The 66,466-nt window shown below is 43.8% G+C and overlaps 1 protein-coding gene across 2 annotated transcripts; it reads right to left on the bottom strand.

Moving 5' to 3' along the window:
* Nucleotides 1–7,722: 7,722 nt before the first annotated feature.
* Nucleotides 7,723–51,344, bottom strand: GALNT5 (polypeptide N-acetylgalactosaminyltransferase 5). Of its 2 annotated transcripts, XM_054971229.1 has the most exons (10): nt 49,771–51,344; nt 39,545–39,711; nt 38,729–38,848; nt 36,903–37,038; nt 36,144–36,263; nt 33,341–33,458; nt 32,382–32,705; nt 19,612–19,692; nt 14,933–15,094; nt 7,723–10,678 (listed from the first exon to the last, which is right to left on the bottom strand). In XM_054971229.1, exons 1-10 carry the CDS (start codon nt 51,243–51,245, stop codon nt 10,538–10,540), a joined length of 2,844 nt encoding a protein of 947 aa, XP_054827204.1. In that variant the 5' UTR covers nt 51,246–51,344; the 3' UTR covers nt 7,723–10,537. The 2 variants fall into 2 exon arrangements, with proteins under 2 accessions (XP_054827204.1, XP_054827205.1); XM_054971230.1 differs by lacking the exon at nt 19,612–19,692.
* Nucleotides 51,345–66,466: the final 15,122 nt, after the last annotated feature.

The raw sequence follows: 66,466 nt of genomic DNA, 5'->3' as shown, positions 1-66,466 counted from the left end.
ATCAGTAGTTATTTCAAGTCTTTGTTGTTTTCTGCCAGTAATGTGGCATCATCCACATATCTCAGATTGTTACTGCTTTTACAAATTTTCACTCCACTTTTATCCAGTTTCATTATGATATATTCTGCATATAGATCAAACAGATAGGTAATAGTTAGGGATCCCAGACCCCTGCTCCCCCACCCCACCCCCATTTACCTAACCGGCGGGGGGGGGGGGGTTGCGCACCTTCCCTGTGGGCTCCACTGCAGCGCTGCACGCTCCCATGTGCAGCAGCCACCAGTATCGGGCCTGTTTTGGCCTGGATAGGGGCTGCTGCGGAGCGCAGGAATGCTCCTGCGCTCCGCAGCACCTGAAAACGGGCCAGATATGTGGCAAAACGGGCTTGTTTTCAGGCACTGCAGTGCGCAGGAGAGCTGCTGCGCTCTGCAGAGCCCCAAAACGGACCTGTTTCAGCGTGAAATGGCTGAAATCGGCGCAAATCGACCAGAACGGGCGTGAAAATGGACCCGTTCTGCCACGGATCGGGCCCGTTTTCAGGTGCTGCAGAGCACAGGAGTGCTCCTGTTCTCCACAGCACCTCAAAAACAGGCCCAATCCGTGCTGAAAGAGGCCCATTTTGAGGCGCTGCGCTCCTGCGCTCCACAGCGCCTCAAAATGGGCCTAAACTGTGGCAGAATGGGCCTGTTTGAGGTGCTACGGAGTGCAGGAGCGCTCCTGCACTCTGCAGCACCTCAAAAATAGGCCCTTTTCAGCATGGATCGGGCCTGTTTTGAGCCCCTGCGGAGCCTGCATGTGCTCCCAGGGGCTGCGCGATGACGTCACTTCGGAAGTGATGTCATCGCGCCTGTGTGGGCAGGCATGTTCGCATGCTTTGTGCACGCGCACCCCCTCTCCCCCAAGGTAAGTGCCAGGCCCCTATCCTCCACCCGGAGGTTGAGGGGGCCTGGCAACCCTAGTATATACATTCTTATCTGACATCTTTGCCATTTGGAAACTATTCTATTTCCCTATGTTCTGTCATAACACTATCCTCTTGTCTAGAGTACAGGTTATGCAGCAACACAGTCAGAAGTAGTGGCACTTCCATTTCTTTTGACACCTTCCATAGCTTTTCAAGATCCACACAGTTGAAAACTTAGCTGTAATCTACAAAACACAAGCTATATACAAGATGATCTCCAGCGTCTTTTCTTTCCTGAATCCAGCTTGAGCATCTGGCATCTCTCATTCCACATATGATGAGAGTCTTTTTTGTAGATTAATTTCCACTTTGCTTGCATGGGAAATTAATGCAATAATCAGATAGCTGCTGTGATCTTTTGCATCTTTTTTAGGAATTTGAATATAGATTGAGTGTTCCTGGTCTGTGGGTCATTGTTTTGTTTTCGTATTTGTTGACATATTTGTTACATTTTCGATGGACTGAGTTTCTGTAGCTTGAAATAGGTCTATTGATATCCCATCTACTCCTGGTGATTTGTTCTTCCGATTGCTTTGAGTGCAGCTTTTACTTCACTTTCTAAAATTGTAGGCTCTTCATCAAAAGATTCTTCTTTGAAGGAATCTGTCACTCTTCCAGCTCTTCTGTAATAATTCTTCAGTGTATTGTTTCTATGTTTTCTTTTGTCCTGATTGGATACTGTATTTCCATGTTGATCTTTCAGCATCCCTAACCGTGGTCGGAATTTTCTTTTGATTTCCTGGATCTTGTGGAACAGGTCTCTTGTTCTTCCTTTTTTGTTGTTATCTTTTGTTGCTTTGCACTGGTTATTATAATAGTTCTCTTTATATGCAAGTCACTGAAAAGCTGTGTTTCGATTCTGACCCTATTTCTGCCACCTTTTGCTTTTGCTTCTCATTTATCTTCCGCAATTTTAAGAGTTTCATTAGTTATCTATCTAGGTTCCTCCTTTCTTCTGGATGCAGGAATAGTCTTTGCACGTTCTTCCTTAATAGGGTCTCTGGTATTAGCTCACAGCTCTTCTGGTTCCCGATCAATTAAACTTAGTAATGCAAATCTGTTCTTTACAGTCTTTAAATTCTAGAAATGTTATTTAGATTATATTTTGTCACTGTGATTCTTTTAGTACTTCTCTTCAGCTGTATTCTAATATTTGATATTAATAATTGGTGATCTGTATTACAATCAGCTTCTGGTTTTAGCAGAGAGAATAGAGCTTATCCACCTTCTGCTTCTGATTATGTAATCTATTTGGTTTCTGTATTGGCTGTTCAGTGATTACACAATCATCTATTCAGTTGTCTGAAGCATGTGTTTGTAATGAACGTCACAAAATTCTAAGCGTCTCTCTCCTGCTTAATTTTGTAATTCTAGTCCAAATTTTCCAGCAATGTTTGATTCTGTTTTGTCTCCTATTTTTGCATTTCAGTTACCGGTGGTTAAGAGAGCATCTTGTTTAGGTGTATGATCAATTTCTTCCTGGAACTTGCATTTCTTCTAGGACACTTTCAATTTCTTCCTCTTCAGCATTTGTATTTGGGGTATAAATGTGAATGATGGTTATGTTGATAGGTCTTCCGCTGATATTAATCAGTCAGATTTTTCATTATAGCTCCTTATTGCTTGTGCTACGTCTTTTCTATAAAAACAACTGAGTTTCTTCCAAGTTTGTCATTTCCACAGTAAACCACTGTGATTTTCTGGTGTAAAATGTCCTAATCCAGTCTACTTTAGTTCACTCACACCCAGGATTACAATGCTTAAACACTCTATTTCTTATATTGTCGAAGGCTTTCACGACTGGAGAATGATGGTTGTTGTGGATTTTCCGGGCTGTATAGCCGTGGCCTTGGCATTGTAGTTCCTGACGTTTCGCCAGCAGCTGTGACTGGCATCTTCAGAGGTGTAGCACCAAAAGACAGAGATCTCTCAGTGTCACAGTGTGGAGAAGATGTTGGCAGGTAATTTATATCTACTCAGGAAGGTGGGTTGGGCTGAGTCATCCTGTAAGAGTTTCCCAGGGTGTGGAATGCTAATGGAGGGAGGCTTCACTGTATCCTGAGGAGGTTCTTTTGCATATGGATTGGTGCTTGATATGCTAATCTTCTCTGCAGGGTAACTAAGGAAAAACAGTCTCCCACAGGAAAAGTGTTTTTGCCATATAGCAAAGGAATCACTGATCAGATGGGAAAGCTTGTGAAAAAGCACAACTTACAAACAGTATTCAGACCCACCAGAAAAATACAACCGATGCTACGATCAGCAAAAGACAGTAGAGACCCCCTCACCTCTGCAGGAGTATACTGCATACCCTGCAGCTGTGGACAAGTTTACATCGGGACCACACAGCGTAGCATCCAGACAAAAATAAAAGAATATGAAAGACACTGTAGACTTGGCCATCCGGAAAAATGAACAGTGGCTGAACATAGCCTAACTCAAACAGGAGACAGTATCCTATTCCAGGACACTAAAATACTGGACAACACTTACAACTACTTCGTCAGATCGCACAGGGAAGCCATTGAAATTCATAAGCATAAGCACAATTTCCACAGGAAAGAAGAGACTTTAAGAATGAATAGAGCATGGTTTCCAGTCCTGAAAAACACCAAGCTAACAAAACACTCTATACCCTACAATAGCCCTGCAGAGAAGATTAACATATCAAGCACCAATCCATATGCAAAAGAACCTCCTCAGGATACAGTGAAGCCTCTCTCCATTAGCATTCCACACCCTAGGAAACTCTTACAGGATGACTCAGCCCAAACCCACCTTCCTGAGTATAAATTACCTGCCAACATCTTCTCCACTCTGTGACACTGAGAGATCTCTGTCTTTTGGTGCTACACCTCTGAAGATGCCAGTCACAGCTGCTGGCAAAACGTCAAGAACTACAATGCCAAGACCACAACAACCATTCTATTTCTTGTTGTTATGATTTCAAGCTTACTCAGATTCATACCTCTCACACTTCACATTTCTATTATATGTGTTGCACAGCTTTGGAATTTCCTTTTGCTTCTGTTCACATCAGTAACTGGACATCGTTTTGACTTTAATCCAATCCCATCATTAGGAATATTTCTCTGTATTTGTCCTCTGCTCTTCCCCAGTAGCCAACTGAGTGCCTTCTGACCTGGGGATGCTGTCTTCCAGCACTATATCTTCTTTTGTTTGGGGTTGTCTCATTATAAAGTTTTCAAGATATGAGATTATCATAAGTGTTTTACCATTGCCTTCTTCTGCACAATACCAACCAAGGTTAGCTGAAATGTCACTGCTGTTGTCTATGAAAAATCCTCCACCAGTGTCACCTTCGACTACTGCTGCTGCCCAGTAGCTACTTTCAAGGATTCTTCCACCCCATCAACATTGAAATTGTCAGTTCTCTTCTGCTGATGTGATTGTTGGTTCCTGAAGAGGGTGGATGTATCTTAGTCTGGTGTCTCGGCTTTGACCATTCTCTCTTGAGTGACTCTGCAAGGAGTTTAGACTTTTGATTGAGTTTAAACACTTATTGCTCTTAGCTTCACTGACACACACACACACTCAACCCCCCTCACAACATTAAGGTTTGTATCCAAGAAGGGGCAAGTCTGTTTAACAAGGGGCAAACAGATGCTGCTAAAAGATCTACTGGGGGTTAAATATTTCAGAGGAAATAAAAGCACTGTTCATGAAATATTCCTTCTAACGGAAGATTAGATACATCATAAAATAGATGTATGAAAAACCCTAATTCCCACGGACAAGATGTTTCAGGATGAATGCGGAGGAAAAGTGATGGCTTTGCAGTAGAAGTGCTACAACAGAGCAAGAATTGATCATTTATTGTGATGTAAAATGAAGACGGTAAAAGGAACAATTAAATAAGAAAAGGCAAAAATTACATAAAAGCTCATAACAGGAGTCAATGAGAGTTGAGACATAGTAAAAATAATTTTGTTCTGATTTGAATAACAATTTTATTTCCATGTTTTGTGAATAACCTTTTTGTTCTAAATATTAATTTTGCCTTTATGATTACTGCAACCTACACTGCAATCTGAACACTGCTATAACCCACCTCCCCATCACAATATGTAAAAGACATCTTCTCACATCTGAAAATATATATTTCTTCTTTTTATAAAATACAGAAAGGCACACCTTTCAGTTCATTTAGAGCCATGGATGAAACTGTGCTATTTACATTGCATAGTAACATATTTAAAGTGCACAGAGGGAGAAATGTACTCATAAAGTCATCAATGGGATGCTCATTCAGATTTTTTTTAATATACAGGTATTTAAGGAAATATATACATTTTTAACTTTGGACACAATGTATACAGGGCACTTGTTTTATTACACCAGGACCAATTTATTTGAGGACACATATATAAAACTGAATGATGCAGAGAGTCACTAACACCTTGCTTGGTGTGTTTCCAGTGATTAAAAAAAATCACTTAAATTTCTTTAAATAGAGAAGCGGTGATAGCCTTGCAGACGCTGCGGTCAGACAGTAACAGGAAAGTCCATCAACACTACCGCTATGTCCTGTTATGGTTACAATGAATTGAAATTTGCTGTTTGAAATCAATGGAAAAGGTTTCAAAAAATGACTCAAAACTGAAATGACTGTCCGAACCAGGCACGGAAAGAAGCAAATGGTTGAAATGAGTCAACAAAGTGAATCAAGCCACCAAATCAAGCAATGAAATTTTAAAAAATGTGCGTCCAGGGCTTTTTTTCAGGGGGAACGTGGGGGAACGGAGTTCCGGAACCTCTTGAAAATGGTCACATGGCTGGTGGCCCCACCCCCTGATCTCCAGAGGGGAGTTTAGATTGCCCTCCGCGCTGCTGAGCGGCGCGGAGGGCAATCTCAACTCCCCTCTGTCTGGAGATCAGGGGGCGGGGCCACCAGCCATGTGACTATTTTCTCTGAGGGCAACCCACTGAGTTCCACCACCTCTTTTCCCAGAAAAAAAGCCCTGTGTGCGTCCCTATAGAACACTTGTTATCTGTGAAGAACAAATTGTTTCATCTCAAGACTGCTTCAGACATTCAGGTGGTGCGATGTACCTTTTTTGATGGAACAGGATCTAGGTACATAAGCCAGTTAACTGCAATTAACTTATATCCCATCAGTTTCAATGGTACTTAAGATTAGATCAGGTCTCTATGTGGAGGATCGTCGAAGAGTCAGTCAGTGCTATGACTTTGGGCAACAATGGTCACCTATTGGGAGGGGCGTAAACTGCGGTCAAAATTAAAGTCCCAGCCATCTGATGGGTGGGTACAAACATACAAAGGACAGAAACACTGTTGTCTGTGTGGATTCCTATCTTGAAGCCATTTTATTTTTTCAAGTTACACACCATTTCTGTGTCAAAGATCATGGAAGGAACCTTGGGGTTGCATTTTGTTTCACTTTTGAGGACTGATCACACGCAGCTGCCTTGTACTGAGTCAGACCCCTGGTCTGTCAAGGGTGGCATTGTCTACTCTCACTGGCAGCAGTTCTCCAGGGTCTCAGGCCAAGAACGTTCACGTCGTCTATTACCTGATGCTTCAAGCTGGAGATATCAGGGACTGAATCGGGGACCTTCCGCATGCAAAGCAGTGTCTAGCTCACTGTAAGCAAACTTCTGTCTTGACTTTAAAAAAACAACAAAGCAGTGCCTTTGTGAACTGCCAGAAGCTTGGGTACGTTCAATAGACCTGTGTAAACAGACATCAGGAACCTAATATGATCTAGGCTGAAGTAAACAACGTGGTATCAGTGGTTTCGCGATGTTTCTAATCAGGGGTGCAAAAACATTCACAAAGCTTAGAAAGGAAGAAAACCTGAAGGTGCCAGCACAAAGGAGGCACTCAGGTTCTCAGTGACCTTCCCCCACCTTCCTTCTATCGGCAGGCATCACCTCCTTGCCCTTTTCGGCGCTCTGGTTGCCAGGACAGGAGCCTGTGGCTACTGGATGCCTCAGTTCTTGCACCCATTTCTGGCATGTGCAGGTATCATCTCCAAACAGAATGACCACTTTGCTATACTTTCTATTTTTTAAAGTCACGATAACCTTTATACATTTTCCTCCACAGCCAAGCAAGTTAAAAAACACACACAACTGCAAGGTGGTTGACTGCATACATTTGTTTAGAAGAGTTGCCAAATCAGGTTCAGGAAATCAGGTCCATTGTGGCCTAGTAAATGGGGTGACTTATTATTCAAAGTCATTCTGAACTTGTATATGAAGCGGAAGAGGCAAGGCCTGGAAATGGCAAACAGATGTTTATTTAATTCATTTATTCTTTGCCTTTTTCCCCAGTGGGGACCCAAAGCAATTTACATCATTCTTCTCTCCTCCATTTTATCCTCACAACAACCCTGTGAGGTGGGTTAAGCTGAGGGTGTATGATTGGCCCAAGGGCACCCAACAAGCTTCTGTGGCAGAGTGTGGATTTGAACCTGAGTCACATGTTCAAACTATTACATCATGCTGGCTTTCAATATCGTGCATGAGAATATCAATATGGAGAAATGGCATAAGTTGCTATTTTTAAAAAGTCTTGGGCTCCAGAAGAGCTCATCTCAACAAAATGCTATTGTGATCACACCCCCCCCCCCATCTATTAAACTAAAAAAGTTCCAGTTTCTGCAAAAGAGGAGATTGGTACAGTCTGATTGGTGCGGTCTCTCTGTGCTTTTTAACACTGCAATGCTTCTTATCCTAGAGGGGACTCAAGAAGATGTGCTTTGAAAGCAAATGTGATGCCAACATCGAAGACGAATTTATTTAGACAAATGAAGAATGAGTCTAAGTGGCATGACGGGCAACGCGATGTGACTGTGACATATGGCTGCTCTGTGGCTGCTAAATGACAAATGACGGGCACGTTAACACACAATGTAATGACATACATGCTGTTGATAAAACAGGAGTGCGCAGATAACATCTGTGTAATTTTTCTGATAGTGACTGCAGGGCAGCTATGCTAAAGGATGGGGCAGGAGGAGGGGAATTGAGGGGGGGCAGTTGGGAATGAAGCTGACTATGTATTCTGCTAGGCAAGTCAATATTTTGGCAGGCAATCTCGTCGAACGCTGTCAGCGTTAGTATGTGGTGTGTTATACAGAGGCCCTCCTGGACCCCAAATAGGCTTGCAACAGGCTGTCAACATTATGGATGACAGAAAACTTGGCTGAGAAAGAGGATACTAATTCTCCAGCCTCTTGCCCTGGAGTGGCTCCTCTGACTTTCAGTGGTGGCTACGGCCAAAGGCAGTCATGTGGTCCATCACCTCCTCATCCCGGAAGTGGCTCAGTGGGGACTGCTTTGAGTTTAAAAGGCCGTGGAAGCCAGCAAATGGGCTGTATCCTGCAAAACAGACAAACTCATTTCATGCAACTTGCCATTCTCAACTAACCATTAGATGCCGTGTCAACACAGCTCCACAGAATGAATCGCTGGCAAGGTGGTGGCACTTCAAAATGTGGGTGGAAAAAACAATGCCGCCTCAAAATTTTTCAAAAAAAACACTTTTCACATACAAGATAACTCTCTCAGGGAGAATGTACCAATCCAGCCTCCACACAGCAATGTTTGGTTTAAATGTGCCAAGAATGATGATATATTTTTTAAGACTTACTAGAAAAGGAAATGTTAAAAGGAACAAAGGAAGCAAGATTCAACACAAATTTCAAAGCTCTGCTGTTTGGTATTAAATTACCAAGCTGTGTCATGTTTTAAGAACATTTTAAACAACTTTTCATACCTCATAATACCCAGAGACAGACAGGGTCCTAAGGAACGAACCATTTCCCATTCTGAAATTGCACATTCCCAAAATCTGACCCTCCAAGCAGCAGTTCAAGCAAATAAAATCCAGCAGTAGGTATCCCAGATGGGCAGTTGCCAGTTTTTCCTTATACTCTGGAATAGCTGTAAGCCTTTAATATTCATTGCAGGGTAAAGTGTGTGACCACACAGTTGTGTCACAAGCAGAAGTTGTTTTAATACGTATGTGGTGTGTGACTAACCACATGGGGAGGCAGCTGTCCGAGCACTCTCGTGCGCTTTCCTGTATTGCCAAGCAGCTACTGAAACATGGCCATGCTTGGTTCCCAGTGGACCTAAAAGCTATTATTGGCTTGGCATAGGAAGTTCTAAAGTGGTCACTGGGAAGTATGTGCGTGATTCATTGATGCCAAAAGTGGTTTAGCACAGTGAAACGGTTGTTGCTTCTGAACGCGTGGGTTCCTGCCGATTTGTCCGGCCTAAGCAAGATCCTCTTATGCCCATTTGCATTCTCATTACAGAAGTTCTGCCATTCACATATTGCTAGTTTCTAAAGGTGGAGGCTTGTGCTTATTCAGAGATGGGAAAGGACAGGTGAGAGGGCCTGCATCCGGCAATGAATACATTCGTTCCAGGGCTGGCATCAGCCTACCCTAAGGTGGGGTTGGTGCAGGGCTTCTGGTGGGGCCCACTCTTGTTGATTTCCCCACCCATACACCTCCTTTCCACCTGCATACATACATGCCCTTCCTTGCTGATTTGTTTGCAAGCACTCTGCCACCTGTGCTCCAGCTGATCAGCATTGTTGGGGAAGGGCATGTGGGTGGTACACAATGGTAGCACTCCTGGTGGCTACAGCAGCAGCACTTCCAGCTACATACACTGGCCAGTGCTATCCAGGTGCAGGTGGTAGGAGGGACTGTGCATGGAGAAAGGACATAAACACAGGTGGGTGGCAGGAAGGGAGGCACAAGGGGAGCTGGTAGTAGGCAGAAGGGTGGGCGCTGGGCACTGTCTGCTTGCCTCACTCCCCAAATCCTGGAAGTGGTCCTGACTCACTCATTCTAATACACACTTTCCCAGCCTACATACAGAAAAGCAGAAGGATATCCAGGTGGTTAATTTCAGGGTTGTGGTGAACAGAGACAGTATTTCTGATTCTTGCAGTCTATATGCTTTGACTTCTTTGCAGTTTCTTGGAGGAGTTGGTGCTTGTCTGGTCAGATGTTTTCAGAGGTTTCTTTTTTTCTTATGGGCAAATCAGACTTTTGCCATGGCTTTGAAGTAAGTGTTCACCTGGCTGCCTCAATCAATCCAGTCTGACAGACATCAGTACCTATATTCAGGTACTTACACAGTTGATTTTAGATATGTATATTACCTAGGGTCCTAATGGAGTTCTGGAAAAAAAAAGAGATGGGGAACTTAAGAGACTGAAAGCTCCAAAAATGTTCCTTGAAAAAAAAATGCAGAGCTGTTAAGCTCTGTTTGCTTTACACTCTAAGAGGCAAATTGCTGTAGATCTAGGAAGAAAGAACTTTGGGAAAACTTCCTTGGTCTGACAATTTGTTCCTGCCAAAGACCCGTTAAGGTAAAATGCCTCGCTTACACTGAGCCATGATGCGCCAGCTCTCTCCCCTGATCTCTCCGTCTCCTCCTTTGAAAGGGATGGGTTTCAGTGGTGGCTGGGAACTGAGCCGCCTGTTTTGTATTTTCCATCAGAAGGTTCACAGCTGTTGTTCTTGAATTTACTGGTTTCCCATGTTTGGTTTGCTCACGTTTCCCTTCAGTCAGCATAATAATTTCCAAACTGCCACTTCTGATAAGGGTTGGAGGGGGAACAATTGTTTACTCTTAGGGCTTTCTTTGACTGATCCACTTCTAAGCATGTGGCCTGGGGAAGGCGTTCTAAAACAATATGATCCATCTAGAGAGAGAGAGAGAGAGAGAAAGACACTGGGAATGTTTTGTTGCCAAAAGAGCTGGTAAATTATATTCACTTGGTACCAAAAAAAATATTGGTAGATTATGGCCTCGATTAGGCATTAGGTTCAATATATATAATTCATTTATAGGCTGAAAAGGAAATGTTGGCCAGCATCCCAAATTTCTACCTGTTCTCTGTCCAGAACTTTATTATACCTTCTGTGCTGTGCAGCTTTGTAATTCTTTGAAAATGCAAACAGCAAAATCCTTGCTGTCTTGGTGGTCATTATCATGCAAAGGAAATCATCTCCGATGGCATTTGAAATAGTAACTTATGGTCGGAAAGCCTGGCTTTCATGTTACATTATTTTCAGCTGATGAAGTTTAAGAACACTTCCTGTGATGAAAAGTGGATTGGGTAATTTGTTAATTAAGTCCAAGTACTAGGATGAGAAAGTGGGTTATGAAATCCATGAAAAGTTTGAACAAGCAATGGGTTGCATTTTGATTTATTTCACTTTGGGTGCGATATCTTTGTCTCATTTTCTCAACTGACCAAACCAAAATGTTAACCATCAATAGATTTAGAAGTGACGCAGATTAGTTTATCCTTTAGAAACAACTCTGTAAGGTTGCTAACAAATTCACACCAGTGCTTGTCCTCTGATTTTTCTGATCACCTATTTGGAAGGCTGAGGGTCTGGATTCAATGGTGCTGAACTGCAAAGCCCCTACAGCACAAGGGGCCCCTCTGCTGTCTGAAACTGTGCTATTGCTCAAATCCGTCTCTTCTTCCTCTCCTGCCCAACTGAAAAAGCTTACAGTATAAAGTTACCTTCCTGATTACACCAATGCCTTGTGGTTGATTTGTCTTCATTTTAAGCAGTGCGGATACAAGAAGAGCCTGCAGAGGACAGCCATTAGCTTTGTAGAAAATAAATCCGTCTTTTGGTTTCATATGACAGCGATAACTTTAGGCTGCATTTTCTCCCACTAGGCTGGTACTATGTTCCTTCAGTATCTGATGCTTTCATAAAAACTAATCTGATCTCTTACCTCAATGGATAAAATTGTGTAGGCCAAGCTTGCTGCTAGCTCAATCTTGTACAGGTGCAATCATCCATGTCCTATTCTGCTGAATTGGGTATTATGGTATTGTAAAAAAAAAAAGGAGGGGGGGGCAAAACTTTCTTTCTTGCGGCAAGGACCAATCTGTCTTAAGACCCAAAGTTCAGCAGAAGATCAAAGACCATCAGCAGTATCTGACAAGCTATCTGGTAACCCTAATGGTTAATCATTTTTCATATGCTTCCTCCTGGCCTCAAAAAGAAGCACGTTCATGTTGGGGAGATTTTGCAGTAAAGTTGTAAAGAAGAAACAATTGGAATGAGTGTCGCTATCAGGATTTTTTACAAGACTATCGATCAGCTACTGTAATGGCTATTGTTCCCCAGAATGGAACAGCGGCATTCCTTTTACTTGGCTGTGTGTGTACAGGGGGGCATTCTGGTTTACTTTGGCACTTTTTAGCATCTTATTCCTAAAATTTACAGCTTAAAGATGAGGAAAGTTTTAAAAAGAAATCTGTCATTAGATGGGTTTTTGGAGCATGATACAGAATCTATTTTTTTTTATTATCGCTGAGCTAAAAAGTGAAAATGTTGTGTGCGTACAGGTGGCCATATTGATAAATAAACTGACTTGGGAGACTTATGCTGCAACCCTTGACAAGAATTAGATTTTGAATGAAGAAGGGAAGTCTGTTATTGCCAAGTTATACTAAACATTAGGTGTGTAGAACCTTTTTAACATTGTCACTGACTAGCACAGAGTTAGGTATGTATTACTCAGTTATAACTTAACAAGTTGCCTTATAGTAACTCAGACCAAGGAGGCATCTGTCCCAGTACTGTCAACTCGGACAGAGTGGTTCTCCCTAAGGGCCTAGCTATACAACAAATGTGACATGGGCTAGGTTAGGAGCCCCCTGACCCAACCTGGAGTCACACATACCATCAGGGGACTGACCTGACAAAACCGTTTTGTTACCTGATGAGGCCTGGAGTGCAGCGGGGGTGGGGAGGGGTGGAGCTTCCGCCTTCCCTCCAGCATCATTTTCTCTAGCAGAAGTGGCCATGGCGGGAGCTGTTTGCCTCTTTCTTGGGCTCTACATGTCCTGGGATGATATGACTGAGGACAAGTGGAGCCTGAGAAAGGGGCAAACAGAGGAAATGGAAATGGGAAATGGGAAAAGAGAATGGCTATTTTCACTTGCTGGGTGAGGCAAAAGCCCCTCTTTCCCTCTTACAGTGTTCTGAGCCACACTGAACGAAAGAGCAATTTGTTAGGTGAGTCCCCTGATGGTACGTGTGATTGCGAGTCAGGTCAGGGGACCCACGATCCAGTTTGCATCACATCTATTGCACAGCTTTCTCACCTTGCTATTTAACATTTTTAACTGGGCACTGATGGAGGCTCGTGGCATTTCCCCTCATAAGGCTGTCACCCCCACCCACCCCTGTCATCCAGACCCCATAGTCTCACAGCTACTGCCTCCATCTAAAATGCAGTACGCCATGATGGCGCTAAAGGAACCCCAAATTCTGACAAGGTTCTTTCCCCCCACAAGAATCACTCTGTTGTTTTATTTGTTGCCCTGGCAATGATAGCTTCTGAGAGACTGGGGGGAAAGTGATGAGGAGTGTTAGCTCTTTTGGCTCCCAGGCAAAGGCAGCGGCAAGGAGGAATGCCCCCCTCAAACCTACCATATGCGGCACCCCTTCACTTTGCCTGATGGATGAGCTGGCCTGCTGGTGACACCAGAGATTAAACCATGAATCTTTTTACACGTGCTCTGTCATTCAACAAAAAGCCCCCCTCAGAGCTCAGATTGTGGGCTTCAGTTCCATAGGGCTGTTTCATGACTATTTCTGGGACATTCAGAGAGTAAGGAAGTGAGCATTTTGAATTCCTCATCAGCCTGGTAACCTGCAGAGACTGCTGCACATTAACAAACATATTACAGAAAAACGGTCCTCACACGGATATGAGAACTTCTGTGGTTTGCCGTGGTCTGGGGAAGAATGCTTCAAGTCTAACTACCATGATACAATCTATTTATCTTATTTTATAAATAAAATAGAAACTTTGCTTTCAAGAGTAATATTACTGTATATATGGAACAGGATCGTGTGTGTGTGTGTGTGTGTGTGTGTGTGAGAGAGAGAGAGAGAGAGAGAGAGAGAGAGAGAGAGAGAGAGAGAGAGAGAGGGTTATACAAAAGGCATCACAAGTTTGTATCCCTGAAGTCCCTGAGAAATGAAATTCCATGTTCCTGAAGTCCACTTCTGGCATTGTTTTGATAAGCCTGCATTTGCAGACCTTTGTCTCAAGATGCCAACATCATTAGAAGATAATCTGTGTAGCCTAGTTCATAGCCCAATTGTGCATTTTGCAAAATTCCAAACAAGAGTGTGTCTTGGCCCTGAAACGTATGCTGGAATTAGAATCCTGAACCAAGTTAGCCTTTTCTGCAATAAGGAGACTATGCCTGCTTTAATTTCGGCTTGAAGGTACTGGGAAGTTCAAATCAAGGACAGCAGAGGCCGTTGCCTCAGGTGGCAGATCTGGGGAGCAACAACCTCCCACCCCACCTGCCTGTTGCCAGCATCCCCTCGCCAGCCAGCTTCTGCCTCGCTCCAGCCACTGTTGCCTCTGCCCTGCTGCAGTCCCCACCCCTGCCCCTGCCTCACCGATGTCACTCCACCCAGGAGCTCTGGCTGCTAATCCACTTTGTCTCCAGGCCTTCTCAAAAACCAGCACAGCAAGCCACAGGGCCCTGGAGAGCTTCCCAAGCTGCGAGATCCCTTCCTCTGGCTAGAGTTCAGCCATCATTTGGGTTGCATAAGCAGCAGGGTTGCCACGTGGCTGAACTATCTCAAAAGGTTCTTGAGAGAGTTTGTGAATGCTTCCCAGGGTGTGTGTGTGGCTTGCTGCACTGCTTTTAAACAGGCCTGAGGGAGCCAGTAGGCTCAGTGGATTAGTAAGGAGGATCATGCAGGTAAGGTAGTCAATCAGCAGCCTCAAACAGCAAAATGCCTTGAGCTGCCGCTGATGGAGAATAATCTTTGCACAAACCCTTTCACCGCTTAAAAGACAAATGCCTGTCATCGCCATAGAAATGCAAATGAGGTGCACCATTTCCAGTCCAGCCACAGAGAGGAGGGGAAGAGTCATTTGCCAACGTTGTACTTACGAGTTCTGGATGAAAAGCAACCAGTGATTTATGCAGCCATTTCAGACTATTGTTTCTTTTATCACAAGGGTGCAGGCCCAGGGTCCCTTTGGCATCAGTCAGTGCCACGCAGAGGTCTCCGTGCTGGATCAGTCTCAGCCAAGTGTAGTTGAACTGTTGGTTCTGCATATTGGGAAAGAATCCGTAACACGTATGAATGATTTGTCTTGGCCTTAAATTTTAAAAGGCAGAATCAAAGAAGGGTGCGTTCCATTGGTGTCCTTTAAGCACAGTAATGTTCAGAACTGTCACATGCTAGATAAAGATTACTCATCGAGTAGCCCATGAGCCTCACTAAACCTTGCTTTAGGGGAGTCCCTTTCAAATCCGAGGAAGTTATCATTGTTTTGCAGCATGAATAACCCTGAAAATATTAACAGCGTGACTAGTTGTCCCTTGTTGCAGTAATTATGCCAACTACGATGCTAAGAGAATATGGGCAACATATTGCTAAAAACATTAAGATTAAAAAAAAAACACAGCAGCAGCAGGAAATGAGTCAGGGAGACAGGGGGCCTTGGACAAGTAAGGGGCAAAAGGCTTGCTAAAATAAGATAGGCAGGGGGAGAAACATTGCACGAATTCTTTGCGTCATTTTTCATAGTGGAAAGCACAAGACATCCATGCCAATTTACATCTATGAGGAGGCCTCTGTTACATTGCTAAAACTGTGCCTCTCAGTGATCTTAAGGTCCTCTGACAATTACTATAGGAGCATAGGAGCTACTGCTCCTCTTTCGTACCACTATGGTACTGTCGGAAGATCTAGGCTGTGTGTGGCGTACTGGAATCATTGCTCTTCTCCTTAGCAGTCAAGCATTCTGTTGGAGACTGGTGATGTGGTAAGGAACCATAGAGCCCAGGCCTTCCAGTGTTGCTGGAATGATGCTTCCATCATGCACACATGGTTTAGGTCACATCAGGAAACGCTCTTAGTGCAAAGCTGCTGCTAACTTCATCTGAATTCAGTTTAAAGGACCCCCTACAGCTCAATGATATGGCTATGCATATCTCCCCTTTGTTTTCCTTTATTCATTAAAGAAAGAAAGAGAGCAGAAAGGGAGGAAAGGATTAAGAGGAGGAACATTTTTGCTGAGGATTGCTTTTCTCCTTCCTGTCTCAGGTACCTTATAAAGTTTGAACGTGGACAGAGAAAGGGCAATAGCAAATGTGCCCTTGGTTCTCAGCCTGTGATCTGCAGCCCATGTCTTCCATTAAGCCAGCCAATGAGTCTAGAACCAGCCTGAAATTCACTTGCTTGTTTTGCTTTATTTGTTTGCTGTTGTAAGCTGCTTTGAGCCTCTTGGGTTAAAAGCAGGATCTAAATACTTAAATAAATGTGTTTTCACTTCATTTATTCATGATGATTTTTCCATTTCTTTCACTATGAAGCTATTATTTAATTAATAAGTTGGCATAGCAGCACATTCATTCATTTGGCACCCCAAAAGCCGACAGTGTGCTATGCATTTGGCACCCTAAGAAAGGCAGGCAGAGTAATATGGCAGGGCCAAAGACTTGCATTTGGCAATCTTAGGGGTAGGACAGTTATTGGGGGGGGGGGGGCAAACAGAAGTAGTGTGTACTCCAAGAAAGGCAGATGGCATGGTCACAAGGAGGGTTTTTTTATCCAAAGAAAGGCATATATCATGGCATGGTGGTCCCAGAGTCTTGGTTCTCTAAATAGCTCCCATTTGTGATCAAGGTGTGCAGCTGTATATAAGAAAGCACAGCTCCCTGTGCGTACAGTGCATCAAATTTCCAGACAGAGGGGTGCACCTGGCCCAACAGGAGTCTTGCCTGTCACCTTGGCAGTAGCCAGCTCCCCCAAGATAAAGTGCATGGCTTTTTAAAAAAAAAATCAGGAGGAGTGAAAATAGCTGGGCAAGACTTCTGCTCTAGCAGGCATGGAAGGGATTCAGCTGTAATAGCAGAAGCCTCAATATGAAACCTGCTCCTGGCATGAGAGGGAGAAAAAATGAGCCTCGTTGATAGTTGCTCACCTGGCTTCTCCCAGCACTAGGGCATCATCAGAAGAAATAGGCATTCATCTCACAACCCCACCCGTGACTCTGGGAAGGAGGGAGAGGGGACTGTAAATCTGGATTTGGGGAACTTCATCAAAAGGAAGCTCCGGCTGGCTTGCTGGCAGTGAGCAAGCAGCAGATGAATTCCAAACAGGACAACCTTTTTCTCCTCTTCCTCTGGGTATTGAACCTGGGGTGGGCCAGAAGTGTGAGCTAAAGAGGTCTTGGGCTTTGGTTCATAGCCTGGTGGCTTGCAGCCTGGGACCTGAGGCAGTCCTGCTTGGCAGACTTGGAACAACCAAATTTGTTCATATTATCTTGATTAGTCTATTTTGTTTTGTAATTTGGAACTTTTAATCATTTTTTTATATGGGTTCCTCTGGAGAAAAAAATGTGGCCTAAAAATGCTTAAATAAATAAAATACTAAATGAATGGCCCATTTGGTGGTACAGCTTGTTCTGTGCACACCAAAAGTCCCAGGTGGAATCCCAGGCATCTCCCATTAAAATGATCTCAGGTACCGGTGCCAGGAAAGAACTTTCTGTGTCTTTGGCCCTGATATACTGCTGCTAGACAGAGAAGACAATGGTGAACCAAAACCTGGCTTGGTACAAAGCAGGTTCATGTATCTTCAAGAAGGATGCAACATCTGCAGACCTTGGTTAAGTAATTCAGATTGCAGCCTTGCATAACAGAAGTAAAATACTTTTGCAAATCATGCCTGCATTTCTCTGAAAGCTATTTCTCAAGTCTTTCCCATCGAAATGGCACCAGTGGCAGTCTTTTTCATGCTAATTGCTGTGCAGAAATAAAACCCAAAAGGCCATAGACAAGATTCATAGAAATGCTGAAAAGAGTGATGTGGAAACAAAACCAAGAACTCTTATGAGGAGCACGTGCCCTTAAGCTAAAAAAGCTTCCAAGTAGGTCTCAAAGAAAAAAACGAGAGTGAGATGCAGAGATCATCCGCACAGAGAGAATGTAAAGAAACTCACAGAATGATTAGCGTATAGCATCTTTGTTCGATAGTAATGAGTATTTCACTGACGGTGTGTGAGCAGTCTTAGAAAAGAATGCCAACTCCTGGCTTCTTGATGCACTACACCATGCTCTATCCAATGATGTACTGCTGTGAACTTTAACATTTCATTGCTGTGTGCACATAACAAGATTCATGGTGGCTCTGCTTGTGAAAAGTTAGACCAGACCTCACTAGGGGTGCCATTCCCCTGCTCCCACCCTTCCCTCCCATGCCCACTTACTTGGCTGGCAGGGGGGGGCACGCTCCCCAGGGCCAACAGCAGCCCAATTTGGGCTGAAACGCACCCTGCAGTGGACCCATTTGGGGCCGAATCATGCCTTGCAGCAGGCCAATCCAGCCCCTTGGTAAGCGTGGGAGTGCTCCCAGGCCGCCCTTTGACCCGTGCGATGATGTCACTTCCCAGAAGTGACATCATCATGCAAGGCAGGAGTGTGCGCTTGAACATGGACCCAGGGGCACAGCGAGGTAGGTGCCAGGCTCTCAATCTCCTGCCCGGGGAGTCAAGGGACCTGACAACCCTAGGCCTCACCCATATTAAAGCAAAAAGTGTCATGTAATGAATGAGACAGCTTTCTCCTGGTACTGCAATTAACTGCCTGATACAAAAGGAAGCTATCTGGAACAGCAGGCTGGCTTCAGTTAACTGATAACGGCCAAGGCCACAATGACAAAGGAGACTAGTTCCAGAGGCCCAGAAATGTCAAACTTTTTACCAACAAGGTAAAAGGTTGGCAATCTCTTGTTTCCAATATGATTGCTTAATAGCTATTGTTGAAAAAAGAAAGGTGCCTTGCAGGCCGTACTCACCCTAAGGGTATAATCAATGGGCTTAGTATTTGTCCGCCATCTTTAAAGGCACTTCAAGTCATAAATACCTCCAATAGCCTTTCTTGTGCTATGCCAGTGGAAGAGGCTTTGGAAGATCCCCTTGGCTTGGATGTTTGTAAATAATATCCTTAGTTAGGGTTGCTAGTCCCCTCACCTCGAAACTGGGGGATGGCAAGTGGGCTTGATCTTGGGCTTGTCTTTTTTGTGCTTTGCCCTCCAGTGATGTCACTTCCAATGTAAACGTCCAACATTTTCGATACTTTCGGGGCTGATCTGGCCCTGTAGCTTCCTGTTTTCAACTGGAGGTGTTGTTATCGGGGTCTCTGGAGTGCGCATGTGCCATTTCGCTGCATGCTGCAACCTGCCTCATCCTCCCTCCACTCTGTTGGCCATTCTTCTTCTCCTCTGATAATAGTCTGTAGAACTGCAGCCCAGGAAAGTCCCCAGAAGAGGGGACTTTGCACTTCTCTCTTCAACTGATGAGCAAGCCTTTTTACACTTTCTTCGGGAGATGGAAGAGATGGACTGTCCAGCCTGCAGGGCCCAAAGAGCAGTGTCCACTCCTCTCTACCACCTAAACTCCCTGATAAGAATTAAAGGTCTCCCTGCATCCTCTTAGTAGGAAGTGGTGCCTTGCAATGCATCCTGCCTTTCAAGTGTAATGCTGGATCAGGGACCAGTTTTACTGTCTCTGACGTGGGCATTAAAGCAACCGTACGCAAAAGAACCCGGTAAGTCTTACCTCATTATTAACATCACACATTTCCAAGGCCAGATTGGATTTATGCACAGTGATGCACTTTGCCAATGCTATGTTAACAATCTGCAACAGAAAACCAGTTGAAACAAATTTTTAGAAAAGCAGTTTTGAAGAAGGCATAAATGTGACCTAAAAGTGGATTGAAACCATATATGTGTAATGTAGAGGACTGGCTACAGCTGGCTTCCATGGTTACAATTTTGGCATCCCATCCTTATGTAATGGAAAAATGTATTTACTTGCAATCCTCCCAATATGTGTGGTCCCACTTTGTGTGAATAAAGCAATGCATATGTTTTCCAGCTGTAGTATATATATACTGTACCCTCAAAAACTCTGGGTTTCTGATCACATGTTCCAAAGCTAAAAAAACAAACACCTGTTGTCTGAGTCACATGCAATGGCAACCACACATAACGAGAGGATCACACACAGCACAATCTCCTCTTATACATGGTTGAGCTGCCAAAATTACAATTTATTGAACAGGATTAATGCGATATATTTAATCTCTTAAATAAAATCTAAATGGGTGCATGGTAGTCACTCTTTTGTTTGCAAAGGAATGTTCAAATTAAGCAAGACTGCAAGCTTTCATGGGTAGATTTATTAATTAACAAAAGATTTAGTAAACTCCCGTTTATTCTTTGAGGCTCTTTTGACTGCTAGTGAAAAGAAACGTAAGAAAGGTGGCCTGTCCCTCTAACAATGTGCTGGAATTTGCTTATTTAAATTGTTTCATGCTTTTTTCATCCTCTCAAAAAGGATCGTAATGAATTGGTTAAAAAGTTTGATTTTAATTGGCTACCAATCTTTAGTCTAAAACCAACCTCTTTTGTTTTGGTACCACAGACTTTCTGTTTACTGCTTCAAATGCTAGGAATCTATTGTGTGTGTATGTGGAGGGGCTACAGCAATTAGTTTTTGCATCAACTTCATATCACTAACTTAAGGCAGGGCCTGAAAAAAACCCACAATTCTCCACAGATGACCTTACGCAGTCCATTTGACTGTCCAACCCATCAGAACAGCCATCTGCTAACTTAAAATGATATTGCCTAACCAGGACTAATTCAGAGTTTGTTTGTTTTTTAAAACAACTCCTCTGAGTTAATCGTGTGAGCTGTAATTTGTTAACGTAAAGGTCAGAAAAATAAATATAAATAAGTGGCTAAGCCCTCCTGCTGTCACCAGAGCTCAGCTTATTAATGGATTCAGAAGCTGAATGAGTGATTGCATATTGCTTTTTTCCAGTCGGGTCTTAAGTGGCTTATAAAGTATCTCTCAATGGTTGCATTTATTTTCTTTCTTCTCTTCTCCTGTGATGGATCATCCCAGTGCCAACAGTCCACTCTCTCCTCCTCAACTATTCAATACACTTTGAACTTGCAGAAACAGAGTTGGGGGTTCATGTGATTGTCAGGGGCCGGATAACGGCTCTGCAGCATTCTCACACCATTGCATCCCATGTTCACGGAGAAGAATGTTGTGTGAATTACACACATGAAGATTAAGAATCCTCTCTCAGGAACCATAGTAGTATTTCCCTCACTTCCAGATTTTGTTGGTGGGAAGTTACTAAGTTGTTAAGAGTGGTACAGTTGATGGCCTAGTTTATTCGTTTATGTTGCGGTAGATCCTGTCAATTGCTCCATTGAATTCAGCTCCAAAATTAATGTTGTTAGTTTTAGTCCAGTTTTCCAGCCTGTCAAGATCAGCCTGTACCCTGATTCTATCTTTTACTGTATTACTATCGCTCCCAATTTAGTATCGTCTGCAAATTTAATGAGCATCCCCTCTATGTCTGCATCCAAGTTATTTACAAAGGTGTTAAACAACACAGGGCCTGGGACAGATTCCTGAGGAATTCCATTTAACACTTATTGTTGTTTAACTCCACTTATTACTCCTCTTCAAGAGGAAGGGAATCATTTACAAGCACTCTTGGGTATAATCTGCCAACCAATTACAAATCCACCTAACAGTAATTACAAATCCAAACCACATTTTATCAACATGTCAACAAGAATATCATGTGGAACCTTATCAAAAGCCTTACTGAAATCAGATAAACTAAGTCCACAGGATTCCCCTGATCCAACAAAATAGTAACTCTCTCAAAAAAGGAGATAAGGTTTGTCTGGCATGACTTGTTTTTGAAGAAGCTCTTAGTAACCACAGTCTTGTTTTCTAAATGCTCAAGGACTGACTGCTTGACTATTTGTTCTAAAACCTTTCCAGGTATGGACATCAAGCTGACAGACTGGCAGTTACCTGGACCCTCCTTTTCCCCCTTCTTGAAGACAGAGGCAACATTTGTCTGACTCCAGTCTTCTGGCACTTTACCTGTTCTCCCAGAATTCTCAACCATTATAGACAGAGGCTCCAAAATTACATCAGCAAGTTACATCAGAGATTAGTTCCCCTGGAGAAAATGGTTGCCTTGGAGGATGGACTCTATGGCATTATACCTCGCTGAGGTCCCTCCCCTCCCAAGGTCGCACCCCAAATCTCCGGGAATTTCCGAACCCAGAGTTAGAAGCCTTGACTCCTTTGGGAACAGGCCCTCTCAGTGTAGAAGGGGATGACCAGTCCATATTTGAAAACTCAGGGTACCTCAATACCAGATCAATGTCAGGTCCAGTGTATATCTAAACTGTACTGACTCCATTTTCTAATGCTTCTAGTGTCTAAGTGTTTTCTTCCCAGGTGCACCAGTTCCCAGGCAGCATTCCCACCGGAGGCGACTGTTTTGTCTAACACCGTTCCACCAAGCATTGGCCTTGAAGGAGAGCAGCTTCCCAGGACTGAAAGATGTTGTTTTGAGAACTGTGGGGGGAGGCAAATCCAGATGGGTATTGTTACTCTGTACCTCATGCTTTGCCCTTCATTGGTAACAATGACTATGTACCATCCTGAGTCTCCTATTCAGGACAGTGGACTATAATGGACCTTTTCTGCAGTAAAGTTTCCTTGTTCAATCAATGGACTCCTGTTTGCTTTTGAAAGGGAACCTGTAGGAAGCGCCTTATCTAGCCACAAGCTGACATTTTGTTACCAATCATGCCTGAGTCGGGCCCAGCGGAATCCAAGGTTGTCCCGGACAGGGATCCTTTGTTTGATCCGTATGCGTCCCCCGACAGTCAAACAGTGCAACCCCAAGAATCTCATGTGCCAGCCGGGGCTGGAGCTTCGACGTCTACATCGCCTCTCATCGACCTCAGCAGTGAGGGGACCAGGCCGACGGCTACCGCTCTCCCCTTGATCTCGTTACCCACCCCGTCGGAGTGGGGAGCCAGACCCCGAGAAACGCGAGAGCGCCGGGCCGGAGGGCTTCATCCAAGAATTTCGATGAATGGACGCCGAAGCCTAGAGACTGTCCCTGAGCTGGATAGCAGCCAACCGTGGCTGTTTTGGAACAGGACGGCCGAACAGACGGACGGGAACACATCTCGCCGCGGCGCCCTGAGTTGGGATTATTCGGAACTTGTCCCTTGGAAAGAGCCAACGGAAGTTCCTGAACAAAGTTGGGTGCAAATGCAAAGTCGCACCCATGCTGTAGATTCCGGCATATCGGCAGTGACGGGTCTAGCCAAAGGAATTCTAGCAGCGAGATCACGAGACGATCAAGGAGACCCTCCGCCTTGGGGACCGTTTTCCCCGGTGAGTACAACCGAGGGAGGTTCCGTGATGGGGCAACCGGGTCCTAGCCGAATGCAACAGTTGGAGGCTAGGCTGATTGATATGGAGGAAAGTTTGGCTCATGCCATTCACCTAATCTCAGCGATGGGGGCAGGGGAGAGAATCTCACCTGAAGAAATGGCGGTACAAATCGCCACCCTCCAAAGTGTCATGTCCTATCCAGTGGAGGACGCCCCGCAGCAGCCGCTACCTTCGGGAGAGGAGGAATACTATCCGGGAGAACCGGGAGAATCGCCCGCGGAACTCCCTAGGATAGATGAAACTCCACCGGGCGGGGATACTCCAGCTGAGGCACCTGCAGGGACTCCAACGGAAACCCCAAAATCGGATGGGGATCCATCTCCCAAGGATACTCCAGCGGAGGAGCCTAGAGAGGAGGAAGAAGGGCCAACCCGTCCAACCGAAACGACGGTGATACCCCCTCCCGCTTCTCCAACGACAGTTCGGCCGGATCAGACGGAAGAGCCCCCGGCCCCTTCAGAGGAGGAACGGCCGCTAGAAGTGGTTCCCATCCAACAAACCCCGAGCACCCCGACGCCACAAGATCAGCCTTTGCGTCCTAGAAACACGACGCCGAGAGGGGTAAGCCCGCACGGCCCACCACCCATCAGGCCTTCGCCGCTGCGGCCCCTTCCGCTTCGACCGCAACTAACTCCTTCGCAGCAACCGATACGTTTGCCACTTGAGCAGCCTGTAATACCACCTCCGAACCAACCGGTGGGGCCTACACCACTACGACCCCACCAACCCGTCCCTCAGCGGCCGGTCATTACTCAGCCGCACCGGCCACCTCCACCTCAACCGCTACTGCCAGCACCTCCTGTATTGCCACCAGCCAGACCGAGATTGCAGCCGCCTGCCCGACCACGACTGCAGCCACCGGCCCAGCCGAGAGCACCACCTCCAGCCCAGCCGAGAGCACCACCGCCAGCCCAGCCGAGGCCGTTACCCCCGGCTCAACCGGTGATGCCGCCGCCAGCGCAACCAGCACCGCTACCACAACCGGGTCCCCCCATACCTCAAGTGCCATTGATGCTTCCGACAGACTTCTACCCAGCACCGACTCCGAGGCAAGACCTCCCGATGGGTTGGGTGAAACTGGAAGCTACTTTTGATGGGGATCCCTCCAAACTGGGATTTTTCCTAGTGCAAGTCGTGCAATTCTTCAACCGGTGGGGACACCTCTTCGGCAGCGAAGCCAGTCAAATTGAACATCTCGGATCCCGCTTACAAGGCAAAGCAGCGGACTGGTATGTAGGACTCTATAATATCGGGGCCCCAGAACTCAATACTCTCCAGGGGTTGGTGGATGCTATTCGAGCGCAATATGAAGACCCCTTAGAGGAAACCAGGGCCCGAACAGAATTGCAAGCCATTAAACAGGGTAGCATGTCGGCGAGAGACTATATCACGAAATTCCGACAATTGGCTGCCAAATGCCCTAGGTGTGAGGAGTCCACCAAAATCATTCTGTTCAAACAAGGACTAAACCCGAGACTTTTGGACAGAGCCCTCATGCAGGACAATCCCCCTACGTTGTTAGGCTGGATCCAACTTGCATGCGAAGTTGAGAATCGCATTTTGGAAGTCCGTTTGGTTGAACAACAACAACAAACGGGACAAAGAAGACCCTTGACTTTACAGAAGGGAGGACGGGGATCTGGGTACGCCACCCGTGGAGCGAGAGATGCTAGATGGCAACAAGGGCTGTGTTTGCAATGCGGACAAGCCGGTCACTTTGCAGCACAATGCCCCTACCGGCCTGTGCAACGACCTCCGCTTCAACTACGGCGCCCAACCCTTGCTCCATTTCCTACTCTCCAACGCCCGATTCCCGCACCACGAGCGAACAGAGGCCGCGGCGCTTCCCAAAGGCCCGCCTCAGAGAGAGGGCTAGAAGCGGAAGAAGTTATGGAATACGACCCCGCTTCCCCAAACGCAGAAGTCAACCCAGAAAGCCCCCAGTCGGGAAACGAGATGGATCTGTCGTAAAAGGGCCCAAACGACAGATCCGCCCCAAGCCCGTTCCGGCACGGAACCGGCCGCCCGGGTCCATCTTATTCATGCCAGTGACTCTAATCAACCCAGAAAGAAAGATGCACATCCGAGTGCAAGCCCTTATCGACTCGGGCTGTTCGAGAGACATCATCGCCCCAGCTCTAGTCAATGGACTAGTCTTACCAACTCGGGAATTACAAAATCCAGTAATCTTTGAACAAATGGATGGCACCAATATGAACCCTGTTACCACTGAGACCATCCCAGTGATCACAGGCATGGGACAACATTGGGAAAAGAGGTCTTTTGTCATTAGCTCCACTGCCAAATACCCGTTAATTCTAGGCAGCAAGTGGCTATGTGATCACAATCCCTACATAGACTGGGCCCAAGGATGCATCACCTTCAGTCATGCCAACTGCAAAAATCACTGCTGGAACCAAAACTGGGGCAATAATCCAACTCACACTGAAAAGGCCCTTCTTACTCAAGAAGAAATCAACCAAATACCCGAGCCGTATTGGCCTTTTCTGAACGCTTTTTCCGAGGAGGAAGCTGATACTCTACCCCCGCACCGACGAACGGACTGTGCGGTGGAAATTTTGCCCGGAGCCTCACTGCCCAAAGGACGACTATATCCCATGAGCCTCCATGAACGAGAAGAGCTCCGGAAATTCATCGACACCAACCTCCAACGAGGGTTCATCCGTCCAGCCAACAGCCCCCACGCCGCTCCGGTTCTCTTTGTAAAAAAAAAGGATGGGGGACTACGACTGTGCACGGACTTTCGAGGACTTAATGCAGTGTCCACCAACAACGCCTATCCTATACCACTCATCCGAGACCTTCTCAACGTCGTGGCCCAAGGTAAGATCTTTACAAAATTAGACTTAAAAGATGCTTACTTCCACGTCCGTATCAAGGCAGGGGATGAGTGGAAAACCGCATTTAATACGCCCCTCGGACAATATGAATACCTAGTTATGCCTTTTGGATTGACGGGAGCCCCGTCTGTATTTATGTCCATGATAAACGAAGTTCTGCACGAATTTCTGTACAAAGGGGTGGTGGTGTACCTTGATGATGTCTTAATTTATTCAGACACAGAGGAGGAACATATTCAAATGGTACAAAAGGTCCTGGCCACCTTGATGAAAAATAAACTGCCCATCAAGTTGTCCAAATGTGAATTCCATAAAACCGAACTCACTTACCTTGGGTATTGCATCTCCCAAGAGGGTTTAAAAATGGATCCAACCAAAATACAAGCGATTCAAGAATGGCAAACACCCACCACCCGTAAAGAACTACAATCCTTCCTGGGTTTTGCCAACTTCTATAGAGACTTTATAGCAAATTTCGCCCACATCACGCTCCCCTTAACAGAATTGTTGAAAACAAAAGATAAAGGGGACCAAGCTAAAAAACCCTCCTCCAAACTTCCATGGACCTCCGATTGCCAAACTGCTTTCGAATGCCTGAAAAAACAATTTGTAACGGAACCCATCCTCTCCCACCCCAACGAACAGTCCCCTTTCGTAGTGCAAGTCGACGCCAGCGATACGGCGATAGGGGGAGTTTTACTGCAGAAGGGGGAGGATGGAAAGTTGCGGCCTTGTGCATTCTTGTCTAGAAAGTTTTCGGAGGCAGAAAGGAATTGGAATGTGTGGGAGAAGGAGGCTTTTGCAGTAAAAGCGGCCCTTACTACTTGGAGACATTGGCTGGAGGGGGCGCGATACCCCTTCGAGGTCTGGACAGATCATAAAAATCTGGAGGCCCTCAGAAGCCCACGTAGACTGAATGCCAAGCAATTGCGATGGGCGGAATTCTTTTCCAAATTCAACTTCACTCTAAATTATCTCCCGGGCAAAACTAACTTTTTGGCGGACGCCCTATCGCGCATGCCCCAACACAAGAGCAGACGGGAGGAGACTGTCGACACGGTCTTCTCGCCTACGCAACTTGGGGGCGTGGTGACTACTCGCAGTCGAGCCAAACAGCCCCTCCCAGCCAACCAGGAGTGGAAAACGAAACTTAAAGCTGAGGTGGAAAAGGAGGGGGATAAGGCTCCGCGAAACAAACTGGTCCAATCCCCACAGGGGGATTGGCTAGTTGGAAGCAAGTTTTATGTCCCAGACAGCCTCAGGCTGGAGGTCTTGCAGCGCTGTCATGATGCTCCCACTGCTGGTCATTATGGGTATCTGAAAACGTTGCATCTAATCCAAAGACAGTTCTGGTGGCCGGGCATGCGCAAAGACATTTCCCAATATGTTAGTTCCTGCCCCATTTGCCTCAGCACAAAAACCAGGAAAGGCAAACCTCCAGGTCTCCTTCAACCGTTGGAAACGCCCAACAGACCTTGGGAAATAATATCTATGGACTTTATCACTGATCTACCTATTTCAAAAGGACATAATTGCATTTTAGTCGTGGTAGATCTGTTCTCCAAACAAGCTCATTTTATTCCCTGTACTGCTATACCCACCGCTCGAAAACTAGCAGATTTATTTTTAAAACACATCGTAAAATTACATTCTTTTCCGTCCAAGGTGATTTCGGATCGCGGCGGACAGTTCGTTGCCAACTTCTGGCGGGAGCTTTTGAGAATGTTGAATATTGAGCAAGGCATCAGCTCAAGCCACCACCCACAAACCGACGGACAATCCGAAAAAACAAACCAGATACTAGAACAGTTTCTTCGTTGCTACATTAATTTCCAACAAGATAATTGGGTAGACCTTCTCCCTCTGGCCGAATTCTCATATAACAACAGTGTACACGCTTCAACTGGAGAGGCCCCTTTCAAAATTGTCTATGGAGCTCACTTCAATCCCTTCCCGTTGGACGCTCCCCCTCTCCATTCCTCTAAGTTGCCAGATGTGTCTTCGTGGTGGGGGGAGGCGGCGCAACAATGGACGCTTATTAAGAAACATCTTGAAAAAGCCAAACTGGATTACAAAAAATACGCAGATCGCCATCGTGTGGCCGAATGGGAATTACAACCAGGTGATCATGTGTATATTTCCACAAAGAACCTAAAACTAGCTCAGACAAGCCGCAAACTCGCTTTGAAATTCCTGGGACCTTTCCCTGTGCGCAAAATAATAAATAAGGTGACTGTTGCTGTAACTTTGCCCAAGAACCGACGCCACGTACATGATACGTTCCATGTCAGTCTTCTAAAAAGAGCTCCCACCGATGACAAGTGGCACATCAAAGCTCCACCCATTCCAACTTTAATTGACGACCAAATACACTATGAGGTACAACAAATTTTGGACTCTAAACTCAAACGAAATCAGCTCTTTTACCTCATTAGATGGAAGGACTTTGATTCTGGGTACGATGAGTGGGTGAACTCTGTACATGTTCATGCTCCTAGATTAACCAAAGCTTTTCATACTCGCTACCCATATAAACCAGGGGGGGATCTATTTTAAGGGGGGCAGAATGTCAGGTCCAGTGTATATCTAAACTGTACTGACTCCATTTTCTAATGCTTCTAGTGTCTAAGTGTTTTCTTCCCAGGTGCACCAGTTCCCAGGCAGCATTCCCACCGGAGGCGACTGTTTTGTCTAACACCGTTCCACCAAGCATTGGCCTTGAAGGAGAGCAGCTTCCCAGGACTGAAAGATGTTGTTTTGAGAACTGTGGGGGGAGGCAAATCCAGATGGGTATTGTTACTCTGTACCTCATGCTTTGCCCTTCATTGGTAACAATGACTATGTACCATCCTGAGTCTCCTATTCAGGACAGTGGACTATAATGGACCTTTTCTGCAGTAAAGTTTCCTTGTTCAATCAATGGACTCCTGTTTGCTTTTGAAAGGGAACCTGTAGGAAGCGCCTTATCTAGCCACAAGCTGACAATCAACTGGTCCCAATAGGCATCCTGGAGTCCTCCCTTCTGAAACCAATGAAATGGAAGTCTTAAGTCCCCACAGGCTGAAAAAGGTGAAAAGCAGGAAAAACACTGGACTGACACTACTCCTTTGGTACCTATGTTGCTAGCTGTTGGGGCCCCTCAGATCCTCAGCCTAGACTTAATGGGTGATGCACCTGACACTGGACTCAAAAGGCATCCCATCTTGGAGTCCATTGCCCTACAGAGAGAAGTTAATTGTCACAATGAGTCAGACAATTGGCCTATCATAGACAGTACTATCTACCCAGACTGGCAAGGGGCTCTACAGGGCCTACAGGCTGGGGTCTTTTACATCATCTATTACCTGACTTTTTTGGCTGGAACTGCAACAGACTGAACCTGGGACCTTCTGTACGCCAAGCGGAACCCCTGCTACTAAGCCACTGGGACTCCAGGCTGATTTTAATAGTTTGTTAGGATATTCATTTCTCTATGGAAGTTAGTTTGGGTTTCTTGGGAAAAGATACGAACAATCCTGATTTTATTCCTGGAAGAAGAAAAATGGATTCCTAACGCCCTCTAGTGGTTGCAAGTTAGAAATGTGAACTTCTAGGAGAAATTATGCTTTGAATAAGTTATTAAAGAACTAGAAATGTAAGGAGAAATGTTTTAAATAGAATACTTTGGTAATTGGATAAATTCCTGAAATACCATTCCGGCATCTATCAAAGTTCCTTTGTTGTTATGTGTTAAATATTATTAGGTTATGGGATGCAATAATATGTAGACCATGGAGAATGGGAGCCACAAAGCTAGTCGATCAAGCCTTTAACTAGGGATAATATAAACAAAGGAGAAATTCTGATATTTTCTACTATGAACATTTTCTCCTGATTTGAAAACAGAAGTAGAACCCTGTTCGATCAGGCTAAGGATTCCCTATGGTGGCTGGCCAGATGGCACCACAAAGCCTACAAGCAGGCTATGATTGCAACAGACCTCCCTTATTGTGCAGCACAACATCTGGTACTAAGGTATGCTGCCTATGATCATGGAGGTTCCATTTACTTAGCATGACTATAGCCATTGGCAGACCTATGATCTTTTGCTAACTAAGTAGTTTACTATCCATTTCTTTCAAATGCAGAAACTTTTGTACTGAGACAAATAGACCCAGTCAGGAAAGTTTGAGAAAGGTGGGAGAAATGCTAACGAAGGATGCAGGTCAATGTAGGTATCTTTCAACATCTATTTCAATGGGATCAAAATTGCAGTTAATTTATAGAGCAATCCTAAGAAGCTACATCCTTCTAAGACTGTGGATTTAGAAAGGCATGTTTAGGATTGTACTATTAATGGCTATAATCTTTAAAGATGGAGATCTAGTTAGCCCATCAGTGAGTCCAAAAACTGGGGGAAGCAAAAGTCTCCCTGTCTACACTAAGCTATTCACACATTCCCTTGATTCTGCTCACCCAACACTCTCTTAAATTCCAGCCCTGACTTCCTATCAGCCTTGATAGCTAAACAGAACCTCCATGGTCAGTATACCTCGGAATACCAGATGCCAGGGACAAAATTCCAGAATAATGCTGTTACCCTTGTGCCTTAGTTGTAAGCTTCTTAGAGACATTTGACTGAAAACAGGGCTGTGCTCAATGACCCACTAGCTTTCCAAAGGTCACAAACTGATATATGACAGAAACTGAGCACCATATCGCTCCTTTGACTCCTGCCACAGCACAGTATAAGTTTGACAGAAAGAAAACTAGCAAAATAAAAGTGGGATCTGAGCTGCAAGCCCCATCCTCTCCATCTGTCTCCCTTCAATTAATTTAGCCCCACTCAGATCCTACCAGGATCCACTCAAAAATTAATGTTCCCCCAGATTTTCCCCAAATCTATTTCTCTTCAAATAATTTACCCCCAAACATTTAAATCTCACACAGACTCCACCCCATGATTTCACCACACGGTTGTACACAAACCAATTCTCTCCCAAAATGCATCTTCCCCTTTGCTTCTCAAAGAGAATGAAAAATATTTTTCTTTGCCTCCTGCCCGATTTATGTAGCCAAATCTCCTCTTTCCCCACTTCCAGCTCCTAGAAGCAAAATAGGCACAAAGGATAGCAGCCATCCGATCAATAGCTGCCCCTTTCCCCTCACTTTCCCTTTCCTTACTGTAGTCTAGCAAAAAAAGTGGGGAAAGCCCTTTAAAATGCTACAGGTGGTAGGTGGAACAGTGGAACTGCCATTTTGAAAGTGGAGCTAAGCTCTGTCCAGTCCATTCTCAGCTACCACACAGCTTCCCCTCTGAACCAGAGGAAAACAGCATGAGCTTAATAGCAAGTGGATGTTCCCTTTAATCTGAGGTCTCTTTGCTTTTCCATGCAGGGAAAAATCCCTGTGTGGAAACAGCCTCAGTGAACTCTTTTTTGTGCTCTATCCTATACTGGCACATTGTCACCAATGCTGGAGCTATAAAATTACAATCAGGAGGCAACCTCAAAAAATATCCACAGTAAAAACTAATGCTGTGAGTGTCTGCCATGCAATTAGGATAACCGTCTAGATAATCCTTGTAGGGGCCTCAACAAGTCTCAGACTGAAGAGGGGTAGGAGGCAACAGCACACCAGGTCTCCCTCCTCTCTCTCTCTCTCTCTCTCTCTCTCTCTCTCTCTCTCATTTTCTCTTGATCTGGCAGGAGCATGGTTAAATTCTGATGTGTGCAGGCCACTGCCTGGTGGACTCCTCCAATTGGCCCTTTCCTCTACTCTTCTGATACGTATGGGGGTGCTGAAGCTACCTCTGAACAAATGCACATTGTTTTTCACTGTATTATTTTTGTTGCCCTGAAGATTCAACACAGGCATTTACTACAAGGCAGGGGGGGGGGAAATGATGTTTAGATGGTGAGGGGTTGGCATTGGTGTTGCTACCTCCAAGTGAAGCCTGGCGTTCTCCCAGCATTACAACGGATTCCCATACCATAGCAATTGGTTTCCCTGGAGACAATGACAGCTTTGGAGGGCAGACTCTATAGCATCCCATTTCTTCTGAGCCCTTCCCTTCCCCAGACTCTGTCCCCTGAATGCTCCACCCTCCCAATCTCCAAGAACCTGGAGTTGACAAACCGAGTTGGCAACAATACAAATGCTATTCTGAAGCTGGAAATCTGAACATACCAGGCCTCTGGCTTTAACAAGGGGTGCTTCTATATCAGGGTAGACATTTTCCAGGTACCACTTGAAGCTTTTGCACTGAAGCCGCTTCCTCAATTCTATCTGCTGAGTCAAGTTTCCAACATCCAGATTTTTCAGGATGAGGTGGTACCCATGTCCATAGAAGAGATCTTTGTATTCATCCATCCAGACCTCAGCAACCCGAGCTAAATTCCGTTCCACGGTGGTAATACGGTCCTTGGGGAAGGAGTAAGGGTTATCGTTCCTGAAGATATGGCCTACTCTGGAACACGGGATGATTTCGATTTCACCTCCACACATCCAAACCTGTTGAAAAAAGGCAGGGTGGCACTGAATGTAACCACTGGCAAATGTATTTGGTTGTGCGATATGAATTGTGATGCATCCAGAGAAGCAGCGGATGAAAGGAACTCACACCAGTGTACAAAATTCTCTCCTCCTCCATTTTATCCTCACAGCAACCCTGTAAGGTAGGTTAGGCTGAGAGGGAAAGATTGGCCCAAGGTCACGCAGTGAGTTTTGGCACAGAAGGGGGATTTGAACTTCAAGCACTTAATCCCTGTGTGCCACTCTTACTATGTACCACACTAGCTTTCTCAATATGACAAGGCTGAACAGTGTGCACTGAATTTCTGAAGAAATATACATAGGATTGGCTTGTCAAGTGACACTGGACGTGGATGTTTCTTACATTATAATTTTTGGGTATTACAAATCACATTCAAGTCTAAAACTTCAGCATGGAGATATTTTTGAGATGTATATTTTGATATGCCTATTTTGCTGTTCAAATTCTAAACATTTATCTTGTCCAAACGAAATGGGAAGTTACTGCATATGCAATCTTAGCATGTCTTCAGCAGATTATGACAATTAATGCTCATATGCTTGTAAAACTATAGAAAAAAATAATAAAAATACTGTTTAGAAACACAATATACCTTGAATGAAATCTCCATGTTTTCACCTCCCCAAACATCAAGGCCAGGATCATATGTTCCAAGTTCAAAGAAATATTTCTTATCAATGGAAAATAACCCGCCTGCCATTACAGGACACCTGTAATGAAATCAAGTCTGTACATTGTACATTATGAGAAACACAGTGCTTGTAATTATTATATATTTATTTTATATGTTTAGAAAATTTCTATGCTGTCACTCCAGAGAAGATGCTCAAGGCAGCTTAGGGAAAAATGATAAAAACATGAAAAAGCATAACATTGTTAAAAACTAACAAATTGTTAGAAACTGGGCTTGGTTATGGCTTGATTATCATTCCTGAAGATATGGCTTACTCCATGCAGGGAGCCATAATATGAAAACAACATAAAACATTTAACAGCTAAAAAAGTATCATAAAAGTTACAAGGATAGAAGCCAACTATAAAAACCATTTAAAATATTCACCCACTTAACAGCCTGTGTAAAAAGAAATATTTAGACCTGGTGCCTAAAAGAGAGTATGGCAGATGCCAGGAGAATGCTAAGGTGAAGGGCATGCCACCAGTGAGGTGCTACCACTCAAAAAGCCCTGCCTCTGATCTCCACCTGCCTCCGCTCTGCAGGGAGGGGCACAGACAGCAGAGTTTGTGAGAAGGATCTTAACTGGTTGGCGGGATATATTATTTATTTAGGAAATTCTACCCCTCCTTCTCCACAAGCAGGCTCAGGGCAGGTTTCAACAGTATGACTAAATACAAAAGGATAAAAACATTTAAAATACATTAAAACCAGAGTTCTCAATAAACATACATTCCAGATCCCAAGGTGGAAGCCCCCTCCCTTCTTTCCTGACAACCATACACAGGGGGGAAAGGGGGTGCAGTTAATATAATTAAACTGTGACTTCACATATGGGGGGACAGCCCCCCCCCCACGGAGACCGGTAAGGTGGCATTGCTAGATGGACCTAAGACTGGCCTCAACCATATGCCTGGCAGAAGACCTCTGTCTTCCAGGCCCGCTGAAAAGATATTAAGGTCTTGGTAGGCCTGGGTATCCTCTGTCAGATAGTTCCACCAAGTTGGGACCAGGTTTGAGAAAGCCCTGGCCCTAGTCGAGGCCAGCCAGGCCTTCCTGGGGCCAGGGACCACCAGTAGATGCATACCTACTGATCTAAGTGCTCTCCGGGTTACCTACGGGGAGAGGCAGTTCCTCAGGTATGCCAGTCTCAATCTGTTTAGGGCTTTAGAGGTTAAGACCAAAACCTTGAATCTGACCCAGAACTCCACAGGGAGCCAGTGCAGCTGTTGCAAGATTGGCGTAACATGTGCCCTATATGGCTTACCATCAGGACAATGCGCAGCAGCATTCTGGACCTGCTGTAATTTCTCGGTTAGACTCAGGGACACCCTGCATAGAGTGAGTTGCAGTAGTCTAATCTGGAGGTGACCATTGCATGGATCACTGTTGTTAGGTCATAGATTGAAAGACAGGGTGCAAGCTGCCTAGCCTGCCAAAGATGAAAAAAAGCAGACCTGGCAACTGCCGTGACCTGGGCCTCCATTGATAAAGAGGACTCCAGCGTCACTCCAAGACTCTTGACCAATGGAATGGGCACAAGTGGTGCCCCATCAAAGGTTGGGAGCAGGATTCCTGAATCCAATGGGAGATTCCTGAATCCAGTTCAGATTCCTGAATATATGGGAGAAAGTGGCCCTTACAGGACTCCTATCAAATTCCAAAGTACCTAGAATGGAACAACATTCCATGTTCACTTGGGCTTATATGGAAGTTCCTGTATCATCTCAGTTGGATCATACTAGATCTTGACGCTGCACAACTGCTCAGCTACCACCTCTGCTGCTGTTTTTTTTTTAAATTTTAAAAAGGGGATTTTTAATATTGGGAAAATCTGGAATGTGATGAGGCTAGCCAATTTAAAATATTAAATCTGTATAGTGTGGTTGCAACTGCATCCACCCAATTTAAGCTTCAATGTGTTGCAGATGTAGTAGTCCTTAAACACTTATAAACTGACATCTGTTCCCTGTCTGTGCTGTGTATACTTTGAAAGGAACATCTGTCATTGTCATAGGAATCTTAACATCTGGGTCTGCTGTGGTTTATATGATGCGAGTCTGCACCCAAGAAAGAACTAATTCCATGCTATACCAATATTGTGACTAGGATGAACCACATTGTTGGATATTGTGCTATTGTAATTCACTCAGGAGTGAACTGGCAGTTAGAACTTATCGGGAAAGTCCCTGGTGGGCCACTGCCCTGGAGGGTCACTGATGGCACAGAGAAAACTAAGCCAAGAGTCCCCTCTCGGCTAAGCACGTTCTAGGGCTGCTCCTGAATTCAACTCACAGATTTTCCTGTGAATGATAGCACAATATCAAAATAATGTGTGGAATCCTACCCAAGTCATATACACTGTAAGACTACATGTCCTTCTCCCATCCTAACCACCTTGTGCATCTAAGGTTACCAGTCCCCCAGTGGAGGCAGGAGATCCTCTGCTCCCACCCTCTGCTCTCCACCATCATTCACTTGGCTAGAGGGGGAGGGGGAAGGCACAGGAACAGGCCTACTGGGCGAGATCCTGTGGTGTCGCAATGACATCACTTCTCAGAAGTGATATCATCATGCTGCCCCAAGAGTGCTTTGGACTCATTGCTTGGGGCCCATATGTATATCTGTCATGAAAAGTGTGGTATACAAATTTCTAAAATCAATTACGCCTTAATATTGGAGGAGCGACTTTGTCAACAAAAGCTTAACTTCACAGACTCACCGAATTATATCAGTGTCCTTTATCTTATTTTTCTCAATGACATCTGGAGGAATTGGCTTCCACCCAAAATTCATTGGCCATGTAAAAATGCCACGTTGAAAACTATCCACAGTCATGTAGCTGAAGAAAAGAAGTTATGACAGGCATTAATTTCAGAATGAGAGTTCCTACCAGAAAAGGCTAACTATAAATTGAGTGATTTATTGAGCAGGAGGAGGAGGTCTGAGTGGCAAGGGGACACAGAGGAAAGGAGAACAAAGGCATCAAACTGCACAGGACCTCACAAACTCAAGATCCCCTCTGTATTGGTTCATATCACCTAACGTGAGTAGACAAACAAGGCTGTACCCATCCCACCACTGATCTTCTGGGCATTGGCTTCGCAAGTCAAACAGGAAGTCTTTTTCCTTATTGAACGAACTGCCATTCATGGTTATTAATGAATTTATTATTGTTAAATACTAAATACATTAAAAAGTATATCATACATTCACTATGATAATATTCCATGTACTTAAACCCACTATGTTATCAATTGACTGCATGGTGGGGGCGGGGGGACTAGAGAAGGACCTCAAAATTATGTTTTGCCCAGGACTGCAGGCTACCTCTATAGCACTGCAAAGCAGCAGATGTAGACACCACCCGTTCCAAAGGTGATCAGGACTGTCAAGGCTAATGCAAACGTAGGATATAACTTGCAAGGGCATTATACGTGCTGGACCCCTTTCCCACTGGCTGGATTGGGACAAGCGTTACCTCATGTCTTTGTCACTGATGACTTCAATCACAGGACAGGCAACCTTCTTTCTGTTTAAATAGATTCTGTCCAGTAGCGGCTCCAGCCACCCTACATTGCATTCTACGTGAGAATCTAAGAATGTCAATACATCACCTAAAGAAGAAAAGAGCAGGCAATCATTTCTGTTATAACAGGGCAATAAAAACTACTCTGCGCGCCTTACTGGATGGCCTCTTGTGAAGGAGGCTGTCGAAAGAGATTGATAATATTAGCAGAATTCTACCAATGTGATATTGTTCCGAAGATAGGTCTAATATAAAACCTATGAATCCTTCAGTGACCTTTGCTCAAGTCATTCTTTCCTGACCTTACTAATTCACAGGGTTGTTTTATGGCCAATTCAGGTAAGAATTAAAAGATTTTTTTTTCTGACTGGAAAGTGCTAATTCTTACTAAATATTTATCACATTTATACATTCTTACTAAATATTTATCACATTTATACGTGCTTTCTAACAATGTCTATAGATCTAAAAGTAAACCTTTTTGTATTTTACTATTATTTTATATAAGATTCAATGGAAGAGGCAGGATGAGTGATTTTTGTTAGCTTCCTCCTTCTCACTGCACTCCTCCTGTTCACATCTCTCTTATTCCACACATGACCTCTGGAATCTGCCTTCCCAGGGTTTGAAGGGACAGCTGGGAGGAGGAGAAAGCAGGGAATATCGGTGGCCATCAGCTCCTTCTGCTAACAGACTGCTGGATCCAACCCCAGCCTTGAATCAACACAAGCACTTCTGGAACACATTTTTTCCACCTACTTTTTTCCTGAAGCAGCCCAGTATGCCCCTAAAACTCCCTTTCCTGGTGGCCCATTCTTCTCAGTAACAAGAGAGCCATTTTGGTGTAGTAGGAGGACCCTAATCTGGAGAGTCCCCACAATTCAAACTGAAGTTTGCCTTCAATGATGTCATTACATAACCAAATCTGACTGCCTATGTTGTGTAACGACATCATCTACCCTTTGAATCACCCCCTCATTAGCATTTTGATGAATCTAGGAAGTGATCTCACTTTCTATTGAATGCTTCCCCCTATGATGTTATTGCATAGCTAAATCTGATTGACTATACAAGCTTTATGATATCACATCATCTACTTCATGGCCATGAGAATAATGAAGAAGATAAAGAGAGCAGTAAGCAGAAGAAAAGTGCTATTGCAGGAGGTGAAATATTCTCACAGACAATAGACTTTTCTGGAAATATTTCTATCACAACCCTCTCCATGAAATTTGGTGCAGCCTTAATCATGTTACATAATCCGTAGGTCTGAAGGGTAAACTCTTTCTCTTTTTTATTTCTACAATTGCATGTTTTTAAATGGAGTAGGGATTATAGGCAATCCTGTGAATGCTAAGTCTATCTAAATCCCATTTAACTTAAAGGAACCTTGTTTTTCAACAGAATATTATATGTATGTGTGTTTTTGTGTTTCATCAAGTTACAACTGATTTACACATAAGTACATACCATTGAGTCGCAACTGACTTATGGCAACCTTTTCATGGGGTTTTCAAAGCAAGAGATGAGCAGAGATGGTTTGCCATTGCCTGACTCTGCAGAGCAATCCCGGTCTCCCATGGAGGTCTCCCATCCAAGTTCTGATCTAACTTAGTTTCCAAGATCTGATGAGGCTACACCATGCTGAACTACCACACTCAACAAAACATTAGCTGATGCAACTCCCCCCCCCCATGTTTCTGTAAGTTTTATAATAAACAGTGAAGAGCAAATAAATATCCAATTGCCATCCGACAGCAAAAGACAACAGTAAGTACCTTTAGCAATCTCTGCTCCAGCCAGTCTTGCTCGTATTAAACCATGCCTTTCTTTGAGATGAAGGACACGAACTTTGGGAAACTTTGACATATATTGGTCTAACTGATCCTTGAGGTAAGCTAAATTGACACAAAAGAGAAATAAGTAAATTGACCATAAAGATTGTATTTACTTCTTAGTCTCTTACCATGCAACCCTAAACAGTTACACGCTTATGAACTATGGGCTTATAGATGGACATAGCAAGCAGAGTTAGTGCTTGTTATGCATTGCTCTGGTAGTGAAAGACTCAGAAGAATCAGCTGGTCTTTGGCTACTGATTCAATTTCAATCTCAACCAGATTGCAGAAGACTGCCTCCTTCTGGGTAGCCAAGATATAGGTAGGCAAATGCCCTCCCAGACCCATGCTGTGTACCCAGCTCCTGTGGCACTGCTAGCACCCCATGGGTGAAACTTCTGTGAATTTTACTGGAAAACCTCTCCCCCATAGCAAAATGTAGCTGTGTATATTTCTGCTCCCTCTGGAAAGCCCATCTGATGGAACCAAGATGGATCACAGCAGTTCCCTGATCTGTTTCCCTTTGTCAAAATGTACACTTTTTATATAGTTGATGTTAAGAGTACATACATCTACTCTGTCCTACACAAAGGTAATTTCTGTCCATGTAAGAAAAACACTATGTAGAGGTGCAATGAAACATAACAAAACCAGCCTGAAATTTCAGGAAAGAATTTCAGGGAAGAAAAAATTTCAGTGGAATTTGATTTAAAAGTTGCAATAATAAGCACATATAGAGCCAATTGCCTGATCTACCTTTTGTGCTGAAGTCGTCCACCAAAATAATCTCTTTAATAAACTGAGGAGGGGAGCGGTTGAGGACACTGTGAACGGAACGCAGAAGAGCGGACCACACTTCATCCACAAAACACATGATGATGCTGGTGGTGGGGAGGTCATTGTGAACAAGAAGGTCTGAACATCTGTGGAGACAGACAGCATTTACATCAGATGATGTTTAAAACACATAAAGGAAGGCCAGAAGACTGTCTCCTCTACAACATGTCACAGGGTGTTAGTGATGATATAGTCAACAGGGAGAATGGGGGAGGACCAGTGAGAAATTTCAAATAGAACAGTATCATTTTAAAAAAAAAGTTAGCAACAAAAGAAAGTCAGTTATTAAAATGCGTAACAAAGAGCAGTGCCATCTGGGCAATCTGTTTCTGTGGACAGACTTCAACTGGTAGCTGTTTAAGTACTGAGGTGGCCAGCTGTAATCAAACCGTGATCCGATCCTTGACAAAGCTAGACTCTAAGGATCTGTGCTATTTGCAAAGAAAACCCTCTATCCATATTATAGTGTAAGTTTCCATTAAAATCCAGAGAATTTAAGAACCTAATAGGGTTGCAAACCTCAAGGTAGGGCTTGGCGATCTTCTGGAATTACAACAGACCTCCAGACAACAGAAATCAGTTCTCTTGGAGAAAATGGCTAATACAGAGGGTGGACTTTATGGTATTACAGAGGTCTCACCCCTCTCCTCCCCAAATATCTAAGAATTTCTCAACCAGGAATTGGCAATCCTAGAACTTAATGATGCAGTCCTAAACAGAGTTACCCCCATTGATGTCAACTGATTTAGAAGGCTGTACCTTTGTTTAGGATTGCAGTATAAAAAGCCCAGAAGATGCCATGCAACTGTGCTAGGAAGGACACCTTATAAGGATATAAGTGCTCTTCAGCCACTTAAGGGCACCTCAGAGGAGCCAGAAATCTCCATCAATTTCCCCCTCACAATTCAAACCTCCATTTTGTCACTGTGCTGTTCTCTTGGGTCCAATGACTCTCAGGAGTCTCAGAAGGCTAAAGTGAGAAGTGGGTGTTGAAGCAAGGCGAGATTATATTACAGAGTCCCCTTTAACCAAAAGTACCTCATAAAACACACAGTCTTCTTGCTTGAATGCTTGTTTCTTACCACTTGTACAGTTCTTTTGTTTGCAGAGTATAGTTCCTAAGTTTAGCCAACAGTTTTTTGAAAAAATATTGCTGCTGCCAGTTTTTGTGTTTAAGACAGCGCCTGACTCCTCAGAACAAACTGGGTGGCCAGCACAATCCTGAAACACCAGAGCCCACAAATGATTTTTCCAGAGGAATAACATTTAGCAGGGCTTGGCAACTGGACTGTGTTATAATGAACTGGAACTCCAGAGAAGCAAATAATACTTCAGAAAAGAACTCCTGTGGATTTGTGTTAGATGAAAAGCAGGTGTAAAGGGAAATCTAATGGCTGACTGAAATGGGAGTAATTAGTCGCCCCTAAATATAAAAGGCAACAGCTACATAAGATGACTTCCCTCACAAATTACCTTTTCCCTAGAGTGTGGGGGAGACAATACAATAGTCACTGCTGCTCTGGACTTGTGATATTAATCTCTGATACCAAATAAGAATTGCAACAGACAGTTGCTTTGAATTCTCCACTCTGTAACAAATTAAAGGACTCTGTAAAGGGACTGCAAAACCACATTTTAAATCAAGCCAATGAAGGAACAGTAATTCTTCCTTCTTGTACTGAGAAAAGGTATTTGGGTGGAAATGAATGATGCAGTGTCATATCTGGTTGCAGCATCACCCAAAGATTGAGAAGACCTGGGTTCAAATCCCCTCTCAGCCATAATGCTCACCAGGTAATTATTGACCTGTCACTCTCTCTGAGCCTAATCTACCTCACGGCATTGTTGTGATGGTAAAATGGAGGAGCAGACAACCATGGATGCTGTTCTGAGCTCCTTGGGAAGAAGGGTAAGAGAAAAACATGATAGCTAGGGAACAGCCAGTGGACAGTGTGCCGTACTTTAACTGGGGAATCTAGGCACTACCACTAGCCACCTTCAACGCTGTGGAAAACTGGGGTATAAATGCTTTAATAAATAAATAAAGAATAAATAATCTCCCAGGCTAAACTAACTTACTAGATAATTGTGAGGAAAAAATAAGATATATACCTCCCCAAAGTTTCTTGGAGGCAGAGCATTCTATAAAGGATAATAATAATTTTCTGTGGGGGCACCTTGCCTTTTCCTTGAGATTCAGCTGGTGCTATGATTGCCAACCTGGGGTTGGGAAATTCTTGGAGATTTTAGGGGTGGAGGCTGGGGAGAGCAGGGTTTGAAGGGGGGAGGTACCTCAGCAGGGTATAATGCCATACAGTCCATCTTCCAAACCAGACATTTTTTCCCCAGGGGAATTGATCTCTGTAGTTTGGAGATTAACTGTTATTTTGGGAGATCTCCAGGCCCTACCTAGAGGTTGGCAAATCCACCTGACATATACCTTATGGTCTTTGATAAGCCTGGTAAATTTTTTTTTAATCCACGCTTTTAATCATTCCAGATATCTTTAATAGTCTGCTTCTGGCCTGAGGTCTGTTTTACATCCCTGGATTTGTTTTAATGGCTTGTTGTTTTTATATTGATAACTTAGTATTTCAATTGTAAGCCATATCAAGCAAGACTCTGAAGAGGTGGCATAGAAATCTCACAAATAAATAATGTGAAATTTCCATCAGAGATTAAACGTTGTAAAAAAAAAGTTTTCAGATTACCATAAAACAGGACTTCCCAATGCAGGTAGTTCAGACACTCAGCAGTGAGTCAGATAATATTAAGATTTTAAGATTTAAGATTATTAAGATATTAAGATTCACTCCCTATAAATGCCCTATAAATCTCTAGTTATGCGCAGGGTCTTCTTCCCAAGTTGACAAAACTGACTTGGGGGAACAGATTCCTCCCCTCCTTGAGCCTTTTCCAAAGTTTGTGTCCCTCTCAGGTACTCAATGATATCCCTCTATGGAAGCATGATGGGGCCCAGAGGCCTCTCTGCTCCCTTCCTTTTCCTCAAAACCTACCTGATAACTGTAGTGATAATGAGGAGGCCGGAGGCTAACCCAGTGTCTTGCATACAAGGAAAATGGGAAACAATTTAGGGTTGCCAGTCCCATAGTGGAGAATTCCCTACTTCTTCTTTTGTTTCCTGCCACTGCTTCAAGCAGTGACATCAGAATTTTTAAAAAAAGGGCAGTTGGGCCAATGGCATGATTCCACTTTTGGAGAAAGCCTGGAAGTGGCATCAGTCCTTCCTATGAATCGCTGGAAACTCTATGGCAAAATTGCTTCTGGCAATTCCTAGAGGGGTGTGACATCACTGCTGGGTTTTTCACTGGAAGTGACATTGCACCATCACCAATGGCTGCCCCTCACAGTCTCCTGCTGGTTGCCAGGTCAGGCAACACGGTTTCCATGGTGCCAGATGTTTCAATAGGGCGCATATACAGCAGTGTCCTGAGAACTACATTTCCTATAGCTCCTCGAGCCTAGGATGTTCCGAAGCAACACCAAGGGCCTAGTGTGGTTTGGGATCAGTTCATATTGGTGAAAGGACCAAGGTGTTTGTGTGTGGGTGGGTGGATGGAGGGGTGAATCCTTGAATTTGCCTTTACAAGTTTCAGTGCCATCACTTTTGTTTTCAATGGAACAAAACAGGGGAACAGTTAAAGTTCATTAGGATGTCATTTCATAGTTTTCTGGAAATTGGTTTCGGTTTGGGAAACAGATACATGACGATTCTAAATGGATTTCTAAATGGATTTCTAAATGGATTTCTAAATGGATTTCTAGCACACTCTAGTGGAAGCATCTAATTTTGTGATCCACTTCTATTCACCATTGCTTGTATGTTTCATACCATTCTTGTTGCATTGCTTCTCCACTGCATGATCTGCCTTGAATCTCAGACAGACACGCATACTACAAATGAAGTAAGTAAGTAAATACATAAAAAGTGCGAAATCCTACCAGGAATAAATCACTGTGCTTTGAATAAGTTATTCAAGAACTGTGAGAAAAATGTAAAAAGAAAAACTATTAAACATAATAACCAGGCACCAGGGACAATTGGCTAAAATTCCTGCTTGGTATCCACAATCTTTCCTTAGCTTTGATGAGGTTATTTTTTTCTCTGAAATTATCATTAAAGAAAATATGCATGGAATGCTGTGGCCATGTTAGTGACAGCCAGCCAGAAAACTAGTAAATCAAAGCTTATAACGGGGCCAGTTTTTCTTTCTGAAGAAAGGGGGGATCTTTTGATGACAGCTAAGAAGAGCATGATGGATCAGACCAAAGGTCTATCTAATTGTTGTGAAGATAAATTGGGACTTTGGGGGAGGAGGGCCATATCTGAGCTCCTTAGTGAAGGATGGTGCTAAAAACATGGTGCAATAAACCCTCTGCCTTAGTCCTATACTTTCTTTTCCATACTCTCTATTCTAAAAAACTGTGCAATTATGCAATTTTCTCAATTGTGCAAATTCATACCTTGGAGAGAATTTTTTCCCTTAAAAATGCAAAACAAGAAGCAACTAAGGCAGTTTTTAAGGAAATTACAAATGATTGTTAGAGGCACCAATGCACGGTACAATCAAACTGGAACACTCGCAAAATCACTCGCAATTAGCACTGCCATCTCCAGCTTCAGAACTTCCAGGAGATTTGAAAGTGTTGCCTGGGGTGGGTGGGGTTTGGTGAACAGAGAGACTTCAGCGGGTATAATGCCACAGAATCCATCCTCCAAAGCAGCCATTTTCTCCAGGGGAACTGATGCCAGTCATCTGGAGATCAGTTTTAATTCTGGGACCTCTCCAGGCCTCACCTTGAGATTGGCAACCCTACTTGAAATACTACAGAAGATGTTCTACTGCATCTGGGGACACTGCACAGGATACGGGCATGCCAGCTTCACTTGCAGACACTGCAGTTGCTTGAGGCAGCAAGTTGGCCCTTGTTACTGTCTTACAGAAGCAGTATTATGCTGCAGAACATGTCCTTGTTACTTTGAGAGCATTTAGACAGGAAGCGATGGCCAGAAAAGGTGAAGCGGGGAGGAAATAAATTCATTCATGTTAGAAGTTAAAAGTATTTGCACATTTACTCATGTGTAGTAGTATAGCACTGTGTGTAACAGAAAGAAAAGAGAAGAGTTATTTTGAAAGAATGTGGACCTAAAATAGTAACAGAAAACTAAAACAGCCATACATCCCTACCAACACAGTTAAGGTTGCCAGCTCCAAGTTGGGAAATTCCTGGAGATCTTGAGGGTGAAACCTGGAGAAACCTAGAGAAAGTGGGGTTTGGGGAGGGAAAGGACCTCGGCATGACATAATTCCATAGAGTACACCCCCCAAAGTAACCATTTTCTCCAGGTGAACTGATCTCTGTGGCCTGGAGACCAGTTGTAATTCCAGGAGATCTCCAGCCACTACCTGGAGGCTGGCAACCCTAGACACAGTTCATGTGTCCCAGAATAACTTGTTTTGTATAAATGAAGGATATAGTTTCATTACTAGAGGCAACACCCATCGATCGCTTTCCTCTCTAAAGAACCAAATTAGTACAATCACTCTGTATCTGAGAAAATACTCTAATTTCAAGGAGAACTGCCCATTATATTTTATTTTATATACTTTTGATTGTTGTGTGAATATAGATATTTGGATACACTTTTTAAAAATGCTACTTACAAACCTATTCTTTCCTGTCATGTTTAATAAAAGCCATACCCTCCATACCAATAAATAATAAATGGTGAGTGATTGCAAAGCTTTGAATACAGTCTACTAAACCTATCAAGAAGGAACAGCAGAATATCTGTTGATTTGAGGAAGTGATACTTTTTCGCCTGTTTCAATGAATTTGTCGTTTTATACGATAGCAAGTTTTTAAAAAACAGAGGTGAAGGGCTGAGTCACGTCTGAATCTTCCCTGCTTGAACAAAAAGCTGAAGGAAAAAGCATTTCTCAACTTCTTTTACAATTCAAGGATGGATGTGATCCTTGTCTCCAGGGGACCTTCACTCCCTAATATCTTCAAGAGGATACTGAGAACGTTTTACCAAAGGACTCCTTGCACCCTTTTCCTCATCTCTCCTTCAAAAATATTTCAGAATTCATGGCCCAGATAGACTTCTTACCTTTCGGATGTTCATCTGTGAATTTACGATGAAATCAAAAATATTCTCTTGTGTAAAAACTGGGGGGGAAGTGTAAAAACTGAAAGTCTCTTTTTCACAATGGACAACTCAGGACTTGCCTTGGCCCAGTTTTGTGTTCTATTTAGTAAGATCACCACTTGGAGGTGTGGCCATGCTAGTCCTCTGCAGCCTAAATAACAGGAGAGTCTTGTGGTCATTTAAAGACCAACAAATGTATAATGGCAAAAGAAAAAGACATCTCAAAAAGCGGGTTCTGCCTTTTAAAAAAGTTTTAAGGTGTTACAGGACTCTTTAGATGTTTACTATAGCCACATACTGAACACATCCATGTGTTTATTTAGTAAATGAATAGATGTAGTAGTTGCTGTTTCATAAACACCAGTTCATTACTTGCTTGTGGTCTTGTCTCTTTGAACTTCTCTTTTAATTCTTCCTATTTTTACCTGAGAACTTGCCAGGACATTTTCACGGCCTCTCTCTTCCTAATGCATTATGAGATAGAGATTCTAAATCCTTCTTCTCTGCTTAGTTGTGTCTAAAGTGATGACAACTGTACCTGATCTTTCTCTTCTATCTGATGTTAGGGTTGCCAGGTGCCTGCCAGTGGTGGGCAAACTCCCAGGAGTTGCACCCTTGCCCGCCAATCCGCCAGTGATCAGTGAGAGGTGGCAAGCCTCCAGAGATTGGTCACCACTGGCAGGCTCCTCAGGAGCATGCATGGCACGTGTGCTCACAAGGAGCGCAGCAACGTCACTCCCAGAAGTGATGTTGTTGGGCTGGCTGCAGGAGTGCTCCATGCTTCGTCTGGGGTCAATTTTGGCCCCAAACAGGCCAAACGCATGAAGAGGAGCATGCTACCAGCCCCCCTTCCCGCTGGGAGGGTATAGGGACCTGGCAACCCACTATAGATATATACAAGGAAATAACAATGCTGACCATTTTATTTTCAATCCCTTCCACAGCATAGCATTTGCCTTTTTTATGACTGTCACACACTGTCAACAAATTGATCAAGATATCCACTACAATCCCAACATCTCCTTTCCCACACAGTATCTGTCATTTTAGGAGCCCCAGCATATCTTTAAATTTAGGATTTTTTGTTCCAACGTGCATTACTTTGTACTTAACTAAATGGAACTTCACTTGTCATGCTGTTGTTCATTCATTCAATTTAGGGAGATACTCCCAGAGTTCTTGGATTTCACAATATTGAATAATTCATGATCATCTGCAAACTTGTTCACTCCTCTACTCACTTCCAGTTCCAGATGATTTATGAACAAATGAAACAGCACCATTCCCAATACCCATTCCTATAGAACTCCACTGCTTACTTCCCTCCATTTATTTACTTTACTTATAGTTCTCTTTTCTCACTGAGACTCAAGAAAGATTACACAGTGCAAGTCAATGTAATCAATAGGGCAAGACATATTACTTCTGTTTATTACTCGCTGCTTCCTGTCATTTAACCAATTTTTAATCCATAGAGGATCCCTCATTTTATCCCATGACTGCTAAGTTTACTCAGGAGTCCTTTGTGAAAGACCTGGTCAGAAGTCTTGGAAGTCCAAGTTCAAAGTATGTGTTTGCCGTGTGGTTAGCAAATCCTTACTAGGGTTAACTTCAGCTGTGAGAAAATGCCAGAATGTCAAGCAACTAAAGGATTTTGGGGAAATGTAAATACAAAACAGAATAAACTCTGAGGTGCAAGACTCAGGAGTTCCACTGAAAAACCAAATGCAATCCTTTCAGGTTCAGAGTGCAACACATTTCAGTCCACTCATACGACCCAGGGTTGCATCCTTGTCTCTCAGCCATTGAACAATGCACAATTGCTGTCCCAAAGGCAATGGAAATAACTAATGGCCAAAGTGGACATAATGATGTTGGATCCAGTCTAAATTTTCCATCAGTGGAATGGAACTTTCCTTCCTCTTCCCACACAGCCTACTCCATGAAATCCTACTTCAGAGGATAGGAGACCCCTCAGGAACAGAATGAGGGGGGTCTGCAGTGGGAACAAGGAATCAATGAATATTGCTAGCTTAATCTGGCTCTAACCTCCGGTGTTTGGTTTACATTCATTCAGCACTCAGATAGATGCAAGTCACTTGTATAAAACAACTATTTTGCACAAAACTGCCCAAGTGAACTCATGGTAGTGTCAAGCAATTGTTCCATATCAATGTTTTCCAAGTCTCAGTTGTACACTGATGCAAAACAAGCTTCCAGAGCAGTGCTTTTCTTTAAATACTCCCAAAGATAAGCAAGATTCTCCAGAAGAAGTGTGGAGTACAAAAGTAGGAGAATTAAAAAAAAACAACTGTATATGTCTGTTAGTGCAATGGCCAGGTGAACTTTACAAGATGTATCCCACAGAGAGAAACAGCTCCGGACCTGAAAACGGACTTAAATTTCTTTGCCAGCAAAGCTAAAGACTTTGGTTTGTTATCTGCTGACGTGGACTAAAGTTAAGGACTCTACGTCTATGCTTGGCTGTTTGTAGTCCGTAAGTGGCCTATCCCAGTTGGTACATACGGATACACTTATGTGATTGATTGCCAGGTTGTATTATTTTGAGGCGTTGGCAAGGCAAGGTGCTGCTGGCAGGAATGTTGCTTTTTTACAGTGAGCTTTACTTATGATCTAAGTAAAAAAAGGAAATCCTTGTTCTCAACAATCAAGACTACAGAAACAGCCTGTTCCTTTCAGACTGTTCAGTGCATTTCGTTAAAAGTTGTTTTCAGTAGTAAAATAGGCTATCAAATCTGATGGGCAATTTCTCAAGTTCTATGTGTATTCAGACCCCTTTAGTAACACTCCATAGTTTGCCTACGCAGGAAACTGGATTTGCTAGCTCCAGTTTAAGATATGATGTATTAAGAAACTCTTGGTTTAACTATGGGATCATTGGGTTAATTTGACCAAGTCTTAGTTCCTATCATCTTTAAAATGATAATCATACAGAGGACTGTGACATAAATCTGATTAATAATTATTATGATTAAAAATATAGTTAAGCCTTGTTCTTTCTTTTGAAAGCAGAATTTTATGCCATGAATGCTGGCAATAGATGAGAGTGTCATTAGTAAAGCTTGTGTTTATGTAGGGTTTTTTTTAGTAACATTAACTGGGGAAATAGGTATTTATGTACTGTAAATACCGATTTAGCATGCTAGGTGTTTTTAAAAGGTGAATATTAAGTTTAATAGAGTATTATATGCAGAGCAATGAATATGCATTATAGTGGGATTATAGCAGGAGCAGCAGTTCTGGAAACATGCCTTTGACCTTTTGAAATTACAGGGCTTCATGCATGCATGGGAAAGTAAACAAATATCATCCAATGTATAAAAAGAATACAGGTCCATTCTTGCGCCTCTCCTTAAAATTAACAGGGATGTTTTTTGTGAATGTTAACATTTTCATTGCTGTTTGAGATATTATTGGTAACTGGTCAAAAGGATGAAAAAATCCATTTGATAACAAAACAATCGAAATGAACATCCAGAAACCAGTGGGAGAACACTTCAATCTACCAGGACATTCCATCAAAGACTTAAATGTCACTGTAGTTCAACAGAAACCTTTCAAAACCAAAATCCAACGGGAAGCTGCTGAATTGGAATTCATATGTAAATTTGACTCTGTCAAGCTGGGACTGAATAGGGACTATGAATGGTTATCTCATTATCAAAAGTAACTGATTTCCTTTACAGAAGCAAACTGATCTCCATATCAGAAGGAGCTGTTTGCATCTACTCCTCCCTCCCCTCTCCTCCTCTGTATCTGACCAGTTTCTTCTTGCCCTCCATGCATCTGATGAAGAGAACTGTGATTCTTGAAAGCTTATGCTACAATAAAGTTGGTTAGTCTTAAAGGTGCTACTAGACTCTTTTTGATTTTGCTACTACAGACTAACACGGCTAACTCCTCTGGATCACTGGACCTATGCTGTGAGATAACAGAAAAGAGATCTTACCCAGAAGGTCGCGTGTCATCAATGGCTCGGTCTACTGGAATTAAGTCACTGAGATAGACGTTGAAGTTCCCTTCATTCCATCTTTTCTTTGCTTCCTCTTGTTTCTCACTCGGGACCACAGCAGGGCGCCCAAACTGCCCTGGTGCTTTGGGGTCCCTTGGGGCAATAGTCCTATCAATGGTTAACACTTTATGCATTTGAGGCCTCTCTGTTAAAGGGATCACTCTGTCACTTTGATTGATTTCCTGTAATTGGTCCTTATCAATGAAATTGACCTTGTGAACTTTCCCTAGCGCTGTGTACCCAACCAAAATTGTTTCTCTAGAAGCAGCTGCTTTAGTGATGTTACCGTCTTTCAGAGGCATCTTGCTTTTGCTGTCAGTCTTTGGTGTATTCTTTCCTATCAGACTGTTCGTAAAGTTTCCTTCAGCATCTGCTTTGCGGCTCTGATTTGCAGGAATCTGTGCTCCCTCTTTGCTAATAAAGACCACTTGGTCTTCCAAAGGAACTTCCTTTTTTGCATCATCTTTTGGCTGGTGCCCTGGACCTGCTGGATTGATCGATGCCGTCGGTTTCTCTGCTGCTTCTGAAGTGGCCGGCTTGCTGACAGGTAAATCCAAGCTCTTTGTTAAATTGTGAGCCTTGCCGACAGGGAAATTCAAGCCCTTTGTAACACTGTGAGCATTTCTGATTGTTTCTTTCATCCCTGTCTCATTTACTGGGGAAGCTGGCGTTCTTTGTAGCAAGGGCTTGGCCTGAGATTTCTCAGGTTTGCTTCCAGTTGGCAACTCCTGCTTTAACCCAGTCAAAGATCCTTTATCCACCAATCCAACTTTGAATAGAACCTCCTTTCTTCCCCTGGACCCCTCAGTGAACAGCCTGTGAGTGACTTTGTTTCCGACAGTAGCCACACTGTGTGTTACTTTGACAAGCGGGCGCCCCACAGAAGCCACTAACTGGCTCTGCTGAAACCCCCCAAGAAGAGCTTGCTTTGTTCCGAGGAGGCTGCTGGAGTTTATTTCCTTTTCAAGATTCCCCCCCACTGTCTTCTCGATGGGCACAGAGGGTTGGGGGCTCCACAGTTTCAGTGGGATGATCCTGTGCAGCACCACCATTTTCTTCGTGGGGGCTTTAGAGGTCGCGCTCCTCTCTTGGTCTCTTTTCTGCCTTTCCTGCTCCTTGTCCCGTCCAGCCCCCTCACCCTTGTAGCCCTCATATTTGTGACCCCTGCCCAGTCCCCTGAGGGAAAGTCGGGGCTCCTCTCCGGGCCGGCCGGGGCTCTTTTCTGGGGGGCGCCCAAGCCTGCCCCTCTCCCTCTCCCTCCTGACCATCTCCTCCTTCAGCACCTTGGCGTTGCTCTCGCTGAATGAAAACTTGAGGGCTGCCATGTCAAAGAGCAGCCAGACGACCGAGGCGACGAAGATGAGCGCCAAGGCTCGCCCGCTGCCGCGGAAAAGCTTCCGGATCTTGCTCATGGCCGGGGAAGTTGGGCGGCCGCCCTGCCCAGGCCCGCGCTCCTCCGCCCGTCCCCGCTCGGGGCCCCCTTACCCCACGAGGCGGCGGCAGGCGCACCGCCGCCCGGCCCGGGGCGCCTCCTGCATCTCGCTCCAGGAGAGCCCTCGGCTCCCGCCGCCTGTTGCTCCCTGCTTGCGTGGCGTTCACCGCCGGGCGCCCGCGGCTCCTGGCTTCGCCTGGGCGGTCCGGCGGCGGGACGGGGCAGAAGGACCATCCCCAAGCGGCGCGGGCCGAGGGGCCGAGGCGGGGCGCATGGTCTCCCCTCGCCTTCACGCGGCCGCCCGTTTCTCCACTGTACACGCGGCCGCCTCGGGAAGGAGGGGGGAGAGCGCGGATCAGCTGGGGAATCTCCCGCCCCCCCTCCCCCAGCCCCGCCAGATCCGATTCCTCCTGCTCTGCAACCCAACACCTCCTCGTGGGGGAAAACGACGTCAGACCAGCCCGCCGCGGGCAGCGCCACGCCCACACCTTCCCGGCGTCGCTGGCTTTTCAGGACTTTTAAGAAAGTTCGTGTCGGGAGAAGCAAAGCCTCGCTTCTCATTTGTGTAGCTGGGGGCTCCTTGAAAATGAAACGGAAAGTCTCGGGGCGCCTTCAAGATTCATGTTTGTTTCCATGCTAGCTTTTGCTAATCACAATTTGATCTGAAGACTGACCAAAGCTCCTATGGAAATAAATGTAACAACAGCAATAACAGTGCACCTTTCTAGACTGATGCCCCACTCAGATTGATGAACTAGGTTAGTGTTATCGTTATCCCCACAATACAGGCAGGGAGTTGGGCCTGAGTGGCTTACCCAAGACCACCTGCTGAATTCATGGCAGTAGTGAGATTCAAACCAGGAGAATGCTGATTTGTAGCCTAAACGCTTAACCGCTATAACGTCTCGCTTCATAATGACATGTGACTTTTGTTATGGCAGACTAACATGGTTTAGTCTTTGCAATAAGAAAAATGGGAACTTCATTAGTCTTGCTTCCTCCCAAGACTGCATGATTATTTTCATTTGTTGATGTATTTATTTTTAAAAATTGATTATCCATATAATTCACAGAAATAGTCAAACATTTCACATTAATTCACATTAATTCACATAAGTATTAAACAAGAGTATAAGCTATTAATAAACTACTCCAAATGGAGGAGAAGGGGGGAAATCCCTCAAACTATCAACACATTTATTTATTTATTTATTTATTTATTTATTTATCATAATAGAGCCATGTCATTTGTGGAAGAATGAAGTTTTTAAAAAAATACAGGCATGATTTAATTCGCAACTGATTCAGCCTATGTCATCTGCTTTCCTTTTGCCACAAAATAATACCCAGGGGACACCCCTTAAACAACTGTGGATGCACACATGCATATTACTTCTGCTTTTTGATGCCTCTGGATAAAATGGGACTGGGAATTCTGAGATTCTGCACAGGCATGTGAACGCATGTGACACTCTCAAGTAGGTAGCTGTATTGGTTTGATGAAGGGAGCTTGGACTCTAGAAAGCGTATCCTCTGAAAATCCTGTTGGTCTTTAAGATGCCACTGGACACGTGACACTGTGAGCTCTGACCCAGGAAGCCTCTGGGAGTTGAAATATCATCTGAGTCATGAATTCACGAAGGCTGAACCTACAGCATCTCTCCTAGTAGGAATGAAACACTATCAGGGGCCTGGCTCATGTGCAGTCAGGAGGGTGATGTGATATGATGCTCACTGCTATTCATGAGTCAGCGTGGTGTAGTGGCTAGAGTGTCAGACTGGTATCTGGGAGTCCCAGGTTTGAATCTCCACTTGATCATGGAAGCTCATTGAGTGACCTTGGGCCAGTTGTTCTCAGCCTAACCTACCTCGTATGGTGGTTGTAAATAAATATCACCCAGAGTTTGCAGTCTTCTGTCTAACCATCTGCATACTTAGTTTTTAGATCAGGATGCAAATAGGAAAGTGGTTCTGAACTGGTGGAAGACACAAGGCTTTGGCATGTACAGCCTGTTTCAGTGTGTTATCCTCTCTCCTCCATTCAGTTTCACAACCCATTCATTTGAGAAGGGCAGGCTTTGCATGGGGTGTATGGAGAAGGAAATGTGTGTTGCAAACCTTTTCTTCCTTCCCTCAGAATTCTCTTGTCTGAACGCCCACCTTGCTGAGGAGCAAGTAGCAGGAAGGAGTGGGAAAGAGGGAGGCGAAAGCCAGACCCCTAAAGCCTTGCAGATAGTAAACTTGCACAGCAAGCACAGAAGGGGAAGAAACTTCCTTTCTGCTGTGTTAGCTGTCTGTTTCCATATTGTTTTTGATGCAAAACAATATGGAAAGCTGGAATCTCCCAATTGCAGGCTGAAGTGGTACATTCCCATTCGACCAAGACTCTGCCATCTTATTTCCAACTCATTCTTCTGCATGTGGGAATGAAGCATTTAAGTTTTGCAATGCATTTCTGAGAACAGCAAGCCCAAATGCCATAAACTGTATTTAGCACATTCATACCCACAGAAGGCATTCATTGTTCACAATGGGACATACTATCTCTGTCAAACATCACCTGCACATTATGAATCATGTAGAAATATTCACAGCTGGGAACGGCCTGGTCAAATAGCCCCACCGTCACCTGCCCAGTCCGGTTCTCCTGATCAGCAAATACAAATCTTCAGACTTTGTTTTAAGAGACTTGCTCAATCTGAGGCAAATAGGGTATATACTTTTTAATTAACTCCAGACTACTTTAATATTAAAATAAAATTGAGGGCAGGTCTCATACAGGCAAGAAAATCTGTTGTTTGAACTCAGTGAGTTTTAATTCTCTCTTTTTAAAAAATGCAGAGATTCAAAATAATAAGCAACCCAATTCTGCTTATGTTTCCAGTTTAGTAATAAACAGAAAAAATCCAGGCATGTCAGACGTCCCTGGTCTTTAGTTCTGTTTGTTAGTTAGAATTCTAGACTTCGTGAGCTCCCTAGTCCTGAAACCAGTTGGTCCCATCCCTATATCGTCTTGCTAATAGAGATGAATATTGTTTTGAACTCTCCTGTCTCTCCTATGTGAACCTAAGAGCAGGAACCTGAGTCAATACCCTATTCCTGATTTGAAGGCAAAAGGCAACATCACAGCAGTGTATCAAGAGTTACACTGCATGAGGCTGGAGATCATGAGTTTTATCTCACAGTTCTCCTTTACCACATATTGTTTATTAGAACAACAAAACTCTCGAGTTACTTCTTTTCAGTTTTCCAATTTTAATCTTGTAAGTCCCACAAAGGCTTTTTGTGAATTCCCAAAGAACGCTTGTAACTCGTGAAATCCTTGAAAGAGTGCCAATTTAGTATCACAGCCTTTGCTGGCCTGCTGAGCTACTGGATATTGTTACCTAAGATATTTAGTTGTTTATTGTACTTCTTTCCTTCCTTTCCTTCCAATGCATTCAAGGCATTTTACAGAGAGAAACGGGGCAGACTGACTAACTTTTGCAGAAATGTCCTGGTGAGCCCTTACCCTGCTGCTGATATGGGCAGGGGCACCAAAAATCAATCTGTGCTCACTTTTAGCCCCCTCTGGCACCCCCACCAACTGGGGGCCACTCAAACTGGCCTGCTACTGGACCATTTTAACTTCACAGTATACCCCTGAGGAGGAAGATAAATCATTCAATATCAAAAACTAAATGTAAAATCAAAGTAATGGGTATAAAGTAAAAGGTACCTCACTAGAACAGCCGATACAAGCAATTCAGAACTAGACTAGTTAAAATGTCCATTTTTTTTTTTAAAAAAGGCCTATTTGTTGTGATCAATTAAACAGCAAAGACACAGGACAATAGGACCAAAAAGAATGTAAAGAAGACACCTGATGGACCCCTTTGGAAGGGAGTTCTGTACTAGGATGCCACTACAGAGAAGGCCCTGTGGCTAGTAAAATTCTGAACTGGTGTCATCTGAAGAAATATTTTCAGAGAACCTTGGTTATATCCAGCAACTCTTTCAAGTTGCTCAACATTCCATTAGAACATCATTTTAAAAATATAAGTTATCTGTGTAAATTGCATTAATTTCATTGTTTTTTGGACAGGCACACAAAACCACCTCATCCTTCAGGAGAAATCAGGCTATAAAGATATTCACCAGATTTTCTCTTAAGCATTTAAAAAACGCTTCTGGGATGGTTTTTTTAAAAAGTCACTTTCCCCTTTTTCTCTTTATATAGATATTAAAAAAAAAACTGAGAGGGAAGTTAGAAAGAAAATTGAAGGGTATGAAAGGAAGGAAAGCACAGATGCTAAATGATGTGTGCCAGTATAAAAAAAAACCGAATAGGGTCATCTGGAAAAGATAAGAGCATTCTTGTGAACCTGTCAGGGAAGCTGCGCATACCAGAGCAGCTAGGCCTGATGTTATCATCACTCCAAACAGCAGTCCTTGAGAGTGGGAACAGTATTTATGATAATACCTGTTAAAAGATGAGGACCTAAGGAAGTGGCGGACTGTATGACTATGCAACTGAGTCTCAGTGTTAAAATCTGGTCATGAGACAGGGCACAGAGCTCAGATACAGGTTACAGCATCTGACTGTTACATAAAAAATGAATCGTGTTGTGAGGAGTAGTGATCTTAATGATCTGAGGCACAATCTGATGGTAATATCCAGTTGCACTGTGCCTTATAAGAACAGAATACTGGATTATCTATGGATATGAATACACATGAATTGGGATTCAAAGGACACAAGAGAAGCCTTGCTGGATTGGACCAGTAGTTGATCTAGACCAGCATCCTGTTTCCACAGCGGCCAACTGGATGTCCCCTACAAAACGGGGCACACAGGTCCCTTGTTATTGCCCCTCAGCCATTAGTATTCAGGCGTATACTGCCCCTGGACACAGAGGTTCCATTTAGCCAACATGGACCTCTGAACAATATAACACCCCCTTGCAGTGTGAAGTGTCCATTCTATCCCTCAGCATTCTACCACCTCATTACCACCTTATTCTGCTGCCAGGCTAGGCCAGGCTTGAATCAGCTTTGCCTTGCAGCTTTTTTACTGTTATCATAGATTTAGCCCATCAAAGTGTATGGCCTTTAAGGAATATAAAAAAATAAGTCCTTGCCCCAAGGAGCTTACATTCTAAAATTTGAGACAGAGAAGATAACAAAAGAAGACAGAAGCACAGCTAGATTGAGGAAGAATATGCACTCATTCAGTTGTGTGTACTTAAGCTTTGTTTCAGAAAGGGAAGGGAAATGCATGTCCTTTCAAATTAACATGTGACATTAGAAATTACCAACATAATTTATTCTTTATCTAGATGTAAGTTTTAATAGTATAAATAGAAGTGGTTACTATTACAGAATTCTACCATGAAGATCTATCTTTACCAGCCCATTTTCACGTACGTTCCATTCCGTTCTAGTAACTTGCATACTGTCGCTTGGATCCTGCTGAAAATATCTGCTGATAAAAGAGTGGAGACCAACTTCCACATCTCCCTTCTCCTGCTGCAGCCCAAAATGTCCCCACCAGGGAAAAGGGACTTTCTGGAACAGCACAAAGAGAAATTGAAGGTCTGCCCCAAGAGAGGGAAATCAGCAAAATACAGTCCCCCCATTCTGTGGAAATGTCCCATGGCATCCAATTTAGTGTCTGCCCCAATTTGCACTTTAGTTGGGATTTATAGTATGAAAAATAGATCCTTTCAAAATATCCCGACGTTAGCGACACTACCAAAAAGTTTCTGATGAATGAATGGTTTGTTTTGTATATGTATGTTGACTTGTCTATATATTTCATGCCAACACTTCCCTAACTTGATTCCAAAATGCTTCAGCTCTGCACCATCCACGTGGGAAAGTTGTCACTTTGCAACTTCGCACATTACCACTTTGCCAACATTCGCCACTTTACTAATATTTTGCCAGCAGTCATGTTAAGTGGTAATTAGATGTTAACATTTTTGCAGGCCTAAAGACTTGTTAACATGACCAAGAGTAACTAATTATAAAAATAGGTGTTCTGTCTCTGTTGTTTCCTGATTAATCTTCTCATGGCAAATGCGAATGGCTTGCTTTTGTGGGAGGCTCATGTGCAGCCCTTCTGCTTCCATTCTTGAAACCCAACGGGGACTGAGCCACCCAAGGAGGTATATAGGGGAAAAAATATTTCAGTGCATTGAGCTGGATGCCAAGGTTGTTTGAACATCAGGCATTTGTGATGGTGCAACTCTCTCCCACTGTCTCCTTCCCAGTGCAGCCATCTGCAACCAACATGGCCTCGGGGCTACAGATGACCTATGGGCAAAATGCCTGTGAGGATGAGGAGGCTGCAGTAGGGTTGCCAGCTCCAAGTTGGAAAATTCCTGGAGATCTGGGGAGTGAAACCTGGAGAAACCTGGAGAAAGTGGGGTTTGGGGAGGGAAAGGACCATGGCATGGCATAATTCCATAGAGTCCACCCCTCAAAGTAGCCATTTTCTCCAGGTGAACTGATCTATGTGGCCTGGAGACCAGTTGTAATTCCGGGAGATCTCCAGCCACTACCTGGAGGCTGGCAACCCTAGGCTGCACTGAGGAAGGGGAAAGAGGCAAAATTCTCTCCAGTTTGGTCTGGAGCCAACAGAAAGCTTAGTCTGCCATGCCTCTTCCACCAGTGGCAGGGTAAGTGATTTTGCCCAATTCTTCACCCTTTCTATAGCCTGCTATTCCCAGTGGCATTTTTGGAGGTAGTAGAGAGGAATAGATGGGGGAGAAGCATCCTTAAGTACCTTCTGCTTGAATAACAATAGGGTTCAACTCACTGTACCCTAGGGTAGGTTTCTGAATGCAAAGTCACGGCAACCTTATGATGCCAATTCCAAATTCTTTCTTTCCAGTAAGTCAACACATTCTTTATTAAGCCCATCTAAGTTTTTAATACTGGATCTCATCAGGTCTAGGAAGCTAAGCAGGGTCAACCCTGGTCAGTACTTGGATGGATGACCACCAAGAAAGTCTGTGTGCAGAGACAGGCAATGGCGGACCACCTCTGTTAGTCTCTTGCTGTGAAAACACTCTGGGATTGCCATAAGTCACCTGCGACTTGACAGCATTTTACATACACACATGCATATTTAATGCTAGTGGAATATTTTGGTCAGTAGCTGAGATTTGGCAAGGACTCCTGTAAGGAGAGCATTACAGAGTTGTTCCGTCCAGTGGTTCAGTCTTCACAGTCTTCATTATGAGTAACAAAACAATGTAAAGTGTGACTGATCTTTGTAATGTGCGTTTATCTGTGCTAGGCAGCATTCACTTCGAGGAAGCCAATACTGTCAAATATTAACTCCAATGCCCGTAAAGATAATGAAGTTAGTTCTTCAGCCAACACTTAGGGATAGGATCCTTGTAGTTTTGAAATGGAAATTATAATGGTATGCAGGAGGAAATAAATTCCAGTGGGGTAGCAGTGTCAGTCCGTTGAAGCAAAAACCAAAAGGAGTCTTGTGGTACCTTAAAGACGAACGGATAAGCATTAGTAGGCAGAACATTTCATGGAATTGCATAAAGTAGAATCTCAGTATGCAGACACACACTGGGGGGTGGGTGGGAATGTGAAAGTGGGTTATGTCAGAGTATTTCATGACCCACTTTTCACAGTCTCTCCCCCAGTATGTATAATTTGACTCAGAGTTCACTTTGGGCATCTGGCTTCTGGCCTATGGAAGTTTATGCTACAATAAATCCATTAGTCTTTAAGGTGCCTCAAGCTACTCCCTAGGGATGTGGAATGGTGTATAGTACAGCCCAGTCTCATCAGATCTTGGAAGCTAAGCAGAGTTGGTATTTGGATGGGAGATCACCAAGGAAGACTGCAGAGGAAGGCAACAGCAAACCACCTCTGCTTCTCACTTGCCTAGCCTTGAAAGCCCCTAACTGGGGGGCAGGGGGGGTCACAATAAGTTCAGTTGCAGCTTGATGGCGCATACATCCACGAAGTACCTTCTTTTCCTTTTGGCTCAGGACTCCAAGTGGATTCAGGCCAGCATCCCACTATATTTTAAATATATTTCATGTATATTTTCCTGCTCTTCCCCCATGGGGTTGAAGATTTCACACATATTTTTCCCTCCACCAAATTTATCTGTACAACAACCTATGGGGTAGGCAGGATTCAAAGAAGTGACTGGTCCAAAGTTAATTAGCGAACTTCTTGTCTGAGTGAAACTGATTTTGAACCTGAGTCTTCCAAATCTTAGTCTGATGTGACACTGTGCTTCTTTATTGAATATCAATAAACATTCTGTTTTTTGGGTTTCAATAAAGGCTCAATCTGAAAGAAAAAGTTTGCAGAGAGAAGCAATGATGGTTCTTTCAGGCGGAAAAAATCAAATAAAAGCAAAGGAGTCTTTTGCATAAACAAAAAAATGAAAATATGTTTGCTTTGGAACACATTCCCAAGAACTCAGAATTAAAACATCAACAAGTCTCTGAAATTTGCATAGAGCTCTGGCTAATGTGTGTCTTGTAAAAGCAAGAGGCATATTTTGACAAAAGATTATATAACCTGACCTAGTACAGTTTTTAACTTCCAAATTATGCATAAAGTATGCATTAAGTCAATTAGAGAATCCATTAAAACTAAAGTAAAACAACTAATACACAGCATTTAGTAACATGAGATATTTTCTATCACTGCTAAATATAACCTGTCTCATAAAATGATCTTTTGATAAATCATTGTGGGATAATATGACATACGTAGCTTATTCACAGCACCATTAATTACTATTAGAATAGAGAAGCACTGAAATCTGGTACACATATAAACAAATGCTGAAGCAGATGGTAGAAATTAACGAAACACAATCCATTGGTGAACTCGTTACCTAATTAGATTATTACATCAAAACAGGAAAACCAATTTTGTCAAATTCTCAGTGATGGGCTGGAAGTTTTAAAAATCTGCATAATCAAGTGAGAACTCCAAGAATGGTCAGGAAGGGAACTTAGGGGAACAGGCAGGAAGCTTCTATCCATCCATCCCCAGGATTTATGGGAGTTGAACAGTAATAGTAATCTGTTTACTGTGCCTGAAACTCATGGTGCAACCTTAAGCAGAGTTACACCCCTCTAAATCCATTAAAGTCAGTGCATTTAGACTGGTGTAACTCTGTTTAGGATTGCACTGCTAGCAGTTTCTGATAACCAGGGCTTTTTTCTGGAAAAGAGGTGGTGGAACTCAGTGGGTTGCCCTCGGAGAAAATGGTCACATGGCTGGTGGCCCCGCCCCCTGATCTCCAGACAGAGGGGAGTTTAGATTGCATGGAGGGCAATCTCAACTCCCTTCTGTCTGGAGATCAGGGGGCGGGGCCACTAGCCATGTGACCATTTTCAAGAGGTTCTGGAACTCCATTCCACTGCATTCCTGCTGAAAAAAAGCCCAGCTGATAACTTTAATGTGGTGTAAATGTCATTACCGCCACAAAATTGGCGGTACCATGGACAAAGCAGGGATTTCTGCTTATTCCACAGACTTCCTTGATAACCTGAAAAAAGAAAAGAACTCTACTTCCCCTTCATATTGCTCAATGAGGACAAAATATATCCAATTGTATTCTGGGAGCTGCAGACTGCTGGGGTACATGAATGTCAGCCATAAGACATGCACCCCTCCCCAATTCTCTAAAAACATTTTAAATACAACAAACAGTTTCCCCTCACCCAGTGTCCACAATGCTATACAGTTCTAAAGGCTCTAAACGCTTTGGACCTAAAAATATTTGAGAGAAGTAATTAGGATAAAAAATAAAAAGGCTTCTTCAGATCCTAACCCCACCCCCCTCAACACACAGAGGAGCCTAAATTGCAATGGAGATAGAGCCTCTCCAAATTTAGTTTAGTATTCTGGAATGAGAAGTGAAATTAGGGTCAGGGATTGCATGTCCATTGTCTGCTCCCCCTCCTCTACTAACAATGCCATACAGCATGGGAAGGGAAGGGAAACATCTCCCCTCTGATAGGATGCTGCTGAGATTTGAGCTCAGATGAAAAGCTTCCTGCTCAGCCATTGGAGCTCCGTAGTGTCGCACCTTTGAGGATCATTGTTAGTAAGCAGAAAGTTGCCCATCTAAAATAGAGAGGCCCTGAACTTCACAGCAAACATGTTTGATAGGCAAATGTATCAAGTTTGACAGCCTTAATCAAGTGTGAATTCAACATCCGCTCTGTTTACCTGTCTGGCATCTGCCTTGAGCAGCTGTCAGACTGCTTTGCAGCTGCACAGTATCTGTGGTGGTAAAGTTTCATTTTTTTTTTGGTGGCAGTAGAATTTCATTTGTTGGCCTTGGAGTGGCTTTTTGCATCAGCATGGGAGGCAAGATTATTCTTCCCAGGGCCATGGTTAGGTCAGGTGATTAAATGATATGCAGGAGGAAGTACATGTCCCATACGGCTGTGCAAAAATGTGCATGAAATAACATTGCTATATATGTATGTGTGTGCTGTCAATTTGCAACTTACTTAGGCAACCTTAGCTAGGGGCTTTCAAGGCAAGTGAGAAGCAGAAGTGGCTTGCCATTGCCTTCCTCTGCAAAGCAACCTCTGCCTTGCCTTGTGGTCCTCCATCCAAGTACCAACCCTGCTTAGCTTCAGAGATTTGAAAAGATCCAGCTATACCACACCATTCCATCACCAACACTGATAACATGGGTTTAAATGAATGCCAAATGTTAAGATTTTAAAAGTACAGTGTTTGTTTATAATCACTGGCTGTTTGATTTGATCACTGTTATGAAACTGGCTGCCAAGCAACATGCTGCAATACCACCTCTAGTGGGGAGGGAGAGAGAGAAGGACTTCTATCTAGCTAATAATGTGCATGTGCAAAGCACTTTCTATTGCATTGTGCCATCTATACTGTTGACTGCTGTTAAGGAACACCCAATGGATGTTTGAACATCCCTTATCTAGAATGACTCTCAGTTATCGAGCATGATTGCTGTATGAAGAGAGCAATACTTTCCCAATTGATTATTTCCTCTCCTCTCCGCCCAAACATAATGCCACTCAAGTATCCAATTTGGGGAGAGTATCACAGAGACAGAAGATTCTGGGGATTCAAACGTATTCCTGGAGCATCGTTCTCCACAACTTAAATATCAACGAACATATCTGTCCTTTCATATAATAATTTTTTGACAGAAACACATGTCAATCAGTTGTAGGAATCTTGATTTGAAGAAATTTGGGAAAATAGAAAGTGCTACCAAATCTGAACTGTGTTGACTAGAGATGGGCACAGACTGAAATATGAACCAAAGTTCATCACGAATTGGGCCATTTTTTGATTCATGAACCAGCAGTTCATCAGAGCTCATTTCTGAGGAACCGTGATGAACAGCTATGATTTTTAGAGTGGTTTGTATGGTTCATTTTTCGGTTCATCACTTCAGACAGCCTGGCACTGATCAATCTATTACCTAGGCAATGGCGGCCGGGGGGTGGGGCGGGAGATATGGGTTTTCTGCAGATCTTCTGCAACCCTGGAAGTGACAAACCAATGAACCAAGCGAAACGGTTTGTGAACTGGGCAAGTTCATGGCGGTTCGTGGTTCATGAAACATGACGAACCACAAACTGCAACAAACTGCCATTTGCTGTGCCATCCCAAAGGGGCAGGGATTCTTAAGGCAGGAAAAAAACCACGCTGAAGCTTGTTTTGGATAAATATTGGCCACAACTTTATTGGTTACAGGATTAAAGAGCTATGTCTGCGTAAGGGCACAGATCCCAGCATCAGCAGGCCCGCCTGCCCTCTGATGACTTCTAACCCCTGCAGGGGGAAACTGCGGGAAGACAGTTAAGGGAGTCACACTGGGCAGTTGCCTCTGCGTGGCTCCCCCGTCACCTGGACACAGGCCTGTTCTGTCAGCCCCCCGAGCTGGGCTTCCCACTGCAAAGCCTGGTCCAAGATCCCTTATGGGGATCCCCCTCTATGGGGAAACAGTGCCAGCAGGCCCTGTTTTTACCCCACGGGATCAGTGCCCTACGCACAAACCGCCCACCTAAAGTTGTGACAAAGTAACACTGATAATTTCACACAACGCAACCGTTACCGAAACCAAAGTTAACAAATGAATTTGCTCAATTGAACATACTTTAACATCATTGTAACCGACTTAACTAGCATGAACGCATAGTCCCCAAACCGTGAATGAAGCGGAGGGTGGGTGGGGATCACTGTTCTGAACCGACTGCTTGCCAAGAGGGCCAGCCCAGCAACGTCTTCCCAGGGAGGACCTGAGTGAAGCCCTCCCATCTCTGTTTGGGCCTCACTAGCCTCCCTGATTGGTCCACAGCCGACCAGCCGGCCGCCCCAATTGGCTGGCAGGGCTGCTGGACTACATTGCCCAGCCTGCATCGGGGCAGGGTGCCCAATGCTGGGCCGGCACAAAATGCCGTCCTGCCTTCCTCCCAGCCCCGGGAGGCCCAGCAAACAACGTCATGGGTAAGTCCCCGCCGTGTGCTTTCCCAGTTCATGCCTGCCTCTAGTGTTGTCACATCCAGTTTACAAACTAAGAAACAAACAAGAGATGAGTTTGAGGATTTTTTAAAAAAATGCAGCCAATTGTTGCCAATTTTTGTCATCTAAAATATTCTACAATTTTGAATTCCTGTTGGTTTAACTATTGCTAACAATTCTCAAATCTTCAAGAGCCATTCTAATTTAACAGGCAATGACAATTGTTTCCAGTAATGTGCAAATATGATCCTCACAGAGGTCAGAGAATACAAGAATACCTCCCTGAGATCAGTTGTCAAAGTATCAACACAATTTAAGAGATAAATTTCAGCTTTCAAATTAAGGCCCAGTCCCCATATCTCAAAACCAGTATTTATGAGAGAAGTTTAGATACTCTATTTGATATTAGGTGCCCACTGACGCACCATTTTAAAGCAGCTCTCATTTGTATGCTAAAATAAAACTACATTCCCTTAGTATGAATACATTTCCATTTGCTAGGGATCCAAGCAATAACCGAGGCTCTTAGTCCATTTAAGAACACAGGGTTTTCCCTTATCTGAGTTCAGACTATGCGATACAGAGTAGATCATTATGTCATTATAAACTGTTCAAATTGTGTCAGTTCAAATGCTACATTGCTAGAAGGCATCTGCTGTATTAAAAAGATTTTGACTTGTAGATAAGACAAGTAGGATATTGATAGTACTCTCATCTGTTTCCAGTGTTTAGTTCACGTTCATCCCTGACCACCGAGATCCTAGATAATTACCATGCTTGCCTGTTTTGCTGTATGCACAGTATTCCCAGCAATATGGTATCCAAACAGCTTCTGACAGACTGGCCACTGGATTGTTTCCTGGTAAGGTCACATAGCCTCAAATCTGGGACAAGTTCAAGCAAGATTTCAGAGTATCTTATGTCAGATAATCTTTTGTTTGGTAATACAGTTATTATGTTGTTCTAGTCAGGCTTAAGGCAAGAAGAATCACCCATTCCTTTTCATTCCTTGTTTAACAGATTAGAGGGCCAGAGGGCCATACGGAACATGCTATGTGGGCTATGCTCAGAGGACAATAAAGGTACTTAATAATATCCCATAATATCAAGGGTGTTTGTAATATTCTATTGCAGAAAAATAATATGTAGCAAAAATACATTGTGGATACACCCTTAGAACTCTTGTTCTGGTGTGATTATATTATATGCATTTAAATATTCATTTTCCCCTCAACTAACATGCATTTGGCAGAAAGTGAGACGAAAGTGTTGCAAATAGAACTGGAAAAGGGTTCGTTACGAAACTGAAATGAATATTCATTAAAGGTTCTTAGCAGTTGTGTGACATGCAGGAATGTGGGGAAGCTCCAGCAATTTGACATTCACATTCATTCATTTTTCAAAAAACATATATTTAACATTATTCATATAATTCACACATTTTTCATCCAAGCTTTGTGCTCCCCCTGCCCAAGAGACCCAGTCTAGAGGAATTTTCCTATTCTCTGTCCTGTTGTGAGCAGTTTTGAACCGTCTAACAGAGATGCTGCATGGTAGTGAATAGTTGAGCTCTTCTATACGTGAGAACTGTGGCTTGCACTACGTTGGGAACTGCACGCTGTGGGTCATACTTATTTTTAATTTTTTTATTTAACAAAATTTGTATTCCTCCTTTCTGCTCTTATGAGGGCCCCCAAGGTGGCTAACGAATTAAAACATATGTACTAAAACATATTTTAAAACAATTAAAACTGAGCGAAACAGCAACATCACTTAATTAAAACAACACCAAAGTTAAAACCGGACAAAGATATAAAAACAATGATCAAACATTGGGCGTGAAGGAGGGATCACTGAGGGAATGCCAAATAAAACAAAAAAAGTCTTCACCATTGCCAAGATGGCAACGGAAGAGGACAGATGATCTGGTGCCATGACTGAGAAGGCCCTTTCTAGGGTCACTAGCAGGGGCGCACTTTCTGAGATGACTGCTCTGGTTAGGTATGTTCATAAGGGAAAAGGCAGTCCTTCAGGTATGTTGGTCTCAAACCACATAGGGCTTTGAAGGTCAACATCAGTGCCTTGAGTTGTGCCCGAAAACAAATTGGATACTGGTAGAGATGGGCTAGCCCTGACCTGGACAGCCCAGGCTAGCCTGATCTTGTCTTATCTCAGAAGCTAAGCAGGGTCAGCCTTCACTAGTAATTGAATGGGAGACCACCAAGGAAGACCAAGGTAGCCATGCAGAGGCAGGCAATGGCAAACCATTTCTCTTCATCTCTTGCACTGAAAATTCCAGCAGTGGTTCCTATACCTCAGTGATGACTTGATGGCACTTTCTACCCCCATAGATGGGCCAAGACTAGAGTGATATGGTTCCTGTCTGGTGCATTCTACTTCAATTGAAGTTTCTGAATACTTCTTAAGGGCAGACCCACATAGAGCACATTGTAGTAATCACAACAGTTTAACACAATAGTCGTTACCCCCTCCCACCTTTCCGCAGTACTTTGCTTTCTTGTGTTCAAGTCGGAGAGGAGTAACATAGTAAGGAGGAGGCATAAATGAGATTTCCTCTTGTGGTGGGCACCAGGCTCCAGACTAGAAAGCTCCTGGTTCGAGTTTCTGACAAACTGAACCTCATCCAATACTATCTATTAATTTATTCATTTAAAATATTTATATCTGACCTTATCT

Source organism: Eublepharis macularius, chromosome 2, assembly GCF_028583425.1.
Source record: "Eublepharis macularius isolate TG4126 chromosome 2, MPM_Emac_v1.0, whole genome shotgun sequence".
NCBI classification, from domain to species: domain Eukaryota; kingdom Metazoa; phylum Chordata; class Lepidosauria; order Squamata; family Eublepharidae; genus Eublepharis; species Eublepharis macularius.
Note: the sequence above shows the minus strand (reverse complement) of the source record. Positions and strands in the feature narration are given on the sequence as shown.

Bases quoted from the DNA above. Each gene is read 5' to 3' on its own strand.
- GALNT5 (XM_054971229.1), bottom strand. From the start codon at position 51,245: ATGAGCAAGATCCGGAAGCTTTTCCGCGGCAGCGGGCGAGCCTTGGCG. The intron at 15,095-19,611 runs GTAAGACTTACC...CCCAATATGCAG, and splicing joins TGTGTGATGTTAATAATGAG to AACCAACAGTTCAACTACAC. The intron at 10,679-14,932 runs GTAAGTACAACG...CTCTCTCTCTAG, and splicing joins TTGCTTTTCATCCAGAACTC to ATGGATCATATTGTTTTAGA.